Here is a 72089-nt window from a genome sequence, read left to right on the forward strand (position 1 = left end):
CCTTCATTAGTAGCTCAAACAACCTCTTCATGAGGTAAACTTTATTAGAGGCAGTTTCCTTTTCATAAGTGGCACATAGTTTCTTCCACAAATCTTCCATAATCTACTCATTTACTACTGTGAAATAAACTGACTCTGCAAGATGAAGTCTAATAGTAGATTTTGCTAATGCATCCAACTCATTCCAATCATCCTCAGACATATTTGCAGGCTTAGCTTCAATCCATACCAAGGGTTTAATCTGCTTCTTTTGAATAAGCACATCCCTTATTTGTTCTTTCCATAAAGAAAAGTTTGTCCCATCAAACTTTTTAATGCTAAAAAACTCCTTTTCAGACATGGAAGAGGATGCCATGATGCAAATGAAGCAAAAAACCCAAATGCTAGTGCCTACAAGAGAAAATCCAACCAAATACTAGGTGCGCCCAAATGTGTATGCCACAATAGAGTGAAATATCATCAAAACTCATGTCTCAAAGCATCTGACTCATGTGCATATACTATGCATCCATATGAGCAAATCTGGCCCAAAAGAAAATGCCAACTGCAATGGCAATCCAAAATGCCAATAAGTGCCAAATGACTCAAGCATAAACACCATCCACTGGCATATGCATTAATAATATCTCATCCAAGAGAGCATAGCACTATCAATGCATCACTTGCAATAGCATCCATGTGCAAAGCGTCCATAAAAATAGCATCCCACAAGGCAATTTGGGCCTATCAGCGCATCCAATAAGGACCACAATGCATCCAAATGGCCTATAAATCATCCACTACAACCCAATGCACACCACGAATGAGCGCACACTACTCAAACTGCAACCAGAGTGATCTGCATAAGGTATGCTCAAGAAATCATAGTTCTATGGTAATGACCGCTACTAAAAATAGAACCTGAGATGCCTCAAAACATGGGCACCATTGCATAATCAGACCCAGTAAGAAAATTTGCAAATATCTCTCTTCTGTTGGAACTCCAAAATCCCAACCGATGAGTGAGAAATGGGAGTCAACAGTTATCCACTGCCATGTGGCATAAATCTAAGGTTTCAAAACCGTAGAATGAAAAAATGCATAACAGAGAGACGAAATCGAATACACAGAGATCTATAACTCTAAAAATCCTCCACTAAATCACGTAAGAACTGACAGGTAGGGGTTTTTGGGCGTTCGGAATGCAATGGGACAGACGGTTTTGGAAACCATGGTCTCAATCACTAGGTCCAACACACGGACTGAAAAACGTTTTTGGAAACAGAGCTATTTGTAAACTCCACCGGAGTGCAAATGATGAGCAACATAGAATTTTTAGGACCTCGTGTGTCCACTTGAACTGACAGATCTGCAAACGGTTGTTCCAAACTTGAGTTCCAACACCCGGGCAGAAAAACGCAGAAACTGACACAGTGAGTAAAAAATCCAATGAAATGATCCCAGATTCAAGAATAAAGGTGCTTCCAAGCTCTTGAAGTGAAGTGGACACCAAAAGCAAGCAATAGTTGCCTCTACAAGTCAATACGGAGTCTCTGTCATCGAACGGAATAGGGAAAAGCTTAAAAAATGACTTTTTCTTTGAAAACACTTAATAGGCTCTCAAAACCACTTCACAAAACCAAAGTGACTTTTCCAAAGGTTCCTCCAAGGTCTCTACACACTCAAATGCAAGTAAAGTCACCCACAAAGCTTCCCACAAAGCTTCTCCTTCCTCCCACAAAGCTGCTAAGCTTTAAGCATTCACGCACGCTTAGCTAGATCACCCGGGCTTTGATACCAGTTGAGAGTGCTCTTAACGGAAGCAAGAACGGAAGAGGGAGAGAGAGAAACAGAGAGCCACACAAGTTTTTGGTGGGTGCAAAACCACCCTAATCTTCTTTTTCATTCATTTATATATGTGTTTGAGTATTGTACATAACTGGGGTAAAGGCACAGTGACCTTTAACCCCCATAGCCACTCTTTAAGTTGTCAAGATCAGGCTCTTTGTTTATTATCCCACCTGCTCCACTTTCTTGACCTTGAGGGTTGGGATCCTCACCAGTCTTCTTGCTTCCAATTTTAGTCTCTTTGCTTAATATCCCAGCTGCTCCACTTCCTTGGCCTTCATCTAAGACTTTGGATGGCTTAAGGGATTTTAATTTCTCTACACTTTCCACTTGTTTAGTCTTCCCTTTGCCTTCAACGTGGTGGACTACTTCTTGCCTCTAGCCCTTTTGTATGATAGGTGGAACCTCCTTTGCTCCCTCTGATACTAAATCACTCTTCCTCTTTGTGCATAGTTCAAGCATGAGATCCCCACTAGATGAAGAGCTATGCACCTCCTCATTACTTGCACTAGAGTCATCGATCTTTGAGTCACCTTCTTTGTCTCCTCTCTCTTCTTCGAATACCATAGTACAACTGTAAAGGCATCAAAATATTACCTTGGCTTTTCAGCTACAAAACCCATTCGATACAATGCTACCATCCATCCATCATCATCCATCCATCATTTAATAGGTTGGATACCATCTCATCTATCAATTCAGGGTGCTTTGGCTTTTGATAGTCCACCATTGATGCATCTAGTTTAGGATTTTCTTACTCGTTGTAATAAAGTTCTAGAGGGTTTATAGGAAGCTGAATTAAAGGACTGCCACCCCTATTTAAGAAGCAAATCAAGTACGGATTCAAGACTTGAATACTTGTGCAATCTAGCATGATCACAAGTCATGGCGCAACACTACACCATGAAAGGTTTTGTAAGTGGATATCCCATGGATGCCAAACTAGCAAAGAGGGGATCCCTTTGTGCTTCTAACACGAACCTGACCATAGCATTGATCTTTTCCTCTCTTTCAAAGGGCCGTGTATGATACAATTTACAAGGTCAACTATCCCTACCACTCCAAAGTCCTGCAAAGCTTGATTTGGTGCATTCAGACGTATGTGGTCCCATACCTATACAGTCATTAGGTAGGGTTGAATACTATGTGACATTCATTGATGATGCAACTAGGAAAGTGTGGGCTTATGCTATAGCTCAGAAGAGTGATGTGTTCCAGGTATTTCAGAAATGGCTGGCCTTGGTTGAGAATCAGTCAGGTAGAACGCTTAAATGCCTACGGACTGACAATGGTGGAGAGTATCTCTCTCATGACTTTCAGCATTTCTGTGATACACATGGGATTAAGAGGGAGCTCACATCCCCTCGTACTCTAGAGCAAAATCCAGTTGCAGAAAAGATGAACCGTACCATTCAAGATAGGTTGCAATGCATGCTTTCCAATGCAAGTCTTTCTGGTGGTTTTTGGGCTGAGGCAATGAAGACTGCAGTGCATGTGATCAATAGATCACCTAGTAAGAGTTTGGATGGTGGTATTCCTGAAGAGGCATGGAGTGGCAAGAAGCCCTCTTACTCTCATTTGTGTATATTTGGGTGTGAGGCATATGCACATGTGCTAAAAGAGCTTCGAAAGAAGCTAGATCCTAAGTCTAGGAAATGCATCTTTCTAGGTTATGGTAAAAGTGGAGAGATGGCCTATCGTCTCTGGGATCCAGAAGCAAAGAAGATGATACGCAGCCATGATGTAGTCTTCAATGAGAAGAAGATGCATAAGGCACCCATGAGGGATGTGGAAATGAGGAGAATCACTTTCCAGGATGTGAATCCACCTGCATATGTTGATAGACAGCAACCTATCCATGCACCAAATGTGCAAGAAATGGTACCATCAAGTACTCCCACAGGTATACAATCAAGGATGGATGATGGATCATCTATTGGTGGAAATGATGAGCTAAATGTGGCTAATATGCAGGTGGGACAGCAAGTTGAAATGCCCTTGAGAAGATCATCTAGAGTGTCTAGACCGCCTGATAGGTTTGTTCCAAGGGTAGACTATGTGATGGTTACTAATTGCGGGGAGCCTTCTTACTAATTGGTATCAGAAGTTTGATGCTTTCATTCGGTCCCAAGGTTTTAGAAGGAGTGAAATTGATCATTGCCTCTACACTAAAAGGGCTAAGGATAATAGCCTGATAATCCTAGCACTATATGTGGATGATATGCTATTGGCTAGCAAGAATACTTATGAGCTAGATGCATTAAAGTCCAAGTTGCATGAGGCCTTTGATATGAAGGATTTGGGACTTGCAAGTCATATTCTTGGTATGCGCATCACGCGTGATCAGAGTAGGAAACTCCTTTGGCTTTCACAAAAAGAGTATATTACAAAAGTATTGCAGCGTTTCAATATGGAGGGGGGGAAGGCAGTGAGTACTCCATTGCCTCCATATGTGAAACTGAGTCATATAGATAGTCCCAAATCAGATGAGGAAAGGGCCATGATGGCCAAGGTTCCTTATGCATCAGCAGTTGGGAGTCTTATGTATGCTATGATAGCTACTAGACCAGACATTGCATTTGCAATGGGAGTTGTTAGCCGGTATATGGCTAATCCAAGAAAGAGGCATTGGGAGGCACTTAAGTGCATCATGAGGTACATGAAGGGTACCAAGGAGATATGCATCTGCTTTGGTAGAGGAGACATGCGTGTACTTGGGTACACAGATTCAGACTATGCAGGGCATGTGGATAGTAGGAGATCCACTTCTGGTTATGTGTTCACCTTTGTAGGTGGTGCAGTGTCGTGGATGTCTCGCGCACAGAAGTGCATTGCTTTGTCTACCACAGAGGCTGAGTAGGTTGCAGCCACAGAGGGTTGCAAGGAGGTTATATGGCTTGATTGGCTAGTGGGAGATTTGGGAATTCATACAGGTGTACCGACATTGCATAGTGATTCCATGAGTGCTATTCAGCTAGCACGAAATCCGGTCGTTCATGCAAAGACCAAACACATTGAGGTCAAGTACCATTTCATCAAGGAGGTACTTGAGGACAAGCGCATAGAGCTTTTCAAGGTTCATATAGATGATAACCCTACAGATATGCTGACGAAGAGTCTACCTAGCTAGCGGTTTGAGTATTGTCATGTATTGATGGGCATTGGATAGTATGCTCATTGGTTGTTCTCCCTTAAAGGCACATTTTTCTTTAAGTGGGAGGTTGTGGGGGTTAAAGGTCACTGTGCCTTTACCCCGGTTATGTACAATACTCAAACACATATATAAATGAATGAAAAAGAAGATTAGGATGGTTCTGCACCCACCAAAAACTTGTGTGGCTCTCTGTTTCTCTCTCTCCCTCTTCTGTTCTTGCTTCCGTTGAGAGCACTCTCAGTGGCGAGGATCCTAATCCTTGAGAGAAGACTGGTGAGGATCCTAATCCTCCAAAGCACCTAGAGCAGCCTATAAGTAAGGAACCTGGTAGTCAAGGGCCTGTGCTTGGTACTCAAGAGCAAGAGATTTTAATATTCAATGTAAAAGAGATTTTGGAATAAAATAATATATTTTGTATTAGTCATGACCTTCAAGAAAAGGTCCTTTGCTTGGTACTAAGAGCAAGAGCTTTAAATATTCAATGTAAAAGAAATTTTGGGATAAAATAATGCATTTTGTATTAGTCACTTTGATTGATGATATGATTATTAAATATGAAATGTGTGATGAGAAAAATATATTTGTAACCCTTCACTTCCAAGTATTGATTTCCAATGCTCCACTCACTAAAAGTAGAGCATTCACTTTCAAGTATCAATTCCCAATGCTTCACTCACTGAAAGTAGAGCTTTCTCAATGCTCCATACATGAAAAGAAGAGCATTCATTTCCAAGTATCGATTCCCAATGATCCACTGACTTTATTTTGAACCTTTCACTTCACACTCATCCATCCTCATCTCCTCTATGTGAATACAATTGAGTGCGAATACACTTGAGTGCTCACCAATTCTCTCATCCTCTCTCTATATATCCTCTCCACTTCACTAACTCCGCATTGAGGTAGAGAAGTATTCCTCCATCCTAGTCCTTTGCAAACACTTTCTTCTTCCATCTCCCCATTCATGGATGTATACCAAATCATAGGAGATGTAGAGTCAGGAATTGATAGTCTTAAAGCATGGATTGCTAATCAATCCTCAAAGAGAGGCTCGAATTTGACAGGGCTTTGCATTAACAAAGATGGAGAGAGAGGAATTTGATGTACAGAGGTGCACAAAGAGGGAGGAGACTCTAAAGATAGTAGAGAGTGAAAGACTTTTATGGAATATTATAAAAGCATGAAAAGATATGTTCAACTTCTTAAGTAACCTTCGTTATCACAACACTCAATATGGGTGATTTGATGCAGATGCTGAAGAAATAATAAGGGCCTCACAAAGTAATTATCAAGAAACAATCCGTGACTACTTGAATTTCTTTCTTCATTGTAATTATATTGAGGATACAAATGTGAAGTCAATAGAAGAGTGGGTTGACAAGCACATAAAAGAGACTAATGATCAAATCTTTTAGTCTTTATAAGATATCGATTGGCTCGTGAGATGCTACCATATAAAAGGTGTTTGTCACCATCTCTTGATAGGTCTTCTTGTATTCTCTATGTGTGTTGTAGCTTCACCTTAAAAACTCATAGCTCATCTATGTGATGAGACTATTATTTTATGCAGTCCATCATGGCCTATGTGGTCTCAACCTATGTGGAAATATATCTCCACCTTTGTGGTCTCGACCTATGTGGCATATCTCGAATTGTGTGGTCTTGGCTTTTGTGGCATTATATCTCGACCTTTGTGGTCTCGGCCTGTGTGGTTTGTAATAGTATAGTTGGTAATCTTCTCTACAACAAGCCTGGTGGGGTTGAGCTATTATATTAAAAATTTTATATCTCGACCTTTTTGGTCTAAAATTTTTATATCTCGATTTTTGTGGTCTAGGCATGTGTGGTCTATAATAGTATAGTTGCTAATCTTATTTTGTAGTCTCTCTACAACAAACCTGGTGGGGCTGAGCAAATCATATTAGAAATTCAAGTATATTTGCAACAAGCCTAGTGGGGCTGAACAGATCATATTAGAAATTTAAGTATATTTTGTTTTTGAGTGGCAAATTCGCATCATGTGTGGCTCTTATGGTAGGGTGTATTTTTACATAAGATATTGGTATATAAATATACCACATTTGCAAGAGAATTAGTCAATCTATTAATGTTCAAGTAGTTGGTTTTCAAAGTCTACTTTAAAAATTGCATTAGGAGTGTATTCAGGATTTTTTTATTTTAATTTTGAAATTGGACTTTAGACAAGTCAAAAATTTTTGAATACAGAGTTATATGGAAAGCTAGCTTAGTTGGTGGGGTGTTCGTTTCAACCATAGGGGAAACTATGCTAGAGCGGCATGCATGGCATTGAATTTTGGTACTTTCTTTCAAATCACAATTCTATGTGGGATCACACTAATACTAGCAATTTGCATTCAAGTTTCTAAAGATCCAAGTGCAATTCCTATGCCAACATTGAATATATCATAGACAAAACATCATAGCTGGCAAGCTGGTGAGGGTGGTAAGGTCAAGATATCCTTATATGATGCAGCATGTATTGATCTTTTCAATGCAATCCTTCAAAGTGCACGCCAACTTAGCTATGAGTCTGGACGACACATTAGAAAGGGCCCTAATTTGAGTGTCCTTCAAGAAAGGGCAAACAATCCAAAAGGAGGTAGCCCCTCAGAGGTACAATGCATTATTAGAGATGTTGTAGGTGGCACACCTTTGTACAATCAAACGGCACAAGTGGAGGGCAACAATGAGATTGTGCGTAGAAGAAGGAAGGCAGCAAGGGTGGTAGAGGCGACTGAAGGGAGTAGCCATAGGCCAGAATATGAGTATGTGAACCAACCAAGGGGAGGAAGAGGTCATCCAAGAAGGATTATTCTTAATGTAAATCAAGTCAATACTCCACAAAGTAAGCCTTCTTCTACTAATGATTCTCAAGAAGTGCGAACTCGATTGGGACCCATCCCAAAATGGCAAGCTTGTTGTTGAAATGATGGTCAATGATGCTTTTTGGGCAATTAGGATGAAAAACTCAAAAAGCCGTGTAAAATGTTTGGGCTAGACACCTTAAAAAAGAAAGTGCCATGACATTATTTCAGAAAGCAGATCCCCCACACTAGCCCCTTGTTTTTTGGCTACACGAAAACATCCATATGGTAGGCCAACACCACAAATAATGCGGTTTTGCAATACTACCTGCACACACACTTGGAATGTGGATAGCAAAATTACTCCAATTCCCAAAACTGTGCCTCACACATGGCCAGTATAGTTGGGGACTTCGTTAACATAGATGGAGGCGGACATGCTAATGAATGCTAGGTTCAAGCTAGAGACGAGACATCAAGTACATTCGGACAAGGGACACATGGGCACAATAAATGTGGTGAACAAGAACAACAAGCTGAGCAACATGATGCTGACAAAGAAATGTCAGAAAAACACAAGCATAACCCAATGATGGCCCCAGAAGGAGGCAGTCCATATTACTGGTCAAAGATTTCAAGGGTTGCAAGGCAAAGAATTGAGCAAACATATGCGCTACATGCAAGTGTTGTTGAGCAACGTGTTGTCAAACCCATGGACCATGAGATATTTGTGGTGTGGAGTTCGGACTCCCCTTTTGCTAAAACTCCAACTTATGTGGTTTCCATCAAGGAAACACCTACATGCACGTGCGCACACTTTCAAGATAGGGTGGACAAGAAGAAGGCATACTTGGCTTGAAAGCATATATACTTTGTATTTTTGAGTGTGATTCATTTGGATGCAGACATGTATATGTTTGTGCATCAACCTATCCTAAAGGATCATGAGTTGCAGATTGCATTGGGTAGGCAAAATGTATCTTAGGGAAAATATCACTTCTTTTTGCATCTCATGTTGACTATGGAAAAGGTATATCCTAAGGTCATATGTCATGTCATTGCATAAACATGTACATATATTCACTTACATATGTATATGTTTGTGCATCTTGCATCAAATGTTGGTTTTGGCAAAGTTTAATGGACATTGGCTAGACTTGGAAGAACATAATACCATTTTGCTTACACTTTTATTGTATCTTCCTTGCAAAATCTGCAAGAGAAATGTGCAAAAAAATGCACAAAATTGTAAATAATGTAGTTAAAGAAGATGGTTTCAGTGTACATGGGCTAAACCTCAACTTGAAGGACACTATGCCACTATTTTGTGTACATAGTGCAATTATAGAATTTGGATGGATTGGTTTAAGTGTACATTTTAATGCTACTATTTTGGGCCTTAGACCTTGCATGCTGGGTTTGGAAATGGTAACCAAATGTTCAATATTTGCTTCCTATTTTGGATTAAAAAATCTCGCCTAATGTAAATTGAGTTTGATGAAAATTTGAAAAAGCTTGCCTAAACAAAAAAGTTCCCAAAAAAGCTCACCTCGCCTAAAAAAGCTCATCCAAAACAAGTTACCTAAAAAGTTTTCCCATGTCGATGTCTCTTTTGGAGACTAACTGTTTTACAGATCTAGATACATTATAATTTCTTTTTTGGAGACCGTTTTTGTTTATCAATACAAATTTTGCTTAATGCAAATAGTTTTACCACCCCTCTAATACATTCGGCTAATGTGTTTTTTTGTATAAATCTAGGATATATATTACTTGGGTCTTTTTTAAGCGTTGACCACCCTGCTAATACATTCGGCTACTGTGTTTTTTTGTATAAATCTAGTTTATATATTACTTGGGTCTTTTTTAAACGTTGACCAGCCCGCTAATACATTCGGCTTTTCAATAGAACTTAAGTTTTACTAGTAAATTATCTTTGCAAAACATAGAAGAGTAAAATGTAAGTATTTTTTGTTTTTTTATGCTTCTTATTCAGTTTTGTGTTTGTGTTTGTTTTATTGTTTGTGTTTGTGTTTTTCCAATCCCATTGAATTAGCCATGTCATCACATTGCACGTCTGGAGGGCATACTCCCAAAGATCATGGACTCTACAGTCCAGAGGACTTCGATCCTCCTGAGGGGCTGGGTGACCCCTTGGGGGGATCCTTTGTTAGGAGCCCATGGCTTTGTTGGGAGTCATGATAAGTTTGTTGCAACCATGACTGACACTAAGGCAAAGGTTCTTTTCTCTGCTCTCCTCCCCAAGGACCTCCACTGCTCCCTTTCCTACACCCCCTAGGGATATATTTGGGACATTGATGACTTTTCTACTAGATAGCCATCCCCTCTTTCCCCTTCTGAGAGGCATCATCACTCAGGTGTCACCATCATAGTTCCAAAAAAAGTAGTATGAGTTTGTTGTAGCCATGAGCGATGCGGAGGCAGAGAGAGTCTTTTCTCTTCTCTTCTCAAGGAGGACCTCCACTGTTCCCTCTCCTACAACCCCTCGGGGTAGATTAGGGACATCCATGGCTTTTCCTACAAGACAGCCATCCCCTCTTGCCCTTTTGAGGGATCATCACCTAGGAATCACCATCATAGGTATAGAAAGAATAGTAAGGGTTGAGGCTACTGTGGTGGCATGGGAGATGTTGACAAGTTTGCATACTCCCAACACTCCAAGTCTCCCCCTAATCATGATATTTAGCTCCATTCTAGTCCCTTGCCCACCCTCTCATAGGCTGTAGCATACCCCTTACCCCTCCATCCACTACCCCTCGTTCCACCCCTCGCTCTAGCTCTCCTACTCCCACTCTATGCTTTGGCTTTGCTACTCCCTCCACTGCACATCCCGACTATGTTTTGCTCGAGGAACTCTTCTACCTTATGAACAACATTGGGGAAGTTGTAGAAGATAATGATAGGAGGAGGGCCATAAACTACATTAGGAGGTTAATGAGCATGCACTTCCCAAAGATGTCTTGAACCTTGGAATCAGTAGGACCAAAGAGCCAAGGATGCCATCGTAGATGCCCTATAGTGATAATTTCCCAACTCTCATGGGTATGAGTTTGAGCAAGATGCCATGCTTACCCACATGGGAGAGCTCCTAAGGTCTCATAGATACAAGTTAAGGGAAGCTATTAAGAAAGGTAAGAACAAGCTAGGGTGGGCAGGCCCAAAAGATTGGAAGAAAACAAAGAAGGGATTTGAGGAGAATCCAAATGTGTTTGTGACTCAACGGAGGGTGGCAAGGAGACGCTTGGTGATTGTAGGTGCTTCACACCTTGGTAGCAATGGTAGACTAGCCAACGAGGCATGGGTGGTAATTATATATTTATATTCTATTGAATATATAATATATTCAGTCATTCATATCTAACTCCTTGAATTTGGATCCACAAGAATCTATGATGAGTAGGCCTCCAGATGATGCCGACTATAAAAGTGCATACAACATTAGAGCCAAAACTTGGTTTAAGGATAATGAGCAAGAAGGATATATCAGTGATTGGCAAAAGGTCAAGGAGCGTCATGTGAGTATACCCTAATCCTCATCATTGTCATTTGAGTATCATCATTGTCTCACAATCAACACTCTTATCTTATTTCCTAGCTTATTTTGTTCTTAGGGAGGCAACTTTGACCCATCTAGAGATCCAAACATGGAGACTAGATCCTCGGGGGGCACTAAGAAATATGTAAGATAGCATGTGCGATCAATGGAAGGGGTTCTATATTTTTATGGACTTATAGAAAATATAAATACATAAGGGGGGTTTTATATTTTTATGGACTTACAAAAAATATACATACATAAGGGATACTTTCATCATCTCAAAATTTATAAAAGGGGTGTATATAGGTTCTAAAATCCATAGGTAGGGGGTTTTTTTAATAGATCACACGTGCTATGTGGGGTTTTTACATAGTTGCCCCCTCGGGACTAAATTTCAAGCAGAAGAGGAGAGGCGCATGAAAGAGGAGGGCAAGGCATTAGGCCTATGTAGAGAGGCCATAGACGAGGAGGGTGAGGAGGATGAGGAGTGTTCGGAGCAGAAGGAGGAGGAGTAGTAGGATAGGAATTTTTTTAATTTTTTAATTTTGGGACTTTTGCCATTTTGTAGCACATAGCATTTTGTAGACCTTTTTTGTAACATTAATTAACATGACTTTATAGACCTCTTTTGTAACATTTTATCGTGATTCTAATGAATTTTGTGGGATAATATGGGACTGAAAGAAGCCCCATCCTACCCCACAAAAAAAAAAAAAATCTAACAAAGCATCATTATATACCGATGCATATACCAACAGTGCAGTGTCGGTATAAACCGAGTCTCATACTGATGCCCATACTAACATTGAGAACATTGACTTACCAATGCCCATATTGACAATGATACCAATGCTTTATTTGCAACGCACACACCAATAGACATTCTGACACTTTTCACTTATTTATTTATTTTTCCTTTGTATTTAGCATAGGTATCAACATCGAAAAGGGGTCCATGTCTTGTAATGAAGCAATAATTATAGCACAAAGTTAAAATTATATTATGTAATGTCTATCTAATCATAGTTCAAATAAATATAAACTACAATCATAGAAATAAAATATGAACTACATATTACACAAAACATATATAAATGTATTTATGCATAAGATAAAGTCTAGTAATATAATCATTTCTCATTTTCTACTCTATGTTCCTCTTGTCGTATCTCCTTTGTCCTTCACCTTTCCTTTCTTCTTCTTCTTCTCTTTTTTTTCCTTTTCTTATTTTCTCAAAGGTGTTTCCTTGGGAGTGTGTCCTTCATCTCAAATCAATAACTGTATAGACTCGATATAATCCTCTGGAATCTCAAAACATGTCTTATATGCATCGTCTTGATCCATGTTAGTACCTTCAATGGAGGGACACATTGGCAAATCTACTTGGCCATTATCAATGTTTTAGTATTGGAGGTAGAGGTCCCTAAGATATTCTTTAAGATGGTCTTCAGTGGATATACCTCAAACCCTATACCCTAAACCCTATACACTATACCCTATATCCAAAACCTTAAATCCTAACACTATCTTTAAAACCACAAACCTTATATGGTATAACAAAGACCCTAAACCCTATACTTAAGTAATACTGTAAACACTCACCCCTAAATCCTAAATCCTATACTATAAACCCTAAACTATATACCCTAAACCCCAACCCCTATCCTATAAACCCTGTACCCTATACCCAAAATCCAAAACTCTAAACCCTAAACCCCATACCCAAAACCCTAAACCCTATATTCTATACCCTAAACCCTATACCCTATACCCTAAAGGATATACCCATGACTCTAAATATTGTACCCTTAACCGTATACCCTAAACCCTATTATACACTATACTAAACTTTATACCTGAGACCCTAAACCCTAAAACCTATACACAATACCCTATTCTTAAACCCTAAACCCTAAACCTAAATCATAAACCCTAAATCCTATATCCTATATCCAAAACCCTAAACCCTAACACTATACAAAAAACCTAAACCCTAAACCCAAGACCCTATGCCTAAGTGATATTGTAACCCTAAACCATGTACCCTAAACTCTAGATTGTAAACCCTAAACTATACACACTATGCCCAAAACCCTACACTCTATACCCTAAACCCTAAACCCTAAACCCTATACCCAAAACCCTATACCTTATACCCTAAACCATTAACCCTATACCTTATACCCTAAACCCTATACCTTATACCCTAAAGCATATACCCTATATCCTAAACCCTATACCCAAGACCCTAAATCCTATACCCTATACCCTAAATCCTATACCCAAGAACCTAAACCCTAAACCCTATACCCTATACCCTAAAATCTATACCCTATGCCCTAAACCTTATACCCAAGACCCTAAAACCTGAACCCTATACCCTAAACCCCAAATTAATAATTGACTCTTTTTTTTTTAAATTACAATTCAACCAACTTGTATATTATTGAGTAGAGACTAATGTTTATGGTAGGCAGCCTAGGGAGAAGTTTTTAGTTTTTGAGCTCTTGTTGAGCCATGTGGCTCAAAGGTAGATGTTGATTTGATATACATCTAAGGGTGTAGGGGACTTACGCTAAAGAAATATTTCTCTTGATTTTTGCTGCCGCTGCTTTTACATGCATGGTTTAAAGGAATTAGAGACATTCTCAACATATATATAATTGAGTGGCCGGTCTCACAACTTTGAGTGTCTAATCGTGAGTACCTGGCTTTGTGAGTCACATTCTCTTGGAACAGCTTGCATTGCATAGGAGCAAGGTACAAATAATTCTGATGTCCAGATGATGATCCTTCATGATTTGATTTTGCAGATGCCTTCTATGCCAAGTGGGGAGAAGAGGAAGAAGCATTAGCACTAGGAGGATTTGAGAAGACCTCAAACAAGTCATTGTGGGCACTGATCCTTGCCTTGGAAATCACTGGAATTGAGAGGCATGTCGGCTCTCAGAGTCCACAAATGTGCCTAAGGAATCACTAGAATTAAGAGGCATGTTGGCTCTCGAAATCCACAAATAGGTTTAGCAATATTTCTCAAGGGATGATTCACAAAGTCAGCAAAAGTTTTGATGACAGTAGGTTAGACTACTTCTAACCTTATATGCAGCACCTTGCTGATCATTACAGGGCTTAGTAGGAATTTGGCATTTTGATCAACAACAGTCTTACTTTCATGAAGAATGCCTAGCCATAAGCCTTGCATTTTGATGCTGGGGTGCTCTTTGAGCCACATAAATCATTTTATCTGGTAGAAGATTCTAGTATTACTCTGGTGGGAAGCACTAGCAACTGTGATGGACATTCCTGTAGACCTAACACGGGCAAGGACCAAGTGCCTTTGAGGGCGCTCGGTGAGGGTATCATCAGTGCAGCTAGGGTGTGATTTGGATGGGCTCTTCAGCTCTCACTACCCACACCCTACGTGGAGGAGCTTGCCATCACACTAAGTTGGAGTTCTCGGATCTGAACATCTCATTGCTCATTAGGGACTGTTGGTTCTAGACTTGTTGAACTCTGCTAGAATGATCAGAATAGCTTGTGACTTGTTAGATTTTTGAGAGCCCAGGCCATCGGAACTTGCAAGATTGCATACCTGATTTGGAGCCTACAATTGGAAGCAGCTTGTACACTAAAGAGTGCAAGCGATTGAGATCTAAGGAGTAGGGAAGCTTGACATCAAAGAATTGCCACTGTCTTGAGAATGATAAAGATCCAAGAGGTTCTTCTCACTTGTCTGTTTGTCGATCATGCCAATTGTGAATCCAAGCCCCTGGGCCTTTGCGGTCTTGCTCTAACCACTTTCTTGCTATCTTGCTATAACGCTGGGATCTTTGGCATTCATACTAGTAGTGATTAGAGGAGCTTGGCATCCCACATGCCTGGGCATGGCACATTTGTCTCTATGATCTGATCTCTAGTATGATTCATGCAACCTCTCATGAATGCTTCTACAAGAAGATAAATATCAAGGTTCTGATCATAATGAATCCCTCATGAGAAAAGTTTCTACGTTTGAACATGAGTTTCTAACTGTAAACAGCTAAGGTCCAAGAGGAAATATCACCCATGGCATCAAATTTTGGCTAGAAAGAACTCCCATGCACTCCCATATTCTCTTTCTTGGAATATCCATATTTGCAAAGAACTCCCCTCCATGATCCATACTTGCTTTCTTAGGATATCCATTCTCACATACACAATGGGGGAATGCACACAAAGGTGGAGGTTGAAAACAGTTTTCCTCTTCTTGGTTGTGAAAGCCAAAAGAACTCTCTCTCCGTACAAAAGGAATAGATGAACCCTATATGTGGGTCTCAAACCAAACTCAGCTAACCTAGGTGGCATATTAACTGAGCCACTAACTAGAGTACATAAAGATAGCTATCATCTAGCTATTATTCATGGGCGGTGTACCAACCACATTTGCAGCCAATAAGTCGGTGATATAAATGCACAACGGTCACCCTGGCATATCACGAGTAGAGCTCAATATCTCAACACTCCCCCTCGAGCTCAATCCCAATTCTTGCACACCAAGCAGGTCTCTGAACTTGCCTAGCTTCTTTGCACCCAATGCCTTCATGAATATGTCAACTACCTGATCCTCTGTGCTGACATAGACCAAATCAATAAAACCTACTAGAACCTTCTTCTCCACATAATGATAATGCACCTCAATGTGCTTTGTTCTAGCATGATAGACTGGGTTATTTGCCAAGTGTATACTGCTCATGTTGTCACAATAAATGACAACTAGCCCATCTGTAGACTGATGCATATCATAAAGTAGCTTACGCAACCAAGCTACCTCACATGCAACCATTGTTGCACCCCTGTACTTAGCCTCTATGCTTGACAAGGCAACTATAGGCTGTTTCTTGCTGCTCCAAGTGACTGCAGCACTCCCAAAAGAGCACATATCCACTGGTAGATCGTCTATCAGAAATACTACTAGCCCAATCAGCATCAGTGTATCCATGCAACTGTATCTGAACCCTAGTCTCATAAAATAGTCCATACTACAATGTGGACTTCACATACCTCAGTATGTGTCTAGCTGTAACCAAATGCGGTTTCCTTGGAGCCTACATAAACTGACTTACCGACCCAATAGCATAGCTCAAATCTGGCCTGGTAATAGTCATATAAATCAAACTTCCTACTATGCCTCTGTACATAGTAGGGTCTTTCAGAAGCTCACCTGCATCTGCGCTCAGCTTCACATTTTGCTCCAAAGGAACTGAAATAGGCTTACAGCCTATCATCTCATATTTGGACAGCATGTCCAATCCATACTACCTCTGCAAGAGCCATATCCCACTTGTGGATCTAATCACCTCAATTCCCAAGAAGTAACGCAGCTCTCCCAAATCCTTCATCTCAAAATTCTACTTCAATAGCATTTTCACATGAAGGATATCTTCATCACTATCACCTGTGATGATCAAATCATCAACATAAATGACAAGCAGCATAATACCTTTATCTGTTTTTCTCACATAAAGTGAGAAATCTACCGTGGAAATCTGAAAGCCAATAGTGACAAGATACTGTCCTATCTTGTCAGACCATGCTCTGAGTGCTTGCTTCAAGCCATACAAGGCTTTCTTCAACCTGCAAACAAACTCAGGATGAACAGCATGCACATAACCTGGTGGTTGCTCCATATAGACCTCTTCTTGCAAATCACCATGCAAGAAGGCATTCTTTACATCCATCTGATGTAAAGACCATCCCTTTGATGCAGCCATAGCAATGACTGCTCTTACAGTTGCCATCCTTGCAACCAGACTGAATGTTTCTTCATAATCAATGCCATATGTCTGTGCATATCCCTTGACAACTAATCTTGCCTTGTATCTGTTCATAGAACCATCTGCATTGTGCTTCACCTTATAGACCACTTGCAGCCAATTGCATTCTTGTCTTTAGGCAAAGGCACCAATTCCCATGTAGCATTTGCTTCCAAGGCATCCATTTCTTCATCCATGGCTTTCTCCCATTTTTCTTTTCCCATGGCTTGCTCAAAAGAAGTGGGTTCTGGTTCATGTATGACTTTGACCATATAGGCATAGTGAATGGCTATAAATCCATCATATTTCAGCCTATCCACAGGATACTTAACTCTCATAGACTTGCGCAAAATAGGTTCACTACTAGGTGCTCTCAAAACATCCCTTGTCTTCCTTACTCCAGGTGTAACAATAGAAGGAATACCCAACTCATCATCAAGGCCCTGTTCTGAGCCACTGGATTCACCATCCACATAAGAGTGACCAGCATTCACATCAACCATGGGCTGATCTACTTTGTTTTGTCCCTTTCGTGATACTTGCATACCACTATCTGCATTGCTTTGAGGAGATTCTCTTGATCTCAATAGATGCTTGTCCATGGCGAAGTATGTGAACCACTGCTAGAGGACACTACAGGTCCACCAATATTTTGTGATTGCTGCTGTGAATTCTATGCAGCATTACCATTTTGTGCATCTGCATCATCAATCACATTTACTGGTTTATACCAGCTGCTCATTTCATCAAAAACATCTCTGCTCACTGTAAACTTTTCAGGCTCTCTCATGCCATCCTTTAAATGCATTTCCTGTTGATTGGGAACATTAGGAAGAACTGGTTCTTCTTCATTTCCTATAATGAACTCCCAATAGCCTTTTCCCATAAGGAAATTCGTCATTCTAAACTTCCATGCTTGGAAGTTGTTCTTGTCAAGCTTTTCAGTGACATTCTATGAAAGAGAATCACACGCCATTACAGAACACTGCAAAATACTCTGTCATTGCAAAAAACACAGCTTCTGCCTCACAAGGGCAAATTTGCAAAACTGACAAAAGTGGTACTTGACCACACAGTCACTTCCTAGTGACGATTTTGCATGAACAGATAATAAGGATGATTCTGTAACTCCCAATATCTCTGCGCACAGGCATATGATGCAATTTCTGCGATAACTTTTCACTGACCTATAGAGCAGTGGTCGCACAGCAAAAACAGTGCCTTTTTCTCAGTGCTTATGGAGAACTTTCGCCTCCAAAACAGGCCCAAAATGGCCTCGAATCAAAAAAATAAAGTCACCGAGGGTTTTGCCTCATCCTGCAACATATACTGCCCTCTTGCCACACTGTGAAGGGCATCTTAATCTGAGACAATGCACTCTTGCACTTTCCGGATGTGCTACCTGCAGAGATTTCCTCCCAAACTCGAAAAAGGAAAGCAACATTGGTCCTCTTACCAAGACATCGCGAACTTGGTTTGCTTTCTTAAGCTCCTTACCATGAACCAAGCTCTAATACCATGTGAAGATAGTGGGAGAGAAGGAAGGAGTCTCACTTGCGGCTTTCTCACATACACAATGGGGGAATACACACAAAGGTGAAGGCTGAAAATAGTTTTCCTCTTCTTAGTTGTGAAAGCCAAAAGAACTCTAATACAAAGAAAATAGAAGAACCCTATATGTGGGTCTCAAACCAAACTCAGCTAACTAAGGTGGCATAGTAGCTAAGCCACAAACTAGAGTACATAAGGATAGCTGTCATCCAGCTATTATTCATGGGTGGTGTACCAATCGCATCTGTAGCTAACAACTCGGTGACATAAATGCACAACGGTCACCCTGGCATATCACGAGTGGAGCTCAATATCTCAATAGCTCAAGCTCTCAGATCGCTTTCCATTGACATAATTCCCCTGCATTTCATTAAGTCAAAGCTAAAGCTCTTGGAACGCCTTCCATTCATAAGTCCCATGCATTTCGTTTCGCTTCCCTAATTTTTGGTTTCTCCGTCCCTTTCAACCACGTCTTGGAATCACAGATTTTCTGCTTCCTCCTTGCACATGGTTGGAAAGCTTTGCTCTCAATTTTGTGGAATGAGAGATCCCTTTCGCTATTGATTTGTATCATTTCTCAGGTGGTTGTTCTTCATTGTGAAGTAAGGAGTGATGAGAAGACATTCAATGCTAATGTGGGCTATTTTTGCTTGCAATGCGATGAGAATGAGAAGACATTCAATGCTAATGAGAACATTGGCTCGCAATGACTTATTTCCCCAGTTCTGCTTTCAGTGTTGCAATCCACTTGATCTCTCATTTTGGCTTCTAATTGATTTATTATCTGATCTCCATTATCTCAGCTTGTTCCCCTCCAGAGTATGCCACCTTGAGCTGGATTGCTCAGTTCATTGGGTTGGCTTTCAAATGTGCCATTGCTATTTGCTTTGAAAGTCCTGCAAATCGCCTTTCTCGAATCATATAAGGAATGATCAAATAAGCAAGGAGGAGATCTCTACGCTGAGCATCTTGGGCATTGGAGGGAGGAGATTGTAGCCAATGCTATCTTGGCCATTTGACCATCAACATTTGAAGCATTTTATTTTTTTTCTATGGAGAGATCTTACTTGGATACACTGACTTTTGCTATACTGGAGGATGAAAGAGGTTTAAGAACATTAAGGAAGCTCACACAAAATGGTGTTTGTGTTATCGAGGTTAAAGAGATTTCTTCTTGCTTTGGCTTTGATAGTGACTATCAGACTACATCAACTATTTCATGAATCCAATGAAGACATTTCATTTGAAGTTCCTTCTAGTTTGAGAGGGGGTGAGAACGAGTTCATCTTAGATGTTCAATTTGGGCATAGATTTAAGGTTACTGGTCTTGCAACAAGAAGCCCTTCTATTCAGACTACATCAATGTCTCCTAAATCTTGCACTGAGGAAAAGATGTTCTTAAGTGTGATTGATTTGATCAAAGAATTACCTTCTAAAAGAAGATTGTATACCACTTTTCAAATGGTGTTGACAATTCAAAATGTCAATGAGCTTCCTAGCTTGTATGACGGCAATATTATTTTTGAGTTTCCACCTACATATGCAAATGTGAGCCTTGAGGACAAAAGGAATGGAGCTAAAATTTGATGGCCATGTTTGGAGTGAAGAGGTGACAACTAACATTTTGGGATTTAATGGTGTTGTGAGATTAAGGAGGTGTGGGGGCCATTTGGTGTGCAAGAACAAGCTTTGTCCATTTTTTTTTCGATCTAGCATAGAAAATGATCGCCAATGGAAGGGTCAACTTTATAAAGTGGTTGGTGATGGCCAGGGTACATAAAAATTGGGAACTTTGCAATGTTGCCATTGTGGAAAAAATCCACAATGCATAGCATCTTGCCCAAGTAAAATGTATACGTGTTACCCGAACGACATAGATGGAAGAAAGGTTACAAGATGCATAATTCATATTGGATGTCATTTAGATGCTGTCATAGAGGGCATATCTAGAAAGGTAATGGAGGACTTAAAAGACAAGGTTACTACTTTTGTGAAGAGTGTTGGTCAAATGGGACCTAAATATATCTAGAAAAGAATGTCCAAAGATATTATACTCGAGGCAGTCATTCCTGACAGTGATGTTCCTAGTATTGAGAGAATGAGTGAGGTGGAACTTGATGCCTTATTGACAAAGGTTTCTCCATTGTTGGACACAAAGAGGTAAAACACTTTCTCTCAATTATGCTTGTGGTTTGACTCCAAAGGGGTATGCTTCCTAAGTACAGTGAGTTTTTTGTTCAGGATATCTAAGTGGAAGAAGGATGCATTGCATGAAGGTGGAGGCATGGAAACTAGCTTTGACAAATATTTACAGTTAAAGATAAAGAACAAGTATGATTACTTCCAGAGCCTTGTGTTCCCAGGGCAGTTACCTTTTTCATCTTTCAATAGGTGTCATGTGTTTAAGATGTTAACCCAAGGTCCAAGTTCAAGTGTTGATTTGGTGAACAAGATGCACCCTAGGGGGGAGCTTGAGGTTTTTTGGGTTTGTTTATATAGAAAGAGCAGAATTTAGATTTTGTCTATTTTGTGGTTCTCTTTGTTTGTCCAAAATAAGGATTGATCAAAATCTTCCATTAGTTTGGATTTGTTTGTATAATATGTAGGTCATAGTGGACCGCCTGGTAACTGGATCTATGGATCCTCCCAATAGGCCTCAAAATGAGTCATATTGCCATTGGGGGTATCACGGGTTCCTCATTGGTAAGTGCTCCTAAGTCGAAGACCATTGTAGGTTTGTCTAGTGTGATGCCAAAAATTGATATTTTTTATTTGGCATTGGTATTGTTTTTCTCTATGTTTGATAAGAGTTTGAGTATCAAGTGATAGCCTAGCGGCTCTCGCTTATTTCTATTTTCTAAGATATTGTATGGGATTGAGAGGGTGAGTGGAATGGATCATTGTAAATACCATGTGTATGAATGATAAGCTCATCTCATAGAATATAGAACACTATTACTAATGTGTACTTGCAATATTATGTTATAATCATGTTCAATGTTGAGGAAGCACTATAAATCTTTATTAATGATGAGTACATACATACAATGAGATTATGTGTTGGTAGCCCAACCATTTTTGCTTCGCTCGCTTATTTGGTCCTACTCGCTCGACATCGCTCGCTTAATCAACTGCCTCAATAAATCACACCTAGATGGGTGACACCTACTGATGATGAGTCACCTGACACACCTACCATGGTGCTCAAAAGCACTCACACCATGTCCTACACAAGCACTAACACACTGGCACACACACACACCACATGAGCATGTCCATAAGTGTGTCCCCTAAACATTAATTTATCCAATAGTGAACCTCCCAATTCTCCACCCATAAGCAAGGTGAATTTATCATTTGACTTTGCATGTGACACTTACACACAAAGCATTTTTTATATACAATGTGACAAGACAAGGATATGAACTCATGAATAACAAAGCAATCTCTCACTATGGTTTATGCAAGCATGCCCCAACTGAATTATGAAGTTGATGGGTTGTACCTCACATTAGAGTCACACAGGTATGCAAGGATTTGGAAAAGTGCAAAAATCCACTAGTGGGTAAAACCTTGGAGAGGCAATGCCTTGCTATCTACAATCGCGTAGCTCTATGTTGGTGCACTTCAAAGCACAATGCCTAACTCAAACACAAAGAGATTTGGCCATGTAGCCAAATGTCTATCTCATAGCTTTCTTCATATGACCAAGGTGAAGAGAGATTTGGCCATGTGGCGAAATCTAGATAAAACACACTATTCAAAAAATTTGGATTTTCTCGCTTCATTTGGAATTTTTTTCTGAACTGGTCACCTCTACTCAATATCACTTCGTAGACTCGTAAATTGGGTATTTTGGAACACTAGATGTGTAAGTGCCACACTTAATTGGCATAATAAGCCTCAAATTTGCCAAAGTTGTGAGGTGTGATCTCTACTCATCATGGGTAATTTTGCAACAAAATGTATCACACCATACAAATAGGGCTAATAAAGCTAAAAATGTTATGGACCTCTACTCAATATGCAATATATTTTGAAAGAGTTTGTTGAATTCAATATATAGGTGGATACACCACTTGATTGAATAATATATTTGAATCCGGTGTAAAGAGACACCATTTTTTGAGAACAAGGCATACAATATATTATCCTATGCTTCTGAATCTCTTTCACAGTCATCAGATTCGGATATTGCATTTTCATTTGATGGGTCAAGCCTAGCCAAATGATGTTTAATGTCTGGAAGGCTAGGATAAGGGATTGTGATACTTTTTTCAACATCATAGCCATACTTTGTTTTATAACTGGCGAGTCTTTGATTTCCAACAATTAATAATGCTACTCACTTCCACCTCTGTCAAACCCTCTTTATTTGTAATCCATTCACGTTTCTTTTGCAAGCACCCTCATAAAGTTGTTTCATTGCATATTTTTTGGGGAGACTTTTCAAAGGCTTTGGTTCAGACCATAAAGCTTTGAATGTTACAGGAATTCCCTTGCCATCCCTTGCTATATGAGCAACCTTTGCCACCCAAATTGGGCCACCTGGTTCATTTAACTATGAAACTACATCAGACACCCAAATTGTAACAAATAGACCCCCTTCAATCTCATCCTCTGATACAAACTCTGGTAACAGTTTGTCCCCCTTCCTACCAAGATATTTTTGAGATAAAAGGCATTGCTCAGTTTCTTCCTCATCTATTGCCATATTTGTATCCAATGTGGACCTCGGTGATGTAGCTTGTTCTAGCCAAAAAGATTCAGAGTATTCGATGCTCATTAAATTTTCTTGTTTATGTAAATATTTGACAAGTGCCTCAATTGACTTGATTATCTCCCCATTTTTAATTGCCTGCTGCTAAGGATATTTTTGCGTCATACTTTGAAGATGTGTAATAAAGGCTTCCAAGCCTTTCATTTCATCTATATCAAGTGCTTTGTTCTTTGCAAGAACAAATCTAGTTTCCTCTAATGGAGTTATCTTTGTAATAAAGCATATGGCTCACTCCATAAATTATCTCCATCCACTGAGTAGTGCTTCCATTGCATCACTGGAATATCATTATGCATGCTAAACAAAAAATATTGTGGATTTGTGGGCCCTATTAATGCATCATCTCCTCTTTTTAAATGTGACTCTATGAATGATCTCCAATCAACCATTCTCTCTGAGATAGCCACATCTGATTCCTCCTTTTAAGAGCCTTCGATTGCTTTCCCATTTCAAGATGTCATATCCTCCAATGTCAAAACATCCTTTGACTTCAACTCACCAGAGATAGCACTACATATTTGATCAATGTCTTCATGTGTATGGCCGATAAGAAGGAAATGAACTTCCATTTCTTCAAATATTTTAAAACCAACTAGCATAGAGCATAAACCAAATATATATCTATTCTTGTTTTCTCTACAATAGCTTTTTGACATCGACAATAGCTTCCTCTCTCAAAGATTCATACAACAATCTAGCATCTTGTACATGACTTAAATGGATTGTTCGCCATCTTATATATTTTTCTCGCTTGTGTTCACATTTACTATGTTCAATGGCATTTTTCAATTCATCACATGTCTTGCATTTTGACATCCTTTGCTTTGATGGTGTCTTGACATGGGAAAGCTATCCACATAAAATTTTATACAAGGTTTCCCTTGAAATCATGCTCTCTTCTCTATCTTGAAAAGTTTTATTGACTGTTTCTAGCACAACCTTCTTTGTCATTCCCAAAGGAAGATGATGTTGGCATTCCAGACTTCCATTCGGCATTGATTGGGGAAGATGAGACTGTGTGTTAATGCATGATCTTCAAGGATTTGCTTTAATGTTACAGTTGCATTTCTAGTGCTTCTTTTGCATTTAAGCTTGTAGACATTTTCATGAATTTTATGAACCACTTTGTCTTTCACCTCTACCCAAATGGTCCAATATGTACCATGTGATAGCCCAGCTAGCCATTGATATCCTCGATTACATATGGATGTCCCATTAACCATGGGTTTCAGTTTAGGTTTGTAGTGTCTTGTCCTCAAGTCCTGATTACCTTGATGAAGAAAGAAAGAAAACTCTTGAAGAAGATAGTTATGTCTATTAGGCCCCGTCTTACCCTAAATGCCAAGGCGTATGGCTTCACAATTATCTTTTGAAACTTTTCTCATGCAAAGTTTCCTGCAACAAACTTGAATAAGATCCTTTCTAATTCTCCTGAGATAACATTACATGTCTCTTGGGTTTTGGAATCGGTGCCATGACTCTCGTCGCCTCTTGACACTCACATGCTTTCTTTTTGTGAATAGTGTCTTGCGTTTCCCAGTTGTAAGTCCATTACCCATTGAACCCATTTCTATTGAATCTTCATCTCTAAACTCAAATGCAGATTCGCCTTGGGAATTATTTGATGGCACTTCATAATATCTTGGGATTGGAAATGTAGTAGATAAGTTCATTAAAGTCAATTTGTTGCCAACGCTGAGCCTTGAATTGTGTGGTTGAACTGTTTCTCCTTCACAATTAGATGTTCTACCATCTCGGTCCTCCACTCTGAGTGAGAACATCATGGCCATGAGCATTAATATCGTCAATTCTTATTATTGCATCATTTATCCCATCAATCACTTCATTTGTTTTTCTTTGTGGTCCCATCTTGTCATTGTCAACACAAGACAAGTCTCCAATACTAGCAATGACCATGCTTGAGTCACTTGCAACATAAGACAAGTCTTGCACACCAGTGAGCTTGTTCAAGTCATTTGCAACAGAAGAAAAATCTTCTATACCAGTGAGCATGTTCGAGTCACTTGCAACACAAGACACGTCCTCTATACCAGTGAGCATATTTGAGTCACTTGCAACCTCTCTTTCATCAACATCACTTATTATAATGTCCTCAATACCTGAAAGCATGCCGCGATGGTAGTCTTTAGAGCTACCATGATTTTTTAATTTTGAGCCTATTCGTGCAGTTCTTTTCTTCTCATAATACTCTCTTGTATCATCCACCACATTAAAGGAAACTTTCTTAATAGGTAAATTTGATTTCAAGAAAGCTAACCCCCATTTGACCGTATTATGAACTTGAAGATGAGATGTAGCCTTAAGGACCTCTAGATGTGACATATTATCCATTGTATTTCAATGACCTCTTCACTAATCAACTTATTACCTCCACCATACAAAGAAGATTCTGAGCATATCCCTTAAATATGCAAAGTTCTAACACTTTCCCTAAGCAAGACAACATCTCAACTTTTTCCCCCTTGATAAAAGTTCTCTTGATATGTTGAAAGTATATCTTTGGAACGATTTCATCTCGATCCCAAACATTTCTATGTGCTTGGATATCAAAAATGTCACATTGTAAGATATCACCCAGTGTCTCAAAGTCTCCATGTGGATAATCTTAATACATTACATGACTTAGCACATTGGTGATTAGCACTGTGCATCTTCTCTCCCCACAACGTTAAAGATGACACATGTTCATAGGATCAAGACTATGTATTGGTCTAAAGGCTATGATTCATTCTTCTCGTATAACACCACTTGTAAACCCTCTGTTAGGGTAAATACCTATAAAAATTCCTCTCCCTCCCCCCTCCGCTCACTTGTGCTCAGTCTCCTCTCTACTCGCTTATGTGCTCTCCCTCTCTCTCTCTTTCCCCCCCCCTCTCTCTTCCCCCCCTCTGCATAACCCTTAAATATGCAAAGTTCTAACACTTTCCCTAAGCAAGACAACATCTCAACTTTTTCCCCCTTGATAAAAGTTCTCTTGATATGTTGAAAGTATATCTTTGGAACGATTTCATCTCGATCCCAAACAGTTCTATGTGCTTGGATATCAAAAATGTCACATTGTAAGATATCACCCAGTGTCTCAAAGTCTCCATGTGGATAATCTTAATACACTACATGACTTAGCACATTGGTGATTAGCACTGTGCATCTTCTCTCCCCACAACGTTAAAGATGACACATGTTCATAGGATCAAGACTATGTATTGGTCTAAAGGCTATGATTCATTCTTCTCGTATAACACCACCTGTAAACCCTCTGTTAGGGTAAATACCTATAAAAATTCCTCTCCCTCCCCCCTCCGCTCACTTGTGCTCAGTCTCCTCTCTACTCGCTTATGTGCTCTCCCTCTCTCTCTCTTTCCCCCCCCCTCTCTCTCCCCCCCCTCTCCCTCCCTCTCTAGCCCTCTCCCTCTCTCTGTCTCTCCTTTACGAGAGAAGAAACAAATGTTGAAATAATGTTATGGCTCTAAATATCATCCATCTCTATCTTCTCTTCCTCTCTACCTTTTTGCAACACAAATATAGACAAACTGCAAGACAAAAATGTAATAAACAGACAAATTTCAAAGCGAAATCACATCATTACCTTGAAACTATGTGTTCTTTCTTCTGAAGTTGATTCTGTATGATCCAATAAGGCAGATAAAGAGGCCACAACGATAGAACACCCTTTTTTTGTATTTCTTTTGAGAAGAATCAGGTTGCACCTTTGGTCTCTAACCTCTCTCTCTCTCTCTCTCTCTCTCTCTCTCTCTCTCTCCAGGTAGCGGGGTACGAGCGGGGCGACATAGGCAACGAGCAGGGGCATGGGTGAGCCAGCGAGGCTCCAAGGCTCCTTGGCTTCCTTAAGGGGCGGGGGGGGGGGCATTAGCCCCCTCCCCCAACCTATAGCACATGCAACCAGTTGGCCCTAGGTACGCGCAACCAGTTGCTAGGGCTGATCGGTTGCGGGCGCAACATGTTGGGGGAGGAGACTTTCAAAGTTAGTTTATTTCACATTAGTAAATGAGTAGACTACGAAAGATTTGTGAAAAAATTATGTGCCACTTATGAGAGGGAAACTGACTAGAATAAATTTTACCTCTTGAAGAGGTTGTTTGAGAAGCAAATGAAGGAAGGGGTCTCCATTGCTTCTCACTTGAATGAATTCAATATTATTTTAGAAGCTGAAATTTGATGCAGAGACTAAGGCAATATTCCTCTTGTGTTCATCGCCATCCTCATGGGATACCTTAATGCCCCCCCCTTAGGCCCCTTCCCCTTAATTAATAAAATTTTAACTAAAATTAATTAAAAAGACATGTTAATTTTAATTTAATTTAGTTTAATTATAAAATAAAAATTAATGAATAATTTAAAATTCATGTTTATTTTAATTTAATTTTAAAAGTAACTTAGTTAGAAATTATAATTAATTAATAATTAAATCATACTTAATTTTTAATTTAAATATAATTTATTCACTTAATTGATTATAATTTTTATTTAAGTTTAATTTCATTTTTTAGTTTTAAGTTAATTAAAATTTTAAATAATATTTATCACTATAATTTTATAAGTAAAAATAATTTTATTTTTGATTAATTTAAAATAAAAATTAATGAAGTAATTTAATTAAATTCAATTCAATCAATGAAATTTCAACTAAAATTAATTACTCTTATTTAAAAAATAAGTAAATTTGTTTTAATAATTAATTAATTTTATTTAAAGATTGATTAATTTTGAAGTATTCTAATTTAAAATCAACCAATGATGCTTCACTCCAGTGCCGCCACATCTTAAAATGTAATTAGCACCATTATTAAGCCTTGGAGATTTCAGAGTTCTAAAACCCTCAAAAGGTGTTTATTGACACCATTATGATATCTTGGAGATTTTAGAGGACTCTTATGGTAAATTACTTTCATGCGTGGGCCTTAACAATACATACATACATATACATGCAGTGCTTTTAATGTAACTATGCCTTTGATGTAATATGATCATAGTATTCATGACTACCAAGTCTAGGGAGCATCACGTATAATTATTCCTTTTAGTAACTTGCCCTTGGCAATCATTTAGGATAGATCCCTTAGGTAACATTTTTTCAATGTTTAATTCAAAGGGTTATGCTGTGGGGCTAGTACACAACTTTATGGAGTGCTTAGGAAGGTTGCAAAGGATTCTCGATCATTGGTTGAACAAGATCCACATGTCATTAGGCAAAAGTCATGTCTAAAGTAACCCATACTCTCCGAGGGGTCAATATGTAAAATCCCTGGGATGCCAAAGTTCAAATTCCAAAATCTAGGGTATGGGGGAAATAAGGTCTATGTATAGAATATCCTACAAAAATCTTAAATATACAATGGAAAAATATGAAAATATAAGGCCCTCCATCTCACAATGCATAAGTCATGTCCTTAAAGGAATATGCAAGATCTTAAGTTTTCTGCATATTTTGCATAATATGCAAGACCCAAAATAGGAGAGGGGCTTCTATTGGAAAGGGGGGTGGGGGGGCAAAGCCAAACTACACTGAAATATGAAAATCCACCTCCTCTAAACTTTTAGAGGACTTTTACATGCATTATCCAAATTTCAAGCTCTCAATGCATATTCAAAGCTCTTGTAGTCTAGAACACAACTGTGCTAATATGATTGATTTTATTAATGGAATATAGTCAAACTACACTGAAATATGAAAATCCACCTCCTCTAAACTTTTAGAGGACTTTTACATGCATTATCCAAATTTCAAGCTCTAAATGCATATTCAAAGCTCTTGTAGTCTAGAACACAACTGTGCTAATATGATTGATTTTATTAATGGAATATAGTCATTGCATATTTAATAATTTTATATGTTTCCTTAGTAAAGGGAGTTATCACCATAGGGAAGAGCGCTTATTACAAGCAAGAATGTATATAAAATACATTTTACTTGAAAATTTACATGTTTTTAAATACTTGTTGACCCGCCTTCTATAAAAGAAATATTTAAAAACATAAAAGTGCATGTATTTACAATTGTGCACATATTTAAAATTGCTGATTCAAATATCCCTTTTATACACTCACACAAAATGATCATAGTTGATGAGCACTCATTTTACCCCCTCAAGCATGTATACGCTATGTAAGCCATGCTATAAACAACATCCCCTTGTTTGCTTAAAGATGTAATGTTACATGTTTGACGAGGGTTAACAAGGTCTTTGCCTATCACTTCTCTAGAGGGTGGTTTTGGATATCATCTTCTAGTTTGCAAGAGGTTAGTGTACTGTGTGTTCTCATAATTTCCCACCTAAAGTGCAAAGGAGAGTAAAATCATACATGTAGGCACGTATCAAACAAAAGAAACCCATAAGGTTGAGCTTACATTAACATGAATGCAGATATTGAAAAATGTTGCAGGTTCACTGTAAAAGAGTAGTGGAACCATGCCTTGAAGAAATCAGAGAAGCATTCATGGATAAAGTAAGGATACAAATACTTATAAGCATTCATGGATAAAGTAAGGATACAAATAGTAGGCGATCATATCTTTCTTTTTGTATCTTACCATTAGTGTGCCTATGACAAAGGATACAAATACTGATGAGTAGGCCATGAGATGTGACACCCAAAAACATTCATGGGGAAAATAAAGGATACAAGGATATTTATGAGATGAGAAGTTTCTTTTTGTAATGTACCATCACTTTGCCTTTGACACCCACAACCATGGCTTCCCAATCGGTTTGAGGGAAGGGGGAAACAAGGTCGAGGTGATAGTTGCGAAACAAATGACTCCAAATAGTTTTAATTTGCAAGTAGGCAAAGTTTTCTCCAATACACCCATGTCTCCCCCCTCCAAACGATAGGTATGACAAGGCTCCTGCTGCCTTGTCTTCCTCCCGCCCTTCTCCAAACCTTTCTGGATCATACTCATCAGCTTCTGCGTACACGTACGACAACCGGTTCGCAAATGCCGGTGACGTCGCCACCAAGTGCCCCTTTGGTACCACATACTCTTTGCCTTCTCTCGTCTTTACAGCAAAATCCTTGTGGTTGTAACGCAGCAGGAGAACCAGCGGTGGATGCAGCCTAAGAGCCTCTTTGATGGCTCGGTATAGCACATCCATCTCACCTAGCACTTCGTAGTCCAGTTTATCCCCATACCGTTCGATCAATTTCCGCTGCTCTTCCAACACTGGATGGAGGAACTGCCTGTGTCTGCACAGTAACACGAACAAAAAAATCTGAGTAAAGGATGTGCACAGCAGCTCGAGCAAATATAGAGCAAATATATATGGGTCCCTCAAATGCCAGCTTATGCATCCCAGACTTCTCACCTCAATAAGCAGGCCCCAGTCCATATAGAGGTAATCGAACTGGTATGTTGTCCAGCGAAAAGTGCAGCAATCAATAACCCAGTTATTTCATTGTCTGTCAATGCAGCCCCAGTTGCTCGATATTTTGAATCAATGAAAGCTTGGAGCATGTCAGCCTCAACATTTCCGGACGCCCTCCGCTTTTGAATGATTTTAGAGAAAATATCTGCCAACTTCTTTCGAGCTTCATCCCTTTGTCGATGTGCAGGAATTGGAAGATAAGGAAACAACATGCTGATAGGAAGCATGCCATTTTCAAGATGATGAAGAAGCTCACTCACATTCTGGAATAACTGATCCCTCACTTCCCTGCCTAAGAGACACCTGCTTGCGGTAAGAATGATCAGGTGTTCAAGTTCCTCCTTCAAGTCCACCTCACCTTCATCACCCCATCTAGAAAAAAAACTCTACAAAACCAGAGAACAAGCAGCAAACGATGATGAATGAAATAATTTCATACTGGCTGTTTATTCATACCTTTTCTAAAACCATCACATTTCACCTTTTTTCTCTAACGTGCTTGAACTAACATCTTAACAAACAAACTGCGATTGAAGTAACGGCAAAGAAAAACAGAGAAATAAGGACTCTGAATCCAAAGTGTGACGAGCAAAGCTGACCTAAATGTGGGAATATAGCAATCATGGGAATTAGCGTAGGTCTTTCGAGTATGGAGGTGATCATACTCCTGCCTTAAAGGATGCCGTAGTTAAATAAGGCTCAATGATCAGTTACGCTCACTGCTAGATAGGAATTCTACAGTCTTGAGTCTTCGATAGCCTTAGTATGTGTGGAAGTTGTAAGCTTGTGTTGTGCGCAGCTGTTGCAACTAGCAAGACACTAAGCACCTCTTGTATGGATTAACTGAGTGAAGGAAGGTAACCAGGTCTAGGCTAGCCATTACATACCTAAATTGTTCAGCATACTCATGAGCGAACACCAAGAAGTTTGAAGATGAAGATTTCAGGCTGTGGAATTGGCAAACCAAGTCTTTTCTTCAAGAGCAGTGTCTGTAGGAGCTTGTCATGGACCAAGATGGACTGGCTCAGGCACTACCAGTCACTGGCCTACTAAATGGAAGGAGGATTGTGATCCAAAATACCCAAGGACTCATCTGACATGGCAATCAAAGCATAAGTTATTGCGGTGTGGGGCTGGGCCTGGGACCAAGAAGACACTTACAATGGTTAACAACTGCAAATCACTCTTTTTAAATGTCAAATTGCTGTGCTATGGATGCACAAAGGGGAGTCAAATTGCAAGCACGTGGAGAGGACCCGGTGTCTGACAGAAGAACTGCAAAGTTACGATAGAGAAGTTCCTGATAAAGTGTAAAGATTGAAGATATAACCTTAAAGAAACTGATAGGAAGTCTTATGAGGCGCAGTGAGGAAAGCTGACGGATACCACTAATGGTGTCAGCTACGATGCTCATGCTCAAAGGCAGGCTGCAGCATTGAGCCTAGGAAGGAGGAAGCAAACATTGCAAAAGGGATCCCACGACAGCGGGTCACCCAAACATGCGTGGATTTGCCTATCAATGCAAACACATCTCGAAAGGTGCTCATCGTGATTCAAAGGTGATTGTGCGGGACAACCGGACATGCCCTATGAAGGCTATAGGTACCATACCATTCATCACAACCTCGGGAGATGAAAAGGTAATTTTCGGTGTACTCTATGTGCCTAATGTTTGCAAAAGCTTGCTCTCAGTAAGTCAGATGGGCAAGCACAAGATGCCAGTACTGTTCGAAGATCAGCAGGTCACTGTCAGCTCCTAGGAGATTGGACTGTTAGAAATGACCCAACAGAGGGTACACACAGCGGAAGACTGATAGTAATGCCCAGGAGCTCACACAATGTGGTGTGGGTGTGGAATCACAAACTTCTTTACTTAATGTGCGTCACATAGATGTGCAGACTCATCAATAGACAATAAACCAGCCAGATAGAGAACCCACCAAAATATATATTTCCGTCCAAAACTATGGACACAATACAAGAGAGATAGATCCAGAGTCCCACCAATGGTGTGGTCCTCTGATCTTACCACAAGGTCCTCCTCCTATCTGCCAGTTATCTCTAGACTCGAGTCCGCGCGCTCCACCTCGAGCGTCTGTAGACTTTCCGTCCAGAACGATCCTCTCAATGTGTTCTTCTCCACTGTGAATCAGCCTAGGTGGGCAGCCCCTGCCAAGCTTTGTCTGCAGCACAAAGGTTCCCTTGGTCCTCTTGAATGTAGGCCCCAAGATATCTGTTCCACTGCTCCAACCTGCTTGTGAATGACTGCTCCAGAAGGTATGATGATCTCAGCACCTTGCTGCCCTAGAAGACAGCCAAGGTCCAGCCCTTCCTGGCTAAGTCTGCAGCTCTTGTTGCACTCTCTCACCTCCTGTAGATAGGCCCAAAGAGTAGGCTTCCTGCTGCTCCTTTCTGCTTGGAACTGCTGGCTGCTGGATGATGAATGAGGCCAAGAGCCTCTCCTTATATAGGCCCTAAGGCCTGCTGAGAAAACCGACTGGTCTGTCCCAATCTGGGCCGACTGGACAGACCAGGTTGGCTGAGCCCAACTGACCTGGTTGGCTCAGCCCAACCAGCCCTATATAAGGGCCCTAGCCAGGCCCTTTTGGGCTGCTGCTAGGCTCCCCTCTGCTGCTGCTGGAGAGCCTGCTGCAGGCTGCAAACCTGCCCACAGACCCCCGCCATGCTGTGCCATGCTGCAGCCCTTTGCCGGCGCCATGTCCTGCCCGTACCCCTTCCGTACACTGCCCTGCAGCAGCCCGTACAGATCCGTACAGTGGCTGACGTCATCGCGCCTTCGTTCCTTTCTTTGTGTGAGGTGCTGCCCATGTGGCAGCCCCCTCCCTCTTTCTTTAACTAGGTTCACCCCCCCCATGCTCTCCTCATATGGGGGCTTACAGATGGGGAGGTGACCTTTTCAACATGGACATGTGCTGGCTCAAGGAGTCGAGGAGAATGGCTTATACAGGCTCAATGCATAAATAGTGCATGGGGACCATGGACGCTCAAAGTTGTGGCATGAGGGATTTGGACATGTCAACTATGGCACTCTAACAGAGATGCATAAGTCAACCATGGTGGATGCACTTCCACCGATTGCAAGCATTGACAGAGTTTGCAGAGCTTGCTTGGAGGGCAAGCAATACCGGGAGAGATTACCACAGAAGGCCCCATCAAGGGCCAAGGGACCACTTGAGCTGGTTCATTTCGACATATGCAGGCCCATGTCAACGAACTCATTCACAAGTCCACGCTACTCTCTGCGCTATTTATTGATGATTTCAATTATATGAGATGGGTTTACCGCCTGGCCAAGAAATCTCAAGCTTTCGAGAAATTCAAAGAATGGAAGGCCAAGGTAGAAAAGGAGGTAGGGAAGGGTGTAAAAGCTTTTTGTACGGATCCGGGGAGGGGGGGGTTCACCTCCACTAAGTTTAATACTTTTTGCAAGAAGCATCGAACACCAAAGCCCACGCATCTCAACAAAATGGAGTTACTGAATGGAAGAACCGAATGGTCACATAGATGGGTTTGACCATGTTGAGAGGAAAGAACCTCTCGAAAGCTTATGGGAGCGAAGGCGTGAACATTGCCGTTCACATCCTCAACAGGACCAAGGTCAAGGCTATTGAAGACTGACTCCCTATGAAGCATACTATGGTAAGAAACCGACCATTTCTCATTTTAGGATTTTTGGTTCTTACGCCTTCGTACATGTGCACAAGGATGATAGGACAACACTGGATTCCAAGAGCAGGAGGTGTATCTTCGTTGGGTATAGTGAAGAATCCAAGGAATACCGCCTCTTCAACCCGATGAAGCGACATATAATCATCAGCAAGCTGTGGCCTTTGAGGAGACAGAGCCCAGCCAGAAGAGAAGATCGAGGAAGTTCCCATTGCACCCCCACCCAAGTTAACTATTAAAGACGTGGAGAAGGATGAAGAGTTTGAGGAGATAGAGGCAGAGCCAGATTCACTTGCGCCACCTCCGAAGTCAACTTCCTGAGTAAAGAAGTTACCAACGTGGTATTTGAGACATAGTTACGCTGAAACGCCGAAATGGCGCAACGAAGGCCCGAAACGGCGTTTCCCCCATGCCAGACCCCCCGAAATGCGAAACGGCCCTGAAACGCGAAACGCAGGCTGAAACAGCGATCCGAAACGCTGAAACGGCATCTGAAACGCCGTTTCAGACCCGAAACGCGCCGTTTCTGGGGGTCTGAAACGTTTCAGACCTCAGTTTAAAAGGCATCCACTCAGTGGCAGATGTCATCCAAGATGATGGGTTTCCTCTTTCTTTTCCATTGGCTGCTGCAAAATTTGACCTTGGTATGCATTACAAATCCATTGGGCAAAAGATTACAGCTATGTTTCAACCTTTTCAGCCCATTCCACCATTGGAGCTTCAAGAACGTCTTGATGATTGGATTATTACCTCTCTAGGGTCATTCTTGAAACCTTTACGGCTGTCACGTATTATTGTTTCTTCATTATACAAAGTCCTTTCATCTCCGCCATGAGTTTCTCACAAGCTCAATCAGCTTTGGCGAATGACTCGCACGGCAAAGTGGTGGCGCAAAAGATTGAAATACATTTGGCATTCTAAAATGCCACTCAAACAACGCCGTTTCAGACCCGAAACTTCTAAATGTGTGTATGCATTACTCTAAACCCCCTTGATGACGTGGCGTTTCCCCGTTTCACCCCCTCTCAAAAATCCCGAAACGTTTCCGTTTCCCGTTTCCGTTTCCCCGTTTCCCGTAACTCTGATTTGAGAACCTTGCAAGACTCTCGGGTCATGGACATCCCCGAGTTTAGTTCTAGAGTTTAGAGGTCTCAACACAATATGTGTACTCCCTCAGCAAACTTTGCCATGGTGGCTCAGATTGATGAGCCTAGATCCTTTAAGGAAGCAGAGGATATTCTAGAGTGGCAGGCTGCTGTGAAGGCAGAGATGGAGGGTATTTTGAAAAATGACATTTGAGACTTTGTGCACAAACCCTACAAGCAGAAGATAATTGGTACCAAGTGGGTGTATAAACTGGTATTCAAGTCTGATGGTAAAAGGGTACACTCAATCGGAGGTTCTCGGCTTGGATGAGACATTTGCCCCAACAGCTCGGATGGTGACTATTCGGACTGTTATAACCTTGGCTGCCCATCATGGGTGGCCAATATTCCAGATGGATGTAAAACCATGATTCTTGAATGGGACCCTCGAGGAGGAGTTATACGTGGAGCTTTCAGGCTCCAGGCTCTGCTTCCAAGGTATGCAGATTAAAGAAGGCACTGAAACAGGTCTTGAGAGCGTGGTACCAATGGATTGAAAAATTCTTCCCCAACATTGGGTTGGCTCAAAGTCCTTCAGATGCAAATCTTTATCTCTTTTCAGAGGGGGGGAAGAGGCTAGTATTGATCCTGTACGTGAATACTTATAGGAGACCACAAAAAAAAGTTCTCTTTATCAAAAAGCTTCGATGGAGGAGTTTGAAATGACTGATCTAGGATCTCCCATTATTCTCTTGGGATTGAAGTAAAGCAAAGTAAGGGCAGCATCTTCATCTCGCAAGAGAAATTTGTTGGGAGTTACTCAAGTAGTTCCATATGGAAGGACTGCAAGGCGGCAGTGAACCCCATGGAGGATGGGCTGAAACTAAGTGTACATGAATCATCTCAGCTGGTGGATGCTAGTAAGTATTGGAGGATGGTGGGCAGCCTGCTGTACCTAACAAACACCAGGGCCAGATATCTCCTATGCTACAGGGCTGCTCTATCAGTTTTCTGCCGAACCCTTGGGAAATCATTGGAGGGCAGGTTTATGAATGCTGAGGTACTTCAAGGGTACATGCACCTATGGCATCACATATACCACGGGGGTGGAATTGGGTGGTTTCTGTGATTCTAATTGGGAAGGTGATGCAGATTCCAGGCAATCGACCATGGGCTATTGTTTTCTGCTTGCATCAGGGGCCGTCTCATGGCTAAGCAAGAAACAGCCCTCAGTCGATCTCTCATCTATAGAGGTGGAGTACAGAGCTGCGTGCACAACAGCATGCAAGACATTGTTGCTCGTGATGGATTCTAGAGGATATGGACGTGCTTCAAGAGGCAGCGATGGTGGTCATGTGCGACCAGAAATGCATTGCCATCGCGAAGAAGCCCGTGTTCCATGCACGAACAAAACACTTTGTTCGAGAGCTCATCATCGATGGCATCATGGAGCTTATGTCCTGCCCAACCATTGACAACCTATCGGATGTATTCATGAAGGCTCTTCCCCGGGAGCAGATGAAACACCAGGATTGGCCCACAGTTGCGTCATTGCGAGGAGGTGTTGGAGGTCAATGTCCCCACCTGTGAGCAGCCATATGAGGAGGATGCTGGGGCATTGGACCATGAGGGGAGGTGATTTGGGTGGGCTGTTGGTGCTGCAGGATGCACAGAAGATTGGGGCTGCAGGATACACAGCAGCAGCATGCCTCCCTGTCCCCTCCTTTCAGCATCAGCCACTGAACCCTTTCCAGGCAGCGCAGAGCAGGAGTTAGCCCACAGAGTTCTCAGTTTTTCCCAGCCCTTTTCTGGTTGTCTTGTGCTCATCTCTGAGGTTGTTTTGCCCACTGTTTGGTGGAAGAATAAGATCCGAGTTCTCTGTCTTTCTCTCTCTGTATACACTTTTTATTCTCTACTATTTTAGTGTGGTATTCATGATTCATGAGTGAGCTTTCACAAGCAGTGAGCCATCATCTCAAGGTCCCCGCATGTGACCAAGGTCCCCGCATGTGACCAAGGTCCTATGGGAGACTTCCATGGGCTGCTAGCCAGAAAGAATAAGAGATCTTCCTCGGGCGGAGGCTAGTCGGAGTCAAAACTTGGTAAGGACCATCGGTGGGATTATGGAAGGCCTTCAAAGACCTTTTTGAGGATAGGGAGCTCATTTGGTACAACATCAGAGAGGAGGGAATAGATGGCTTGATATATTGATCCAGCTATCCCTCTTGAGTGCACCGGGGTAGATGGTAGGAAGCATAGACCTGTCAGATGGATGTGAGCCTTTTCTGGCACAGGAGTCTATACGATAAGAATATGGGTCGTACAATCATTTGAACTTATACTTGATTCATCTATGTGTTCAAAAGGTCAAATTTGATACCCTTACTACATATATGATTTTAATCCTTCCTTCACAAACTTGTAACTTTTATCTAAATTTCAATTTTAAAATTCCTTATGTTTAAAAGTGTAAAATGTCCAAGTAATAACCCCTTCTTATAGATGCACGTGCTATCTCACATATTCCTTAGTGAACCCCTTTGGAGAGTGGCCCTCAAGTGGTAGGTATTTTATGGCAGGAAAGAGGAGATACCTTGGCATTTTCAGTTCAGCCTAGAGGCATATTAGAGAGAGCTAGGTGAAACCCTCTGGAGAGTGCCCCTCTAGGTGGTAGGTATTTTATGGCAGGGAAAAGGAGATACCTTGGCCTTTTCAGTTCAGCCTAGAGGCAGATTAGAGAGATGATGCTGTTATCCAAGATGCATACCTTGAGCTTGTGAGGGTGGTCATTTCAAGGATTTCACTAGTGGCGATTGGGGATTGTGGATTTAAGATGGTGTTCCCATGAAGTATCCCGCTGCAATGGGATCCTCGCTAGTGGGAATGATGGTTGCAAAAAATCATTTAAAAACCATTTTTCTTTCCATAGACTTCAGATTCCAGCCAAAAATTGGAGACCATCCAAAGCTAATCATTGAATTAGTTTTATATTTACATAGATGCTTCTAGAGATCACTCTTTTCATTTGGCTATCTATTCATGGAGGGATTGTTATAAACAAATGGAGGGGGACCTCTGGAGCCGATCCATCTTACCCATAGTGTCGACATGCTATTGAGTCTATGCAGCATTGCCCTTGGGAGTGTAGAGAGTATCCTCTTGCAATGGTATCCTCGCTAGTGGAAATGATGGTTGCCAAAAACATTTAAACACCAATTTTCTTTCCATAGACTTAGATTCGAGCCAAAATTTTGAGATCATCCAAAGCTAATCATTGAATTAGTTTTATATTTAGATAGATGTTTCTAGAGCTCAGTCTTTTCATTTGGCTTTCTATTCATGGAGGGATTGTTATAAACAAGATGGAGGGGGACCTTTGGAGCCAATCCATCTTATCCATAGTGGTCACATGCTATTGACTTATCCAGCATTGCCCTTGGGAGTGCATTTGCAGGACTTATGATGCGATTCTTCTTCTCATTTGTTTATTACTTGGTGCTCAATTGCCTGGCTAGCAACTTGTGAAGAATTGTGCCGCATGGGTAGTGTCCCATTGGAAGGACATACCCTTCCACAATTGTCCATTCATTCAACCATCCGTTAAGGTTTAGGAAAGGAAGTAGTCGCAGATCATGAAAGATGCAAGCCTTCTACTATCAAAAGTAGTCTATATGAATACAATAGGTATGATGCATGTCACAGTAGCATAAGAATTTGAGTCAATTCCAGCAAGTCTTCCTTGACTAGGTAATGCCAACTTGAATGGCTCTAGATTTCTTTAGTATTTATTTTGTTTGATATTTTCAGCAGCGGCACGTGTGAAGGAGCAAAGAGACAGGTCAGTTCTTGTACGTACTTTTCTTTTAATATCGCAAATATGTCCATATTGCAAGTTTGGAAGAAAAAGCATGAAATCTAAGGTGGTCACTTCTCTGAGCATAAAGGGAGTTTCTTATTTCTGAGCAAAAAATTGCTGTCAAGAGCAAGCGTTGTGTATTGCTCACTTTCCTTTAATATATTGGAGCGAAATTAATTGTTGTTTTTTTTGCGAGAGGAAAACGAAATTTTATTAAGGGAAATATTTTTACAGAGAAAATAAAGAGGCGCCTTTAAAAGGCTAAACTATTGCCATAAACGGCTGAGCGCACTACAAGCCTCATCCCGAATTCCAAAAAACTTAACTGCTTTTCTAATCTCTTCCAGTTTGCTCTCAACCGGTATCCTTCCTGCCGGTATCCTTTGAAAGGAGACATCATTTCTGAAATTCCATAAATGCATCAGTACTTGAGCTCTGAGAACTTGCAGCATTTTGTATGTGAGATCGTTTTGTCCACCCTTGTCCCCAAGCAATGCAACCTTCCACTTCAGCTTCATCCCGATATTTAGACTATTCAGCTTATTTTCCAGGCCTGACCAGAGTTCCTTAGACACTGGGCACTCCCAAAAAAGATGCATCTGGGTTTCTCTGAAACCTTTGCACAGCTAGCAAAAAGGCGGTACTCTGTGGTACCACTTTGCGATTCTGGACTTCAAAGGCATTTTGCCCACCAAAACTCTCCACAGCAGGAAGTTAATCCTAAATGATGGAGTTGCTTGCCAAACTTTGGAGAGCCTGAACCACCAGGTCATGGATCTATCCATGGGCGCAAAAAAATTCCATTGCTTTTTGGTGCTCAGAATTCCAACTGGTCTCGGCTTATCCCTGAAGTCTTTGTCAGTTTGGCAAAGGTCTCTACTCAAGATATCTCCAATCAGCTGTGTCTCAGATGTACTAAGATCAAACAATTCTGCCACTTGCTGTGGCGTCCTTCCTGGGTCCCATACTTGTCTGAAAGTCTTCGGTCCTTTCTTATAGACCTAGAGAAGCATCTCCATACAGGTTTCTTAAGCCACCCCATTCACTACCTTTTAACTTGCTGTTTCAGATGTGCACGAGTTTGGAGAGAGTTCTGACTGAGGTATTCTTCGACAGTAGGACATCTTGCCAGGCGTCCGAAATACCTTTCCGGGCATTTCTACAGATTAGTTCGCGGGCTATAATGGCCCATGGCTGATTACTTCCAAGCTGGAATAGACTCTTAAAGCAAAGAGCATCATTCTTTGATTTCATACTAGACAGTCCTATGTCTCCCCCTTGTTTGGGAGTGAATAACATATCTGCGCTGAAGGCATGCCATCTCTGCTCCCAAATGAAATCAGTGATTTTCCTGTCAACCTTTCTCAGGCAAGCACTAGAGAAAGGAAGCAAAGATAAAACATACACTAGTAGTGACTAAAGCACATGCTTCGCTTTAGTGATCCTCCCTGTTAGAGAGATTGGCTTGCCACTCCATTTATCAATTTTAGAGGTAATCCTCTGAAAAGCCCAGCCAAATTTGCTCTTAAGTGAAGTGGACACCCCTATAGGGCATCCCAGATAGTGAATCATTTGCCCAGCAGGTATCCAATTGGTCAGTAGGCTCTCTGCCCAGTCTGGTTTCAGCCCCAAGTCCAGCCATAACGCCTCAGTCTTGCAGTTATTGACTTTCGAGTCTGAAAGTGTAGCAAACTCATTGAAAGTCTCAAGGAACTTGCCAATGTTTTCCTGCATTCCTTCCAGAATACTGGTGTTGTCATCCACATAGAACTGTGTGCAAAACACTTGAATTGTCTGCATTCTCAGTCCTTTTATGCAGCCTCTAGGTATCTGATGGTCAATTTGACATAGAAGGGGTTCTGTCACTACAGCAAAGAGGAGGGGGGCGAATGGGCAGCCCTGCCTCAATGACCTTTGCAGAGTGAAACTTTGGTAATGCTAACCATTTAAGGACACCGTTGCCCTCGCGTTTGCGAATAGCATTTTAGTCATGTTGCAGAATTTACCACTGAATCCCAGCATCTCCATTGTACGAAGGATGAAGTCCCAGCTTATCCTATCATATGCTTTCTCCAGATCCATAGTCAGCATGATGTAGTTTTCCTTCTGTGTCAAGGCATAGTCAATAGCTAATAACACGTTTAGGACTGCATCCTTGATATTCCTACCTGTAATGAAGCCATACTGTTTGGGGTGAATCAATCATTGAAGCTCTAGGAGAAAGAAAGAAAGAGAGGTATATTAACGTCGACAGAAGCCCTCACGGGACTATACGACAAAATACACATCCAAGAAAGATTACATCTGGAAAAGACCAGAGAGTCAAGGAGTGCCCATGGCAACTCAGCTTGAAATTATTCTATCAAACTCAAACACATCGAAGAGAGTGCTCATGGCTACTCTATTCGGGATTATTTAACACACACAAACTAAGTAGAACTAGATCAGCTTATATCAGTTTAAGACTGAGAGTCTTTAGGTTTGGATTTAAAGTCTCTGATGAGTGCTTTCCCATCTCTGTAAACAGCCCACTTCCCTTCTTTCCGAGCTTCCTTTACTTTAATAAGTTCTGTGGCCTTTATCTTGAGCTGAGTCGGAGTGAGTTCCTCTGAAATCCATATCTTGGTGGCTCTCAGTTTGTTACTTTGCCTGAGGATTTTGTTCCTTGCTGCCTTGTCGTTCATAAATATCACCGCACAATTCCCTTTCTGAGCTATGTAGTCCTCATCTGGATCCCATTCAATCTGGGGCATTGATTCTCTTATTTTCTTTGTTTGTTCAGCCCGGCTCCCTTCATGCCACCCATTGGGTAAGAGAGCACACTGGCTGATAATGTTGTGAAGGTGCCATGAGGAGGTAGGAGAACAGTGTAGTCACAGGGGTCCATATCTAGGCAGTACCTTGCTGCTAGATGAGAACAGTGTTGTAGTCACAAGGGTCCATATCTAGGCAGTACCTTGCTGCCAGATCGTTGCACACTATGCACACATTTTGTACAAGGTTTTGGTCCATCTTTGGAACAATATATATATACTGTTTCTACTCTCTCTAGCATAGTTCAATTACTCTCTCTCTCTCTCTCTCTCTCTCTCTTTCTTTCTTTCTCTCTACACTCGTAGACATTAAGGAAAGAAGTGTGGTTTGAATTAGCACTGTGTGGTTTCTGGGCATATGCTTCTACAATCTTATGTTGTGGGGAGTGTTGCTTGTAGCAAGCAACCTCCACCTCTGTTTTCTAACAACCCTGACTAGCCTTCAATGAAGCTGAATACATGGCAGCCAACGCATCTTCTCACACACAGGAAGTGATAAACCAATTAATTGTGTTATCCAATGTTGCATTGCTATTGGGAAGAATGTCGATTTTCGTGCCATCATAAAACACAGTTTAAAAACATCCTCCTTGTATACGTGGATGCATCAATGATAGTCATGTCGATCTCTTTATTGTCCCACCACAACGGACAACATGGCAGATATCTTTACGAAAGATCCCCTGCAAGGAAAAGTTTGACATCAAAGCAGGCTTGTGTATGAGGTATCTTACAAAAAATGATCATTTGGTATAAATTCCTATAGCCTGGGTTACTCCCCTAGGTTGTTATATCCTAACTCAGGATGATGAACATGTACAACCATGGTACTTTAGGTACACTAGGTACTGTTGAGAAGTTTCCACGAGTACTGGAGGGGGGGATTTGAATAATATTACAATGGAGCCGTTGCGTATAGGCTAGTCAAGCCAGTAATACTAATTTATCATTCTTAAAATTTTAAACTAATTAAACTAAGGTATTTCATGTGGTTGCTTAATTATGCCACGTCATTACTTTGAGGCCTCACAGGTGGAACATACACTTTCAGCTTATCGTTTCCACAACCTTTTAGCATCTCTTCAATTTCTTGCATGGCCTAGTCAAGCCTTCGGTGTGGTTAAGTTGACCAATCATAGACGTATCTTCTGCCATTTCCAGATAAAACTGATATTTGAGGGAACTGGTAGCCTTCATGCCATCTGTAGGTACCTCATCAGTGAAATATCCCAAGCTCCTTTGGGTGTCTTGGTGATCATGGGAGTGCCTCTTAGGAAACCAAAGTATGAAGCCACTAAATCCCTTACTTTCAACAAATTCAAGCCTTAGCTGTAAATCACAGTGGGTATAAGACCAAGACACTCAGTCGTGACAGACGGAAAAGGGATTGCTGGGCTCCTCATTTACAAAGAGATAGCCTCTGTGACCCTGTACAAAATTGGCAAGCTGATGGACTGATTTTTCGTCAATATTGTCTGTGCGTTTCTTTTCTACTCAATTGTATCTACAATGCAGTTGCTAATCTGAAAGTACTACGTCCATCTATCCTTCTTAACTTTAAAGTTTACCGGAATGGATAGAACTTTCATAAATAACACGTCCTCTTTTCTATGGGCTTATCTTGCATCGCACCACCATTCCTTCTATTCAGGTGAATGCCCCGTCCTAGGGTCGTCTTGTTATTCATCTTACAAAAGAATACAATCTTGAAGCTTAGCGTACGTCGTTTATTTCGAATACTTCTTACTTTCAACCGATGTGAAACGTAACAAACAAACAGACATCCCAGAGACCAGATTTCGAGAAATAGAGGTAGGACATCAAACCTCTGCTTCAAAAACCATATGCTGAACGTAGCTCTTCAAATTGCTCACTCTGAGGGCCTCACTGAAGAAACGAAATTGTTCCATCCTCACAGGATAGTCCACATCAAAGACCACGCCAGGTCCAAAAGTGGGTACATTGAACTGGTAGACCTCTTGCTGGCTCATCTCTCTTTCTGGTGCTTTGAAAAACTGTGTAGACTCCACGGGTCCGATTAAAAAGGTAATGTTCCGATGGAGGACTTTGACGGTGAAGGCGCTGCCAAGTCGACGATATTCTTCACTGATCATTTTGACGGGGGATTTCATAAATTTGAGAACACCACCGATAAGAGGAAAGCACCGAACTTGGGGAGGCGATTTCTTGCGGCTAACCATAGAAGAGAGGATTTTGGCAAGCAGCAAGGTAGAGACGGTGACAAGGCAGACAAGAGGCAGGGTGGTAAGGCTGCCCGTCGTGAGCTTGAACACGGAAGACTTGACAAACAAATCCATTTTGGAGCAAGAGCTGTGCTCGTAGCGGGAGAGAATCCAAGCCTTCTTCGTTGCTCCTGTACGCTTGATCAACTCTGAATTCTCGTCTTGAGCATATCAGACTACTCTCCTCATCACCCAGTACTCAGTTCAAGCTTGTTTGCTATGCGACTCTTGATCAACTCCGAATTCTCGTCTTGAGCATATCAGACTACTCTCCTCATCACCCAGTACTCAGTTCAAGGTAGTTTGCTATGCGTCGCTTGATCACTCAGAATTCTCGTCTCGAGCATCAGACTACTCTCCTCATCAATCCATACTCTAGTTCAAGCTCATCACTCCATATTCGAGTTCGAGCTTGTTTGCGATGCGACGCTTGATCACTCAGAATTCTCGTCTAGAGCATCAGACTATAACTCTCCTCATCACTCCAAATGCTAATTCAAGCTCATCATGTCCATATTCTAGTTCAAGCGTGTTTGCTATGCGACGCATGATCACTGGGAATTCTCGTCTCGAGCATCAGATCAGTACTCTCCTCATCAAATCCGAACTCTAGTTCAAGCTTGACTTTTGGGTGATACGAGCAGGACTGAATAGTTATATTCAGAAGTCGTATCCAAGTAGAATTCTCACATTGATGTTAGCCTCTCAAGTCAACATTGTGGACTTATTCTTCTCATGCTTTTGAAGCCTAAGGTTGAAAATCATGGCACGCTTGCCAAATTGAAGTAAAGGTTGTATTGCTTTATGAGTTCTCCGAGATCGTCCAACTCTAACCACCATATGTGTGTTTGTAACCTCATCAACTTGTCAATTTGAAGAATATGTGTCGTAGGCCCCACTCATCAACCATTGTATCAGATCCTTTAGGTTTCTTCGATGCCAGGAGTGTGAGCTTGGGGATTGTCACTGGGATCTCAAACTTTAGTATGTCTCTCATATCTCTTTGTAGAATAGTGGTTTCTGTTCCATTGGTGATCACAGATGCTTGAACCACCTGGTGCATTAGCAATAGGTATAGTTTGTACAGTGTGAACAGCGTGAAGAATGCCGATATCCTCATTGGCCCTGCAAGGGTCCGAAGGGATGTCTTGGTTAATTAGGTCCATAGTTTTGAAGTTAGTTCATTTGGTCGATTTGACCATGCAAGTTGTGGTTAGTATCAAGTTTAAATGTGGGTTAGTAGTAGTTTAAGGGCTTCTAATGTGTTTAGCATTGGGGAGTGGGAGAGAAGATGGACATCATGGAAGAGAGTGTGGGAACCAAGTGCAAAATGTTCCATTGATTTGAGAGGAAGTCCTCTCCTTTATAAAATGGGAGAGAGGGTGGCCTAGATCATAGGCACCTCTCCTACATCAAAGGAAATCAATCCTTACATCATAGGGACTCCTAAATCTAAGGCACCTCCCCATGTGGGGGCCTTTGCATTATATCATCACTTATGTCATAGTCTAGATACATCATAGCACTTAGTGTGCTACACACACACACACACACACATGATCATAGGACAAGCCCTTGATCACACAATTCCCAACATACCCCCGCCTTGCTATGTCAAGGATTCATCTAGGCACATAGTTTCACAAGCCATCTCATGGTGGTCAAGGATAAATCTATGGCTAGGATCTCATGCTGGCAAAGGTGGGTCAACGTTTACAAAATGGGATAGTAGACCCCCCCCAAACGGTTATCTCCCTTGCATGTACAAGGATAAATATTAGGCCTTTGTGTGGACCTAGTTTCTCATGTTTGCAAGAGGTACAATGGAGGAAAACACATATCACATGGCCTACATCATATGGTGACTAGAGGTGATTTACAAAAGATAAAACACATAAGATTTTTTTTGGAGTACTACTCCAGGAAGAGAACCTCAAAATTGACCAAATTGATGATAAAAAGCTCAAAAGATAAAATCTTTATTTTCTTCTACCACAAAGTTTGAGACTTCATTTGCTAATGGAGTTTTCTCTTCAACTATATTTTCTTTGTTGTTGATGTAGCCCTTCTTCACAAGATATGCTTCACTTTCCTTGGAGATGTAGTAGGATCCATTTCTCTCCTCTTCCAAAAGAGAAGTTTCAATATCCACTAAGTTGGATGTAAAAGTGTTGCTATACTCTTCATCTAGAAGACTTTTGAGTAAGACTTGTGCGCCAAATACCTTTTCAAGTTGCACCCAAACTTCATGTGGAGTCTTAAATTGTCTATGTTTGAGTGCCATTTGCAAAGGGATAGTCATTGTTTTGGAGATTGGTGACTTGTGTTGAGAGATACTGGTTGTAAGAGTATAGACGTTGCCCTTGAATAAGATATCAAGTGGTAAGACCTACTCAATATCATGTCTTCACAAGGTGAAGGAGTTGCCCAAAGGTACTTACTTGTTCATAGTGACATATATAGAGGATCAGCACTTTTCATTGGGTGCTCTAACTTGACCTTGATGTCAAAAGATTGTAAGTGATGAGTTTGGATGTGATATGATCAAGATGTAAGTTGTGGTACCAAGATAAATCTTAAACACTTCAAGAAGTTTATGGAGAGTATGGAGAGCAAGAAGTTCACCATCATGAAAAAAGGGATATGGAATGTGGCAAATGGTAAAGAAAAGAAGCCAAGGGAAGTCCGAAGTACAATGGATAGTCCAATATGAAAAAGCCCTTGCTATCGCAGCATTGGGACTTAGTGACTCATACATTCATCACATTGATAGGTGTGCATCACCATAAATGACAAGTACCATGACACTTGTGGAGTCCATTTCGGAGTCAATACTTAGTCAAGTAGAGATCTATTAGTGCAGCCACCTAAAGTAGATATAGAATAAAATTTTGACTGGTCAAACCTCTGGGATGGTCAAACTTTGACCAGATTTTGACTGTTTCCCCCAAATCAAACAATCTGATGCTGAAGGCAAAAATTGGATCTGAAAGAAGAAGTATTCAATAGGCTTTTGGCATGGAAATGAAGCTCTTATTGAGGACTACTTCCAATAGAGAGGAATGGCGAAATTTCACGCAACATTTCTTGGGGTAGCAGAGATTAGAATCGGCGAAGAATCGTTAATTTCTCCTTATTCCGACAACCATTGTCCACCAAAATTCATCAGCATGTTGCCAATGAGGTCGCCTAGCTTCCTGTCATAGGAATTAGAGTATAGTTGAGCACTTCGTCGGAATTCTGCGACAAATCAGCACACTCTATTCGTGTTGGAACGTGCAATAGATGAGCAATTTTGTGACAAGCTTCGAGCTGGAGGTGCGTCTTACAAAGGTTGTTCGACAGCAAAAAGGACTTGGCAAATGACGCAAAAAGTGTGGAGTATTGAGCTCTACAAGCTCCCCACAAGCTCTAGATGGAAAGAGGGCAAAATGTGGAAGAAGGTGGAGAGTCAAGAAGAAGGTGATGATGTGGCACTTGGGAGCTAGAGCAGGCTAGGAGCATGGGTAGAAGGTCAAGGAGGGTGGAAAGGTTCTAATACCACATGTTGGGGAGTGGGAAAGAAGATAGACATCATGGAAGAGAGTGTGGGAACCAAGTGCAAAATATTCCATTGATTTGAGAGGAAGTCCTCTCTTTTATAGAATGGGAGAGAGGGTGGCCTAGATCACTTATAGTCTAGACACATTATAGCACTTAGTGTGCTACACATACACACACACACACACACACACACACAACACACACACACACACACACACACATGATCATAGGACAAGTCCTTGATCACACAATTCCCAACATTAAGGGTTTAAGTTTTTTTTTTTCTTGCGGATGTCCTGTCTTTTATCCTAAATGCTTTTGTCTTTTGTTAGGTATTTCTCCCTAAAGATGGAGGCTCTCTTTGTTTCTTGTATGACGCCACCTTTATATTACTCTTGCCAAAATAGGCACGTCCCCACTTCTATTTAATGGTCCATCCACCACACACACACACATAGATCCCTACCTTGTTTTTAGATAGTCATGAAAGAAGAGCCGACCATCATGTCCATGTCCAAAAGGAAAAAGAAATCGTTAGTGCCTTGCTTTCTATCTCGCGATTTCGTGTCATAACGATTTCCCGTTCCATCAAATTTAGTTCCTCTCATGCACACTACCCATCGCCTCGAATGGAGAATAGGTAGAATGTTTTTCTACTATTTTTAAGATAGCATATGATGAGACGACATTGATTCCTAGCCTTGGATGAGGCCTCTCAAGCATTATCTTGTATCACTCTAAGAGCGGATTCAAGACGAGATTTAGAGATATGATGTCTCTAGTGGCGGACAAGAAATCTTTAGGATTCTAGTAGAATCGCTCTCCTCGCTTCCAACATATTAGAGGGTTATCTAATAACGATACTGCCCTACTACAAATGACCGCATCAGTCTTGTCATGTTTAGAATCACATCCAATACCAACAACGTCTGCATGTGGAAGACGTTTGCATGAAGTACATAATCGGTCTCATATGGAATAGAGTAGAGCTTCCAAAATTGGTGTGATAAGAATGCCTTGCAAAGAATACATGCTACTGGCTCTCCCATGAGATTCTTCAGCATTACATGCAGCAGGACATTTGAGAACCAATAAGAAGAGACTAAGTCTGATTATTGTAGATTGTCAGATTGCATAAGTTTCGTGCTTTTCCAAGTCCAAAGCTCACATTTTCCACATAATGCATATAATTGTAGCCTCTTAATGCGTTACGAGTAGTTGTTATTGTAATCTTGTAGCATTGTATCTAGAAAGATCCAAACTGTTGTTGAGGTTCTAGTTTGCATTTCTCCTTGTCGAATGTTCTACTTATATATATCTAGGCATCGTTTGTAAAAAATCTATGCATCCTCATGAACTAAAGAGCCTATGATCGTAAGATGAAAGTCTAGTAATTATTTTTTGAAGTTTAGAATAAAGCAAGATAAATTGAGAATAAAACTAAAATATTGTAGCTAGTATATGACTTATGAGAATTGTAATTCGATTGTTCTCTTGCTTAAAATTTGTGATTTTTTAAATTATTGAATTCGAAGGAGGAAAATACTTGGCTACGAATGAGGTAGACGATAGCAAGCTAGAGAGAAGAGGCATTTGTTTAGATGACAATAGCGTACACTCGTGAGCAACTCAAGACAAAAGAAAATGAATTTAGAATATGTAAAAACAAAAGATGACAAAGAATGAGAAATGAATGCATTTATATAATATATAATATAAATTATTATAACGACACAGTGTGTGGGCAAGGGGGCGACACGTTTCCTTCCCCAAAGAGTTATAATTCGAGGGAACGAGCCCTTTCCCATTCATTGAGATTGAGAGCACAAAAAATATTAGCAGAGTAGCATCACGATTAATTCTCGTGAATGGTTATAAGAGATAACATGTTACTTGAATGTCAAGAGGCGAGAAATCAAAATCCTGGACGTACTACTCACATTGGTCTCTTTCACTTTTTGCAAACATGCAAAATAACATTCAAAGAATAGAAGGCATATTAAAACACAGTGTCTATTATTGTTGAATGTCACATTATTAGCCTAGCTTTTATCAATACTTCATATATGAATTGTTGGGTGGGATTTTGTGATCTGACATGAAAATTTTTAGAACACCTGTTGCTCGGGCGATGAGATCCCATCTTCTACATCCACCAAGCCAAATTAGATTGCTTTTGGGCTGAAGATCTCTCGTCGACTGAGAAGACATCAACAACTAGATTACCGTGACTTTGAGTTCATTTTCTACAATGAAGCACCAAACTTGTCAAGGTGAAAGTGCGTGACTCCTTCGACATAGAGAAGCTGGGATCGATCTACGAGGAAGTGGATAATCTTTGGATCGACATGGCACTCAATTGCATCGGGAACTCGACTACAAACCTCTTTAAAGGGGCCAACCTTAGCATCCTTAGTGAGTCTTTGTTTTATCCATGTTCTCTTCTCATATCGAAAAACCTGTTAGCAAACAATGGTACAGAAGAAAGACCAGTCTTATGTAGGGCATTGGAGGCGATGTTTCTTGCCGTGAGAACTGTTTCCTTACGTTGTGCCGAACTAATGCATTCCGGACCTGCCAAAATAGAATACTTTAGTTATACTATTAATATTTTTTGAAGTTGTATGGTTGAACACTCGCGATGAAGATTCATCAATCCCAAATCAAATTGCAACTAGCAATTACTAAAGCATGAAAAACATGCATCCCTTGCTGGAATCATCGTCCCATCGCCTACTCAGGTACACCAACAAGAAATGAGTGATCTACAATCCTAGTAAAGTGCATCTGCCCTAGTACTCCCTCGAACAGAGGGAGGAAATACAAGACCTAGTAGAAGGATGTATGTTCTTCTTGAAGTTAGTGCAAATACACAAACAAAAAGAAACTCAAACAAGTTTCTTCAAATTTGGATTTTAATTGAAAACTTCGGCACTAGTAGATCACATGGACCAAAGAAGCGAGAATCTATAGTGCGGAATTCATCCAACCTCTATAGGATTTTGAGTGGATACAAAGTGAATGTATAGATATGGTTAATGAAATAATAATATGCTAATCATCTTAGACTCATATTTCTTTCCACACAATATCAAATCGATCCTATCTAGCGGCTCTTCGTTGAACAAATCTACCCTCACTAGCTTAAACTTTTTGGTTTCTCTTGGCCACAAAACTATTAAAACATGCCATCTTTTTCTCATCATCTGCATGGTTTTCTCAAGCGGTTAAAACATCTAGATCCTATGCAAATTGTTAACAATGTGTTAACATGGACTCAAGTAGCACAAAAAGTGTGTGTGGCTTGTGTTGGAAATTGTGGGGCCTTTGTGTGTGGTCCTAACCCCCCTCGTGGTACTTTGGTAATATGAATGTATTGGAGCCCTAGCTTGATGCGCAGTTGACACATGGATTATGTAAGGGAGAAATCCCATATGCAAAAATAACGCCTATGGATCCTTGTATATATTAACATATTGAGTCCCTCTCCCATAATCCCATCGTCCTTTTGTTGGATGTGGGAGAGGCTTTGCATGGCTATGGGGTGGGGTGTGGGACCCCTATACCCGATGCATCTCAGTGGTAACATGTGGCTCTATCCCACGTTTTTTAACATGGTATTGCAGTAGGTCGAAAAAGAGAATCTGGTGCAACGGCGGCTAAAAAAGTAAGTGCACACACATGGGAGTGGCGACCCACATTGTGTCTGAGCTGTAGTAAATGGCGGATGTTGCTGCTCTTGTTAGATATGCTCAATGCCCCACCCTCTTGGTAACCACCAGTGGTCCAAGGTGCTCAAGTTGTAAGGCCCCCATATGAGGAGAAGCCATGAGCCCGGGATACTGGATGGATCCTGACTTGCATGTCAGATGAGGTCTATCAATGAGACCGTTGATGGTAGAAAGGTGATCTATGTGAGTCTAGCCTATGGGCTAGGTAGGGTAGGTAAGCTGGTAGCACAACGAGGCACATTGTCTTGGTTGTGTGGGAGCCCCTTGCTCTCGCTGGGGTCTGGGGAAGGTATAGGGAATATTCTCTGAATATTCCATGGACAACTAGTCAGTTCCACCGACTAGGTTGGCTGGTCGGTTCCACCGACTATGTTGATCTGACTACCGCCCTCATAGCTATAAAGAGGCGATCTTCCCAGTCCATTGCATCAGATTAGATCAGATCCAACTAGTAGCTCTTCACCTAGTATCTGTCTAGATCGCCATCTAAGCTCCACTGTGGGAGTGCACGGGTGGACGGAGCCATCATCTGTACTACATCAGTATTGAAGGAAAATTTTGTTCGTCTCCAGTTTGTTGTGTACTCTCTATTCTTTGTTTAGTTTTTGTTCCGCTGCACCCAGACGGCTCTAAGGATCGAAGAGTAGAAGAGAGGCGAGGGCTTCAATAGCATATGGAGTGATGGCATCAGGAAGCGGCTCGAGTTTAGCAGCTGTACCAACAATACCAACAATCCAGGCATTGAGGATTTGCCCACCAGCCTTCACTGAAGGCAAGCTAGATGGTACGAACTACACTCTGTGGAAGTTTAAAATTACTGTTATTTTGGATTCGTATGAGCTTCACCCGGAGAATCAGCTCGTAGCTTAGAAGTTTAATGAAGGAGAGACAGCGGAGGCATTCATAACCTAAATCAAAAATCTGTGTGACCAGATAGCTGGTGCTGGGATACAAAAGACTAGCAAAGAGCTAGCTCGACGGTGTCTCTGAATATGTCCACCAAGGTTTAATGGACTGGTAATAGCGCTTAATACTAAGGTGAGACCCCAACCATTGACATTTGAGGAGTTCTGTGCTTTACTTATGGAGGAGGAATTGAGGCTTAAAACTCGAGATGGAGGTGGCAATGGGGATGCTGCCTTCTCTACCACTGCGAAAGGCAAAGTTGGTTTCTCCACCAAAGGTAAGTCCTCTACTAGTGGTGACAAAACGAAGAAGGGCAGCAAGAAGAAGTTTTAGGGAGAATGCTTCTACTGCAACAAGACGGGCATGTGATTGCAGATTGCTGGGTCAAGAAAGCAGATGAAAGGAATGGTACCCTGAAGAAGACAGATAAGCGGAAAGAGACAGCTAACATAGCGGAAGCAGAGTTGGATCTATTTCTGGCCATTGAGGAAGAGTGTTCCTCAGTTCAAGAAGCTTCAACCACTGATTCATGGGTGTTATATAGTGGTGCCTCCCATCACATGACCTGCAAGAAGGGTCTATATTGTTCCATGCAGCCTCTACAAGAACCCATCATCGTGATGGTTGGAAATAACGTAAAATGCCCTGTTGAGAGTACATGTACGGTTTCATTTGTTTCTGTAAATGGAGATGTTAAGAAACTATCTAATGTGATGTATGTTTCACAAATCAAGAGAAATCTGCTCTCAGTTGCTTCCATAACTGATCTTGACCATGAGGTGAGGTTCAACAAGACGAGCAAAAATTCTAGATAGTGCTGGCAATCTTGTTGGCATAGGAGTAAGGAGGAAAAACCTGTATGAGCTGAGTGCTCCTATAGCCGCTACTGGAGTGGGCACAAGCAGACTTTGGCATGAAAGATTTGGCCACATCGGATTTGCAGTGCTGAAGGAGATGCAGAAGCAAGGTATGGTTGCTCACTTACCTGCAATAGCAGAAATCAAAGAACTGTGTGAAGCTTGCATGATGGGCAAGCAACAGAGAAAGGGATTCCCACAAGAAAGCAAGAATAGTGTTGACTTGTGCGGTAAGATGCCTACACAAGCCTTGGGGGTATCTTCCTATTTTTTTATTGATCGTCGACAACTATAGCAGGAAGATGTGGTTGTACTTTCTTCACGAAAAGGCTCAAGCTTTTGGTAAATTGAAAGAATGGCTACAGCTTGTTGAAAATGAAACAGGGAGAAAAGTGAAGAAAATTAGATCGGATGGTGGTGGTGAGTTTGTTTCTATAGAGAAACGATAGAGAAACCATAGGGTTTGCAGTGGAGCGATCAGAAAATAGACAATACTCAAATACAACTGAAGAACGGAACTCAGAAAACATAGTGCCTGTCGGTAATATGAAAAACTGAATACAAGAACCTCAAGCCATCGTGTCTGAAGGACCGCGGCTGAGGTGAATCTGTAGAGAGACAGTAGAAAAGATAGCAGCAGAGGGAGCGTCACGCAGTCCTCCGTGTAGCTCAATGATGACGAGGATGATGGGAGCTGAAGCTGCCCTTGGAGATGGCTGAAACCAGCATGCTCTGAGGAAGGAACCTTCAGGCTATCTGGAATAGCAATATGATGAAGAAAAGGAGCTGATCTGGGGCAGAAGGAGTTGATCTATAGCAGAGGAGCAGAAGGGGACAGATCTGGAGTAGGATGGGACAGATCTGGAGCAGAAGGAGCTGATCTGGAGAAGAGGAGCAGAAGGGGACAGATCTGGAGCAGGATGGGACAGATCTGGAGTAGAAGGATCTGATCTGGAGAAGAGGAGCAGAAGGGGACAGATCTGGAGCAGGATGGGACAGATCTGGAGTAGAAGGATCTGAACTGGAGAAGAGGAGCAGATCTGAGCAGAGGAGCAGAAGTTGTGACAGATCTGGAGGAGAGGATGGAGCAGCCAGGAGGCATGAAGGAAAGGCAGAAGAGGAGGCAGCAGAGGAGGCAGAAGTGGAGAGGAGAGGTAAATGGAGCAGGCGGGCCTGCAGCAAAAGATGGAGGAGATGAGGAGCAGCTGCAGGTCCTGTCCTGTCAAGTAAGAGTGCTCAGGAAGAGTGAGGGCAGAGGCCTCTTATAGGCCAGACCTAGCTGGTCGGCCAGCTGGTCGGTGGGCCTGCCAGCTGGTCGGCCAGCTGGTCGGTTGGGCCTGCCAGCTGGTCGGTGGGCCTGCCAGCTGGTCGGCCAGCTGGTCGGCCAGATCTGGTCGGCCAGACCAGCTGGACATTCTGGCCATTTGTTTGGCTGAGAGAGCTGGCCTTTTGGCTGGCCTGTGAGCTATTTGGATTGCCCCGTAAAGTGGGAATTGCTTAGTTGCTGAATACCCCCTCTCAATTGCCAATTTGGAGGGGCAAACATTGTGTGCTTGGAGCTTCGTGTAGGGATGTCGATGGTGGTGCTGGCTATTCCTGTGAAATGCCCAATAGAAGATCACAAGAGGAGTGCCCTTGCAAGGGAATTGTTCACATCCTCAAGTGTCGTAGCTACACGTATAATACTAGATAGAAATAAGAACACAGTGAAGCTTGAGAGAATAGGCCACCCCCTCTCACCGCCGAAAAAGGTGGAGGAAAGTGCAAAGGGAAAGAACAAATTTGTCGTAGCAGTACTGATAATCCAAAGAGGTCGGAGCTGAACAGTGAGCCAGTGTGTGTCCGATCTTGGACCTTGGGAGAGAGGAGTCTATCCCCACCTCCATGCAGGTAGAAGATTCGAAACAACAGACATCTAGACACATGTGAACAGAAAGGGTCCCTCCTAGGGAGAACTTGTAGATCCTGGAAGTCGATGCCGATGGAGGTAGAGGTGAAGTATCATGACCCCCTCTTTCGAAGGAATGGGGAGTGTCAAGCCAGAAACCTATAAAAGGAGGGAGGGATGGTAGTAGAAGATGGAGGTAAGAAAGGGAGGGAGGTATGGCAGTAGAAGATGGAGTTCTGAAAGGTAGGGAGGGATGGGAGTAGACGACGGAGTTCTCTCCCTTAATGCGCAGCGGAATGAAGAGGAAACTGATATGTTCATAGGAGTGATGCTCCCTGTACCTATGGCCTCCATGAAGAAGCAGGATCTTTAGATCACCTGAGATCTGGGGTCTTTAGATCACCATAGCTCTGATACCATATAGAGAAACGATAGAGAAACCATAGGGTTTGCAGTGGAGCGATCAGAAAATAGACAATACTCAAATACAACTGAAGAACGGAACTCAGAAAACATAGTGCCTGTCGGTAATATGAAAAACTGAATACAAGAACCTCAAGCCATCGTGTCTGAAGGACCGTGGCTGAGGTGAATCTGTAGAGAGACAGTAGAAAAGATAGCAGCAGAGGGAGCGTCACGCAGTCCTCCGTGTAGCTCAATGATGACGAGGATGATGGGAGCTGAAGCTGCACTTGGAGATGGCTGAAACCAGCATGCTCTGAGGAAGGAACCTTCAGGCTATCTGGAATAGCAATATGATGAAGAAAAGGAGCTGATCTGGGGCAGAAGGAGCTGATCTATAGCAGAGGAGCAGAAGGGGACAAATCTGGAGTAGGATGGGACAGATCTGGAGCAGAAGGAGCTGATCTGGAGAAGAGGAGCAGAAGGGGACAGATCTGGAGCAGGATGGGACAGATCTGGAGTAGAAGGATCTGATCTGGAGAAGAGGAGCAGAAGGGGACAGATCTGGAGCAGGATGGGACAGATCTGGAGTAGAAGGATCTGAACTGGAGAAGAGGAGCAGATCTGAGCAGAGGAGCAGAAGTTGTGACAGATCTGGAGGAGAGGATGGAGCAGCCAGGAGGCATGAAGGAAAGGCAGAAGAGGAGGCAGCAGAGGAGGCAGAAGTGGAGAGGAGAGGTAAATGGAGCAGGCGGGCCTGCAGCAAAAGATGGAGGAGATGAGGAGCAGCTGCAGGTCATGTCCTGTCAAGTAAGAGTGCTCAGGAAGAGTGAGGGCAGAGGCCTCTTATAGGCCAGACCTAGCTGGTCGGCCAGCTGGTCGGTGGGCCTGCCAGCTGGTCGGCCAGCTGGTCGGTTGGGCCTGCCAGCTGGTCGGTGGGCCTGCCAGCTGGTCGGCCAACTGGTCGGCCAGATCTGGTCGGCCAGACCAGCTTGACATTCTGGCCATTTGTTTGGCTGAGAGAGCTGGCCTTTTGGCTGGCCTGTGAGCTATTTGGATTGCCCCGTAAAGTGGGAATTGCTTAGTTGCTGAATAGTTTCTACAGAGTTTGGAGATTTTTGCAAGAGCAAAGGGATCAAGCGACAAACTACGACATCACATATGCCTCAACAAAATTTTGTTGTTAAACATTGAATGCAGACCACCGTGGAGATGGGGAGGTGTATGTTGAAAGGTGCTGGACTGCCAAACCACTTTTAGGCTGAGGCTGTCAATACTGCGGTTTACATCCTTAATCGCAGCTATACAAAGGCACTCAAAGGTAAAACACCACATGAGGCTTACAGTGGTAAGAAGCCATCTGTTTCCCACTTCAAAACATTTGGGTGTGAATGCTATACGCATGTACTAGACAAAGACAGAAACAAGCTACAACAAAAAAGCACCAAATGTATCTTCTTAGGCTATTGTGATGAGAAGAAAGCCTATAAGTTGTATGACCGAGAGGCAAAGAAGATCATAGCGAGCCATAATGTGGTGTTTAGGGAGCAACCACATGCAGTGGAGGTAGAGAAGAGCTCTTTCACTTTTATCGTCAAGCGAAGAGGTAATTTAATATGGACCTATCCTAGGAGCTATAAAGGAGGAGAAAATATCAGATGATGAAGGTATAAGTCACCAACCTCTTGTTACACCACCGGAAAAGCCATTGCCGCGATGGGTAAGGCAGCTCTACGACCATGATAACCAGTTGCCTATGTCTGTTGAGCAGCATGCAGATGGACCAAGGCGGTCTCAGAGAATCGAGGAGCAAAGGAGGGATTCTGCTCACATAGTCAATATGGCCTTGATGGAGATTATTGCAGAAGTAAAGGAGCCTGCGAGTTTGGAGGACCACTTGCAGACCAAGATTGGAAAAACGCTATGCAAGTAGAATATGATAGCATCATGAAGAATGAAACTTGGGAGTTGGTAGATCGACCACCTAAAAGAAGGGTTATTGGCACCGAGTGGGTTTGGAAGGTAAAGTACAAGGCCGATGGGACTTTGGAAAAGTACAAAGCCAGATTGGTTGCACAAGGATTTTTGCAGGTTGAAGGGTTTGATTTTCAGGAATCTTTCGCTCCGACTACCAGAATGATCACTATTCGCACAGTACTATCGGTGGCTGCTCATAAAAAGTGGCCATTTTATCAAATGGATGTTAAATCAACATTCTTGAATGGTGACCTCAAGGAGGAGGTGTAGGCTCAGCCACCAGGGTTTGAGGCCCCCCATTCTGAGAACAAGGTATGCAAGCTAAAGAAAGCTTTGTATGGGCTGAAACAGGCCCCAAGAGCATGGTACCAATGGATAGACAAATTCTTTCATAAATTAAACTTTGAAAGATGTGCCTTAGATGCTAACTTGTATGTGTACAGAAAAGGTGGAAAATCTACTATTATTATTCTATATGTGGATGATCTCCTTATTATAGGTGACTATGAAGACATGATCCAGTAGACTAGAATGAGAGTGCTCTCAACAGAAGCAAGAACGGAAGAGGGAGAGAGAGAAACAGAGAGCCACACAAGTTTTGGTGGGTGCAGAACACCCTAATCTTCTTTTTCATTCATTTATATATGTGTTTGAGTATTGTACATAACCGGGGTAAAGGCACAGTGACCTTTAACCCCCACAACCTCCCACTTAAAGGACAATGTGCCTTTAAGGGAGAACAACCAGTGAGCATACTATCCAATGCCCATCAATACATGACAATACTCAAACCGCTGATTAGGTAGACTCTTCGTCAACATATCTGCAGGGTTATCATCTATATGAACCTTGACAAGCTCTATGCGCTTGTCCTCAAGTACCTCCCTGATGAAATGGTACATGACCTCAATGTGTTTGGTCTTTGCATGAAAGACCGGATTCCGTGCTAGCTGAATAGCACTCATGGAATCACTATGCAATGTTGGTACACCTGTATGAATCCCCAAATCTCCCACTAGCCGATCAAGCCATATAGCCTCCTTGCAACCCTCTGTGGCTGCAACATACTCAGCCTCTGTGGTAGACAAAGCAACGCACTTCTGTGTGCGAGACATCCACGACACTGCACCACCTGCAAAGGTGAACACATAACCAGAAGTGGATCTCCTACTATCCACATGCCCTGCATAGTTTGAATCTGTGTACCCAAGTACACGCATGTCTCCTCTACCAAAGCAGATGCACATCTCCTTGGTACCCTTCATGTACCTCATGATGCACTTAACTGCCTCCCAATGCCTCTTTCTTAGATTAGCCATATACCGGCTAACAACTCCCACTGCAAATGCAATGTCTGGTCTAGTAGCTATCATAGCATACATAAGACTCCCAACTACTGATGCATAACGAACCTTGGCCATCATGACTCAGTTTCACATATGGAGGCAATGGAGTACTCACTGCCTTCCCCCCCTCCATATTGAAATGCTGCAATACTTTTGTAACATACTCTTTTTGTGAAAGCCAAAGGAGTTTCCTACTCCGATCACACGTGATGCGCATACCAAGAATATGACCTTCAAGTCCCAAATCCTTCATTTCAAAGGCCTCATGCAACTTGGCCTTTAATGCATCTAGCTCATAAGTATTCTTGCTAGCCAATAGCATATCATCCACATATAGTGCCAAGATTATCAGGCTATTATCCTTAGCCCTTTTAGTATAGAGGCAGTGATCAATTTCACTCCTTCTAAAACCCTGGGACCGCCGAATGAAAGCATCAAACTTTAGATACCATTCTCTAGGCGCTTGCTTAAGACCATAGAGACTCTTCTTCAGCTTGCAAACTAAATGTTCTTTGCCATTTTCTTCAAAGCCTTCCGGTTGCACCATGTAAATTTCCTCATGCAAATCCCCATGCAAGAAAGCTGTCTTGACATCCATCTGCAGAAGCTCCATATTCTCTGATGCCACTAGTCCAAGAATGCATCTAAGTGTGGTCATCTTCACAACTGGAGAGAATATCTCATCAAAGTCCACACCCTTCTCTTGCTTGAACCCTTTAGTGACCAAACAGGCCTTGTACCTAGGCACATCATCACCTCTGACCTTCATTTTGTAGACCCATTTACATGGCAATGCTTTCTTTCCATGTGGCAAAGAAACCAAGTCCCAAGTCTTATTCTTCATAAGTGAACTCATCTCTAATTGCATAGCATACTCCCACTTGCGTTGATCCTCACACATCATAGCCTCTCTGTCGCAAGAAGGCTCCCCGCAATCAGTAAGCATCACATAGTCTACCCCTGGAACAAACCTATCAGGCGGTCTAGACACTCTAGATTATCTTCTCAAGAGCATTTCAGCTTGCTATCCCACCTGCATATCAGCCACATTTGGCTCATCATTTCCACTAATAGATGATCCATCATCTACCCTTGATTGTATACCTGTGGGAGTACTTGGTGGTACCATTTCTTGCACATTTGGTGCATGGACAACTTGCTGTCTATCAAGATATGCAGGTGGATTCACATCCTGGAAAGTGATTCTCCTCATTTCCACATCCCTCATGGGTGCCTTATGCATCTTCTTCTCATTGAAGACTACATCATGGCTGTGTATGATCTTCTTTGCTTCTGGATCCCAAAGACGATAGCCCATCTCTCCACTTTCACCATAACCCAGAAAGATGCATTTCCTAGACTTAGGATCTAGCTTCTTTCGAAGCTCTTTTGGCACATGTGCATATGCCTCACACCCAAATATATGCAAATGAGAGTAAGAGGGCTTCTTGCCACTCCATGCCTCTTCAGGAATACCACCATCCAAACTCTTACTAGGTGATCTATTGATCACATGCACTGCAGTCTTCATTGCCTCAGCCCAAAAACCACCAGAAAGACTTGCATTGGAAATCATGCATTGCAACCTTTCTTGAATGGTACGGTTCATCTTTTTCGCAACTGGATTTTGATCTTGAGTACGAGGGGATGTGAACAGAAATGCTGAAAGTCATGAGAGAGATACTCTCCACCATTGTCAGTCCGTAGGCATTTAAGCGTTCTACTTGACTGATTCTCAACCAAGGCCAGCCATTTCTGAAATACCTGGAACACATCACTCTTCCGAGCTATAGCATAAGCCCACACTTTCCTAGTTGCATCATCAATGAATGTCACATAGTATTCAGCCCCGCCTAATGACATGTAGGCATGGGACCACATACGTCTGAATGCACCAAATCAAGCTTTTCAAACTCTTTCTTTCCCCTTCTTTTATGGTCTGATTTAGTCTGCTTCCCATAGAGACAATGCTCACAAAATTCAAAATCAGAGAAACTCAAATACGGTACATAACCCAAATGGCATAAGAGTTTCATTCCATTCTGGCTCATGTGCCCCAACCTGCAATGCCACAAAGAAGTGCTTGGCTGCTCGGTTATTGCAACAACATGATCAAATACCCCTGATACATGTAAGGGATACAAAGTCCCACACTTGGCACCCCTGGCCAAAAGCATAGAGCCCTTCTGAATTTTCCAAGTCTGAAAGCCAAAAGTGGTGAAAACCAGCGTCATCTGACCCACTGAAATAAGACTCTTGGTCAACTTAGGCACATGTCTCACATGTTTCAAAATAAATGCAGACCCATTTGCAAAAGAAAACTTTATGTCACCTACTCCCACTATGTCACATGCATAGTCATTCCAAGATGCACACAACCTGTCTTTCCACTGTCATAAGTGGAGAACCATTCCCTATGGGGAGTAACATGGAATGAAGCACCAAAATCCAAAATCCAATCCTGGAAATATGCATCATCTGAAGTGGTAAGCAACTCTGCAGATAAACTAGGAGTAACATGGAATGAAGCACCAAAATCCAAAATCCAATCCTGGAAATATGCATCATCTGAAGTGGTAAGCAACTCTGCAGATAAACTAGACATAAAGAGAACGTCATTGTCACTATCATGTGTGGCTGCATTGATCTCCTCGATCTTCTTCACTTTTCCTTTGTCCTCCCTTGGACTCTCTTCCTTTTGATTAGAACCCCAATTTGCATTCTTTTTCTTATCCTTTTGCTCTCTTTTCAGCTTGTAGCAATCCTTTTTCATATGGCCCTTCTTGCCACAGTGGTAACACTCAATGTTCCGTGCCCTGGATTTGCAACGAGACTTCCCTCTTTCTTGGGACTTCCCCTTGAACTGTGATCTGCCCCTTTGCAAATTTAAGGCTGCATCCTGCTTGTTGCCGTCCATAGACTTCCGTATAATCTCCTGGGCCAACAAGCTACCCACAACATCATCAAATTTCAGTACTCCACCAGGTGCAAAGTTACTGACAGCTGTACGGAAGGTATCCCATGAGGATGGTAATGAACATAAGAGAAATATTGCCTTAGTCTTCGCATCAAAATTCATCTTCTGAGCCTGAAGCTGGCTGAAAATAATATTGAATTCATTCAAGTGAGAAGCAATGGAGACCCCTTCCTTCATCTGCAGCTCAAACAACCTCTTCATGAGGTAAACTTTATTAGAGGCAGTTTCCTTTTCATAAGTGGCACACAGTTTCTTCCACAAATCTTTCGTAGTCTGCTCATTCACTACTGTGAAATAAACTGACTCTGCAAGGTGAATTCTAATAGTAGATTTTGCTAATGCATCCAACTCATTCCAATCATCCTCAAACATATTTGCAGGCTTCGCTTCAATCCTTGCCAAGGGTTTAATCTGCTTCTTTTGAATAAGCACATCCCTTATTTGTTCTTTCCACAAAGAAAAGTTTGTCCCATTAAACTTTTTAATGCTAAAAAACTCCTTTTCAGACATGGAAGAGGATGCCATGATGCAAATGAAGCAAAAATCCCAAATGCTAGTGCCTACAAGAGAGAATCACACCAAATACCAGGTGCACCCAAATGTGTATGCCACAATAGAGTGAAATATCACCAAAACTCATGTCTCAAAGCATCTGACTCATGTGCATATGCTATGCATCCATATGAGCAAATCTGGCCCAAAAGAAAATGCCAACTGCAATGGCAATCCAAAATGCCAATAAGTGCCAAATGACTCAAGCATAAACACCGTCCACTGGCATATGCATTAATAATATCTCATCCAAGAGAGCATAGCACTATCAGTGCATCACCTGCAATGTGTCAAAGCTATCCCTCAGCATAGAATAGCATCCATGTGCAAAGCGTCCATAAAAATAGCATCCCACAAGGCAAATTGGGCCTATCAGCGCATCTAATAAGGACCGCAATGCATCCAAATGGCCTATAAATCATCCACTGCAACCCAATGCACACCACGAATGAGCGCACACTGCTCCAACTGCAACCAGAGTGATCTGCATAAGGTATGCTCAAGAAATCATAGTCCCACGGTAATGACCACTACTGAAAATAGAACCTGAGATGCCTCAAAACATGGGCGCCATTGCATAATCGGACTCAGCAAGAAAATCTGCAAATATCTCTCTTACCTCCATAGGTGTAGCTATCTCCTTGCACTCGGACATACCAAATGCCTTCAAGATCTCCCTTGCATATTTTTGCTGAGAGATGATCTTGCCTGGCTCTTGCCAGACTTCAATCACCAAAAAGTAGTGCATCAATTCTAAGTATGTCATCTCAAACTCAATGCTCAACGCCTTTCACTGTGCCTTTACCCCGGTTATGTACAATACTCAAACACATATATAAATGAATGAGAAAAGAAGATTAGGGTGTTCTACACCCACCAAAACTTGTGTGGCTCTCTACTTCTCTCTCTCCCTCTTCCGTTCTTGCTTCCGTTGAGAGTACTCTCAACTGGTATCAGAGCTCGGGTGATCTAGCTTAGCGTGCGTGAATGCTTGAAGCTCAGCAGCACATGGCAGGTCATGTAGAATGGATGCAGGATGCAAGGAAAATGGAAAGACCAGGATTTGTGGAGACTGGTGATGATACTGCACATCCTATTGTGCAGATTGGTAAAATTCCTTTGTCTATGCAGGATGGGAAAAAGAAATACCTGTCTGATGTATTTCATGTCCCGAATATCATCAAGAACCTGGTTTCTATTGGTCAAATGGTTGAGTAGGGCTTGCAGGTCATATTTGATTCTCATGGATGCTTTGTTGAGGATATGAAAAATAAAGGTCGCTTGATAGCAAAAGGGAAGAAAAAGGGCAGGATGTTTATGTTCGATGCGGACATGCCTGAATTGAGTGCAGCAATGTTTGCACATGGGATGGGTGTAGTTGCATATATTGATATCTGGCATAAACACATTGGTAATGTTAATGTATAGCGACTTAAATTAATGCAGGCCCAAAATGTTATTGCAGGATTTCCTAGGTTCAAGGTTGCAGAAATGCATAAGGTATGTGAAGCCTGTCAATTTGATAAACAGGCAAGGAAACCATTTCCTAGACATGTTCAAGGGAGTAAGAGGCCATTGGAATTAATCCACTCTGATGTGTGGACTACTAAAGCTGCATCTATTGGAGGATGTCATTATTTTGTCACTTTTATTGATGACTACAGCAGAAAAGTTTGGGTGTATTTTATAAAAAAGAAAAGTGAAGTGTTTGGTCATTTCAAAGCTTTTAAAGCTATGGTTGAAAAAGAAATAGGCCTACAAATAAAATGCCTAAGGTCAGATGGAGGGGGAGAGTACCTCTCAAATGAATTTGCAAATTTTCTGTAGGAGCATGGCATAAAGAAGCAATATTCATGCAGTCATACCCCACAGCAAAATGGACTTGCAGAAAGGAAAAACAGGCATATTGGAGAGGTATCTCGTGCCATGCTAAACGAAAAAGACCTGCCAGATTATTATTGGGATGAAGCAGTTGCTACAACAGTCTACATAATGAACAGGACTCCCACTACAGCAATACATGGCATGATGCCAGAGGAGAGGTGTACTAGTAGGAAACCAGATATCTCTTATTTGAAAGTTTTTTGTTGCATTGCCTATGTTCATGTGCCAGATGAGTTGAGATCCAAGTTGGGGATCCAAAAGCTGAGAAGTGCATCTTTATTGGTTATTCTCCGTAGCAGAAAGGGTATAGATGTTATAACCCTTCTACTCATAAGTTTACAGTGAGCAGAGATGTTGTTTTTAATGGGATGAGCAGCTGGTATAAACCAGTAAATGTGATTGATGATGTAGATGCACAAAATGATAATGCTGCATAGAATTCACAGTAGCAATCACAAAATATTAGTGGACCTGTTGTGTCCTCTAGTAGTGGTTCACATACTTTGCCATGGATAGAGGTAGATTGAGATCCCGAAGATCTCCTCAAAGAAATGCAGATAGTGGTATGCAAGTATCACAAAAAGGAAAAGAGAAAGTAGATGAGCCCATGGTTGATGTGAATGCAGGTCACATGAGGCTATAGGCATGTGTGTTTATAGACCATGTGTCTCCCTAGGACAACGTAGACCCAATATGTCCCCCTAGAATCTATGATCTCCACTAAAATCAAGATACTTTAGTGAAAAGTATAAATTCATTAAAAGAAAGACACTTTCCAACACCATGTATACCAAGTGGCTAAAACATGTGGGTGTGTATCTATCAGGTCCTGAGTTCACAGTCTTGAGCTCAAGCTCTAGGGGCAAAACTCAGGGATCTATCTTGGTTGCCCTGTATGGAGCGTTGGTGCACTTTCAATTTTAGTACAATGCAAAAAAAAAAAAGATACTTATGATCGTTAAACCTTCCTTGAAGAATACTTTTCCCACCTAACATATTCAGAAGGACACTTGACTATGGATTGAGTGGCCTTTAGGATTTGTATCCTCACTATGTCATACAATGCATGAACAAACTAGTTATCACATAAGCAAATTATCTAAAAACTAAAGAATTTAACATTTAGGGTGTCTTTCTACTAAGTCACGGTGGTCCTAAAAGGCTAGCTATTTTTAAGATGGACTTAGTGGACTTAGTCTTTGACTATTTTGGAGACATGGAATTCCTCTCTACTAGCCCACAGATTGTGACAATTGTAGGCAAATCATGGTATTAAGTTAAACCATGCTTTTGAAAATACACTGAGATAATAAAAAATCAAGAGAGACTTCAACATGATATACTACTCCTATAAAAAGACTTAAAACAGGCCAATACAAAGTATTCTATGAAAAAGGATCCTAAACTTGATGCATTAGTCCCTTTAGGATCAATGGAAAATCACATGTACTCGCTAAGCTACTTGACACATCATCTTGTGGAGAATAACCTTAGCAAACCAATGCAAGAATTTCATATTGTTGAGGATGGTGTAAATTGTGCCATACCTTAAGGGCGTTAGGGTCAAACCCTAACCCTAACGCTAACCCTATCCCTATCCCTATCCCTATCCCTAAGGGGTCCTCACATATATATTCATGACTATGTTCAATACAACATAATGTACAGGTAGCTATATCGTGTGCATCTCTCTCTCTCTCTCTCTCTCTCTCTCTCTCTCTCTCTCTCTCTGTCCCCCCCCCCTTGCCCCACTTTAGAGCCTATGGTGCTCCCAAGCCCTTGCTTCTTGTCCAGCATTAAGCGCTCCTTGCAAGGCCCCCTCCATCTCTGAGTGAGATTTACGAGGTCTATTCCTTGTGTAAGAGAGTGAAATTACTTGCCTTAGTCAAGGCATAAGCCCTCCTTTTGAGGCATCTTTTGTGAAAAGAGTGGGAGAGAAGGAAGGAGTCTCACTTGCGGCTTTCTCACATACACAATTGGGGGAATACACACAAAGGTGGAGGCTGAAAACAGTTTTCCTCTTCTTAGTTGTGAAAGCCAAAAGAACACTAAGTACAAAGGAATAGATGAACCCTATATGTGGGTCTCAAACCAAACTCATCTAACTACGGTGGCATACTAATTGAGCCACTAACTAGAGTACATAAAGATAGCTGTCATCCAGCTATTATTCATGGGCAATGTACCAACCGCATCTGCAGCTAACAAGTTGGTGACATAAATGCACAATGGTCACCCTGGCATATCACGAGTGGAGCTCGATATCTCAACATCTTCTTCATTTCACTAGCTCTCCTTGTAGAGCTTGTTTCACTCTCCATTGTAGCCAGAAATATTTGATTCCATTATTCCAAGCTTCTTCTTTGTCATTTGAGAGATAGTTATGTCCACCATTTGTAGTCTTTGAGATTGCTATGTGTGGTTTGAGCTGTCATTATTTCCATTGAGAGATTTGAGCTAAAAGATATTCATTGCCATTGTGTGAGAGAGTTTGTTTATGAATGAATTTTTAAGAGAGATCCATTCTCTTGAGAGATATACTTTGTGAGAGAGTCTTTGAGTCCTTCGTCTTAGAAGTAGAGAGATATATTCAAGAAATCAACCTCCTATGAAAGCCACATAGGCTAAGAAAACATCTACTCTAAGAGACCCTTTGCTACAGACGATGGAGCAGGTGGGCATGTATTGCCTCACTATCTTACTAATCATTAGGTTATATTCAATTTTTTCAATAGTGCACATTGCATAGAATAAGAGAATTTGATTATTGCATTTTGAATAGTATTTTAACAATGGAAATTATAATCTTTATATGAAAATTAAAAAAGGACTTATGTGTGACATGATATGTTATAAAGTGGGATTGAGAGAGAGAGAGAGAGAGAGAGAGAGAGAGAGAGAGAGAGAGAGAGAAGAGTGCACATGATAAAGCTACATGTACACTATGTTGTATTGAACATAAACATGAATATATATATGAGAGCCCCTTAGGGTTAGGGTTCTCCCCTAATACCCTTAAGGTATGGTGCAATTTACACCATCCTCAACACCCCCCCTTAAATTACACTTGGTAAATAGAGGGTGCATGTACAAGACCTTTTTGTGGATTTTGTTTGGTGCATATCATAGCATCCAAAACTTAAAAGAATCATACTAGTATGTGCATATGTGAGCATAGTCTGACTACATAGAAGAATCCTATAAAATGAGTACAACTTATGTGTTCCTATACATGAATGTGAATTTACCCCTCTTAAGTTGTGGGTCATTCTTCACCTTTGGGAACAAAGCCAAAAAATTAAGCTGAAGGAAAGAGGAAGGAAATCCAAAAAAACAATGCCCTCTTGGTTCAAAGACCAGTCGATTAAAATATGTTTGCATGAAGAATGGTGTGTTTGCATGATGTCAAACATGTCCAAGATGAGCATGTCATGTGTCATTGTGGGAGTGAACCGGTAGGTTATGACATACAAGAGTGTTACAAACACAAAAGAACTGACAACATGTTGGTGGTATGCTGCACTAGAATAATCTATATCATATGATGCATGATAAAGTGGGGACTCTGTGTGTGTGTGTGTGTGAGAGAGAGAGAGAGAGAGAGAGAGAGAGAAAGAGAAGAGTGCACATGATAAAGCCCATGTACACTATGTTGTAATGAACATAAACATGATTATATGCATGAGAACCACTTAGGGTTAGGGTTTTCCCCTAAGGCCCTTAAGGTATGGTGCAATTTACACCATCCTCAACATCTCCTCTTAAATTGCACTAGGTAAGTAGAGGGTGCACGTACAAGATCTTTTTGTGGATTTCCTTTGATTCATATGATAGCATGCAAAACTGAAAAAGAAAACTCAAAAGAATCATACTAGTATGTGCATGTGTGAGCATAGTGATTACATAGCAAAAGCATGCACAATGAGTACAACCTACTATATTACGTACACAATGTAATTAAGTAGAGAGAGAGAGAGAGAGAGAGAGAGAGAGGAGTGCACATGATATAGCTACCTGGACACTATGTTGTATTGAACATAAACATGAATATATACATCAGAATCCCTTAGGGTTAGGGTTTGCATCAAATGCCCTTAAGGTATGGTGCAATTTACACCATCCTCAACACCCCCTCTTAAATTGCACTGGGTAAGTAAAGAGTGCATGTTTAAGACCTTTTGTTGATTTTGTTTGATGCTATGATAGCATCCAAAACTGAAAAAGAATCATAGTAGTAAGTGCATCATTGTGTGAGCACAGTGACTACGTAGCAGAAGCATGTACAATGAGTACAACTTACTAGATCTTGTACATTTATGTGTGTTTCCCCCTCTTAAGTTGTGGGTCATCCTTCTCCTTTTGGAATAAAACCATAACATAGATCGAAGGGACAAGGAAGAAAATCAATATTTTGTATCCATATTATAGCTTGACATTAAATATGCTTTACAATGAGCATAACTAAATAGTTCTTGCCAAAAGTTTCCATCCACCATGTGATAAATCCACGTTTTTCTTTGCAATGGACATAACTAGACAGTTCTTGTCAAAATTTCCATCCACCATGTGACAAATCATGTTTCAATTTGACCCTAAGGAAATCTTAACATATCATGCTCTTGTTGACATCAACATGATTAGCACATTGTAAAAGTACTACATCCATTCAATATGCTTTCAAACCCTCAAAGTCACTCAATCAACATTAATGAGACTTGCACACAATGTATCTAAAGTATAATTTCACAAATGCAAGCATCCTTTCTTCTATTTGTAAACACAATGATAAAGAAAATAAATCCTAAACTCCTTTACTTTTTCTTGCCAAGTCATAATAGCAAAACAAACTTGGTCCATCACTTGATGGCTATGCCAAGGATGAGTCCTATTTTTAAATAGATTTGTCATCTTTATCTCTACACATAGGTTCTCTATATTTATCTCTCTCCATTTGAATTCTTGTCTCTATCCCCCTTCTCTCAAACCTCTTGTATATAGTTTTTATAGGAAGTGGAATTGTCAAGAGACCATCTTTGAGATCAAACTGTGTGATGTGAGCTCAAAGTATGTGAATATCCTTTTTGGTCTTAGATTAGATACGTGCATGGACCTTAAATATAACCCCAAAGGTCACATCTATTAAGAAATTCCAATTCATTCTAGTGCTCAAGTGCCTTGATTCTTGTTGAGCTAGACTGATGTATGTCATAAGATATGGCTACTCCACTGCACTATATAGAATGGTATGAAAGGTTTATTATGTGTTATGAAATATTTTCCATGAACATTTTATTAGACTCCATACAAGGGTGTAAAGGGGAGTTGGTGCTTACTTATGCACTTGTAGAGCTTGGGATTATGGTTTTGATGTCTTCCTTCCATATATATGAGTCTATTTCATACCTTTTTGTACAAATTGCCTAGTTAGATAAATATGCAGTTTTGCAAAGAGTAATATGAATTTTATTAGGGATTTTTGTTAAAACTAGATTGGTAATGGGATAAACAAGCTTCTTGGGACACTTTTATGTCCCATGAAGTTGCTATGTTTAAGGATTTTTTGCATAAAATATACAATGAATTTTTAAATACTTTCTTTTGCATTATTACACAAAAGTCTTGAGCCTCATTGAAAAGAAAGGATTATTACTCATTTGGATCCATTCAAGATAATTGAACACTTTTCCATCCATTAAAATAATGAGTGCAAAACAAAATGCTCAAGGCTTAAAGGAGAGGGGAGCCTCAACCTTAGATTTTCATGAAAATTCAGCATTCATTTTGGGCCCTTGGATTAAACCAAGAATAACATGATCCCAAAGACTTCAATTATATCCTTTTTGTGTTATTATGATCTATTGCACATCATGGCAAAAGGATTTTGAGCTGCCTCCCAAAACTATGCCTTCCATATCCATTTGTGCTACAAGAATTTTCCAAAACACACATTTCATTAATTTTGGACTCATATATGCACTCTTCAAATTCATTTTTGTAAGTACTTTTGGAAAGTGCACTCTAAAAAATAAGTTTTATACATATTTTGGAGTAGTTGAGGATTAAAATTACTAACAATCTTTTAAATTTTTGAAAAACAAAATGTAGAAATTGTGAAATTTAACATAACATCAGTGTATGATGACCTACTCACCTACTCCAAAGCGACTCCCGATTGAGCCAAACACATGCCGAGTGGCAAACAGACTTTGGAAATCTATAATATAAAGTAGATAGACTTAAAACAATTACTGCCAAGTCTCAAAATGAGATCGTGACTCTATTACTGCTTAACCCAGCAGGCCGAGCAAAATGCAAAAGTATGACTACACAAACTTGCATCAATTTGGAAGATGCTATAGTTCAATTAGAATTTTTGCCAAACACATTGATGTGGGAATTTAAACCAAGAAGGTTTTGGATGCTAAACCAATTTTGCTCAGGTAGGATCTCCATGAGGCTATCCCAGTTCCCAAAGTTTTGCATAGAGTTTTGGGTCGGGAGGAGATACTTGTTAGATATCGCATTTGGTGGTAGATGGACGGAGTTGAGTCTATTGTTTCCCCACAATCTATGCATCAGGGTGTACTTGGGCCAGTGCAACCCATTTTATCGATTTACAATTGGGCTATAAAATCCTTCAACCATTTTGTCGAGCAATGTGCCTTATGGTAGCGCACAAGGTAGAGCACCAGTTGATTGTTGATCAAATCCGTCGGTTACCCAAGCCTACAATGCTCGAGCTCCCTTCCTATTATTCCGATATTGTGTGGAAGATCGATAAGCAAATTAGTAGCCACGTTATAGAAGTAGGTTAGTAGCCATGTTATAGAAGCAAATTAGTAGCCATGTTATAGAAGTAGCAGTGATGCAAGTTAATGTCTGTGACTTATGCAAAGATCCACTCACTAAGTGGCAGGAGAGAGTGGCCCTGGTCCATGATATAATACAAATTTTGAGATGGCATTGGGCATCACTAAGCGTGGAAAAAGTGTGGGTAGTTGATTGGCTCATCAACCTCAAGCAGCCCCTGCTGACATTAGATTTTTGTATCCATGGCCTCCCAAAGGGCAACAGAGTTTTGGATCTGAGCATCTAACCTCTCCTCCCTAAGCCTCACCAATAGATGGAGTTGGTTGTTCTAAGCACCAAGCACCATTCTTTAAAGTTAGTCACAGTGAGTAAATCAAAGCATTGACAATAGCTGAGTGGTTCTCCTTGCTAGATGTAATATTTTGGGCTCTAAGGCTCTCAGCAATTTCTGAGTTTTTATAAATGTAATATCTTTTGTTCAATTTTTGCTCCATGAGGCTCTCAACAATTGTTGAGTTGTTAGTTTTTATATACTGTCTAAATTGATTTATATGTAATCTCTTTTATTCAATTTTTACTTGATGAGGCTCTCAGTAATTGCTTAGTTGTTATAAATTGTTTGTGGATGTATTCTCTTTGTT

At 41.3% G+C, this 72089-nt stretch overlaps 1 protein-coding gene across 1 annotated transcript; it reads right to left on the reverse strand.

Moving 5' to 3' along the window:
• Nucleotides 1-30000: 30000 nt before the first annotated feature.
• LOC147881494 (obtusifoliol 14-alpha demethylase-like) lies at nt 30001-45208 on the reverse strand. Its single transcript, XM_087369732.1, has 3 exons — nt 44159-45208; nt 30832-31277; nt 30001-30712 (listed from the first exon to the last, which is right to left on the reverse strand). The coding sequence occupies exons 1-3, from the start codon at nt 44648-44650 to the stop codon at nt 30160-30162; spliced, it is 1491 nt and encodes a 496-aa protein (XP_087225858.1). The 5' UTR covers nt 44651-45208; the 3' UTR covers nt 30001-30159.
• Between the last annotated feature and the right edge of the window lie 26881 nt (nt 45209-72089).

This window comes from Dipteris shenzhenensis, chromosome 31, assembly GCF_047967505.1.
Source record: "Dipteris shenzhenensis isolate YYH24624 ecotype China chromosome 31, Dip_SZ_1.0, whole genome shotgun sequence".
NCBI lineage: Eukaryota > Viridiplantae > Streptophyta > Polypodiopsida > Gleicheniales > Dipteridaceae > Dipteris > Dipteris shenzhenensis.

Bases quoted from the DNA above. Each gene is read 5' to 3' on its own strand.
- LOC147881494 (XM_087369732.1), bottom strand. From the start codon at position 44,650: ATGGATTTGTTTGTCAAGTCTTCCGTGTTCAAGCTCACGACGGGCAGC. The intron at 31,278-44,158 runs GTTTGATGTCCT...CTGGTTTTGTAG, and splicing joins ATATGGTTTTTGAAGCAGAG to AGTTTTTTTTCTAGATGGGG. The intron at 30,713-30,831 runs GTGAGAAGTCTG...GTTACTGTGCAG, and splicing joins ACTGGGGCCTGCTTATTGAG to ACACAGGCAGTTCCTCCATC.